This window comes from Coregonus clupeaformis, chromosome 26, assembly GCF_020615455.1.
Source record: "Coregonus clupeaformis isolate EN_2021a chromosome 26, ASM2061545v1, whole genome shotgun sequence".
NCBI classification, from domain to species: Eukaryota; Metazoa; Chordata; class Actinopteri; order Salmoniformes; family Salmonidae; genus Coregonus; species Coregonus clupeaformis.
In genome coordinates this window covers 5,046,083-5,118,171 of record NC_059217.1, presented here as the reverse complement: position 1 = coordinate 5,118,171, position 72,089 = coordinate 5,046,083, and positions in this window count along the sequence as shown.

Below are 72,089 nucleotides of genomic sequence, written 5' to 3'. Positions count from 1 at the left end.
TCAATCAATTTTAGAATAAGGCTGTAACGTAACAAAATGTGGCAAACGTGAAGGGGTTTGAATACTTTCAGAATGCACTGTAGATTAAGACGGAGCTAATGCAATTAACTGCAGGAATATTCACAAAATTATGTGAATAATATTTACTTTCTTCACAGAGATGCTAATGAGAAAAAGTAAACTTAGTACATAAAAACACTTGAATAATAATGATATGCTTGCAAAACAAAAAGGAAACACATCCCCAGGTTCTACTGCTGTCATTTGGCTATGGAAAGATACAAATTAAATGTTACACTCTTATAGGGCCACCCTCTGTGCACGGTGACTAGTCACAGTGACTAGAAATGCCCTGAGTGAGCTCAGAGACTGTGTCAGCAAGTAGGAATGCCCCTTTTACCAGAGTGCATAAAACGCCTTGGTAACTAAATTTACATTAGACCAGAAAGCGTGGAGACGGTTGTCCACATGTTTGAAATGGTTAGAACTTTGAATCTCAACACGAGGTGAAGAAGAAACTCACTAGACCAGAACATTGCCAGCTGTGCGTGTAAAGTGATCTAGAAAATCCCATCTCAGACAATCGTTAGAATGCCTCTGAGTATCTGTTCTATTTGAACTCTCCACTCCAAGCAAGGACAGCTAAGAAGGACATTGTGAACTCTGGTGGACAAGCAGAGCCTTTCACCAAAATGGGACACTAAAACCTACCCCTTCCCATAGAAGGATTGAATGGTTTCAACGGAGAGACGACGAACAAAGACATCTACACGGAAATACATTCCTGACTTCTTATCCAAACGGGCGGTGGTTCGTGAGCAAAGTATTATGATTACTTTGAGGGTAGCTTCCAAATGTATCAACGATAAGTTTGACTCTCTCATTTTGTATCTCCCTCTCCCTAACTACCCCTCCCTCTTTTGATAACCAAGCAGTCATGCTGTTGTTAGTCCGCTAGGGACTTTTTTATCATGTATTAAGTATTTATTCTGTGTTTATTATTTAGTTAGCTAGTAAATAAATAATTAAGCCAATTTGTGTAGCGCTGAATCATAAGTAAAGCTGGGGTTCTTGCGGATCCAAGAATTCTGCGACCATTCAGAATGACGACTGATAATGTCATGGACATTATCCCTATTCTTAATAAAAACCAAAGTATTTACAGAGTTTTTGTAGAATTAAGATAGACTTTATTAGATAAAGCCAAGATGGTCTGCAAAGCATCTGAACTCCCAATACTTGGCCCTCAGTTTATATACCATTCTATTCCTGCACATTTTAAATTTTACTTTTTAGACTAATCCCTCCCTGTTTAGTTCTTCCACCATTGTCCCCAAATCTCCAAATTTTGACCGCTCCGCCCACTTTGTTAATTTATGATAGTGGTGAAATCTGACTTCTCCTCCTCCTATGTAGTCAGATTTGTAAACAATAGTGGCCGGACAAAGCTTTCTCATGCAAAAAATAACAGAGCCATCTCCTATCAGTCAGGAGAAGCCTTGAGGTTAGGAAGTGCACACACTCCTGCAGCCTGTCCCAGTTCACCAGTTCATAGATAGGCCCACTCTGCACACAAAGTCTCCAGCCACAAATATACTGCTCTAGATCTGAATGAATGAAATAATCTTATTAAATACTTTTTTCTTTACATAGTTGAATGTGCTGACAACAAAATCACACAAAAATTATCAATGGAAATCAAATGTATCAACCCATGGAGGTCTAGATTTGGAGTCACCCTCAAAATTAAAAGTGGAAAACCACACTACAGGCTGATCCAACTTTGATGTAATGTCCTTAAAACAAGTCAAAATTAGGCTCAGTAGTGTGTGTGGCCTCCACATGCCTAATGGCAGTCAGGCTACCTCTGGCGAGCACATGGAGGGCTGTGCGGCCCCGCAAAGAAATGCCACCCCACACCATGACTGACCCACCGCCAAACCGGTCATGCTGGAGGATGTTGCAGGCAGCAGAACGTTCTCCACGGCGTCTCCAGACCCTGTCACGTCTGTCACGTGCTCAGTGTGAACCTGCTTTCATCTGTGAAGAGCACAGGGCGCCAGTGGCAAATTTGCCAATCTTGGTGTTCTCTGGCAAATGCCAAACGTCCTGCACGGTGTTGGGCTGTAAGCACAACCCCCACCTGTGGACGTCGGGCCCTCATACCACCCTCATGGAGTCTGTTTCTGACCATTTGAGCAGACACATGCACATTTGTGGCCTGCTGGAGGTCATTTTGCAGGGCTCTGGCAGTGCTCCTCCTGCTCCTCCTTGCACAAAGGCGGAGGTAGCGGTCCTGCTGCTGGGTTGTTGCCCTCTTACGGCCTCCTCCACATATCCTGATGTACTGGCCTGTCTCCTGGTAGCACCTCCATGCTCTGGACACTATACTGACAGACACAGCAAACCTTCTTGCCACAGCTCGCATTGATGTGCCATCCTGGATGAGCTGCACTACCTGAGCTACTTCTGTGGGTTGTAGACTCCGTCTCATGCTACCACTAGAGTGAAAGCACCGCCAGCAATCAAAAGTGACCAAAATATCAGCCAGGAAACATAGGAACTGAGAAGTGGTCTGTGGTCACCACCTGCAAAACCAGTCCTTTATTGGGGGTGTCTTGCTAATTGCCTATAATGTCCACCTGTTGTCTATTCCATTTGCACAACAGCATGTGAAATGTATTGTCAATCAGTGTTGCTTCCTAAGTGGACAGTTTGATTTCACAGAAGTGTGATTGACTTGGAGTTACATTGTTTTGTTTAAGTGTTCCCTTAATTTTTTTGAGCAGTGTACATTTGCACATAAAACATCCCATCTAACCCATACCACATTATAAAACATATCAATCAAAACATAAATATGGTTTAAACATGTCAGGTCCATAACCCATTCTCAACCATATACATTTAAGACATTCCTAACAGTCAATCTCCCTGGATCTTCAGCCACTATGGTTTCTTCTTGTGACTATGTGTACAGTTGAAGTCGGAAGTTTACATACACCTTAGCCAAATACATTTAAACTCAGTTTATCACAATTCCTGATATTTAATCCTGGTAAAAATTCCCTGTCTTAGGTCAGTTAAGATCACCACTTTAAAAATGCTGCCACCCCCGTGCTTCACGGTTGGGATGGTGTTCTTCGGCTTGCAAGCTCCCCCTTTTTCCTCCAAACATAACGATGGTAATTATGGCCAAACAGTTCTATTTCTGTTTCATCAAACCAGAGGACCTCCCGAGTGGCGCAGTGGTCTAAGGCCACTAGAGATCCTGGTTCGAATCCAGGCTCTGCTGTAGCCGGCCGCAACCGGGAGACCAATGGGGCGGCGCACAATTGGCCCAGCGTCGTCCAGGGTAGGGGAGGGAATGGCAGGCAGGGAGGTAGCTCAGTTGATAGAGCATGGTGTTTGCAACGCCAGGGTTGTGGGTTCGTTTCCCACGGGGGGCCAGTATGAAAATAATAATGTAAGTCGCTCTGGATAAGAGCGTCAGCTAAATGGCGTAAATGTAAATGACATTTCTCCAAAAAGCACAATCTTTGTCCCCATGTGCAGTTGCAAACCATAGTCTGTTTTTTTTATGGCAGTTTTGGAGCAGTGGCTTCTTCCTTGCTGAGTGGCCTTTCAGGTTATGTCGATATAGGACTCGTTTTACTGTGGATATAGATAATTTTGTACCTGTTTCCTCCAGCATCTTCACAAGGTCCTTTGCTGTTGTTCTGGGATTGATTTGCACTTTTCGCACCAAAGTACGTTCATCTCTAGGAGACAGAACGCGTCTCCTTCCTGAGCGGTATGACGGCTGCGTGGTCCCATGGTGTTTATACTTGCATACTATTGTTTGTACAGATGAACGTGGTACCTTCAGGCATTTGGAAATTGCTCCCAAGGATGAACCAGACTTGTGGAGGTCTACAATTTTCTTTCTGAGGTCTTGGCTGATTTATTTAGATTTTCCCATGATGTCAAGCAAAGAGGCACTGAGTTTGAAGGTAGGCCTTGAAATACATCCACAGGTACACCTCCAATTGACTCAAATTATGTCAATTAGCCTATTCAAAGTTTCTAAAGCCATGACATCATTTTCTGGAATATTCCAAGCTGTTTAAAGGTACAGTCAACTTAGTGTATGTAAACTTCTGACCCACTGGAATTGTGATACAGTGAATTATAAGTGAAATAATCTGTCTGTAAATAATTGTTGGAAAAATTACTTGCGACATGCACAAAGTAGATGTCCTAACCGACTTGCCAAAACGATAGTTTGTTAACAAGACATTTGTGGAGTGGTTGAAACACGAGTTTTAATGACTCCAACCTAAGTCTATGTAAACTTCCAACTTCAACTGTATGTGGCTATGTGTATCGGGTCAGGCTATGTGTATCAGGTCATAGCGCACAAACAAGTGATAATGTTAGTTCCGTTGCTACTCCTATCTACAAACAGCTATTCCCTTGGAAGATAGTAAAAGACAGGATGAACTGAAAAACTGTGATCCCTCTGAGGCTCTTTGTCTAGGATGAACTGGAAAAAAACTGTGGTCATTCTGAGTCTCTTTGTCCTAACCGTGTGACAAGGTTACTCAGAAGCAACGAAAAACAATACAGGTATGTCCTTGACATACCCAGACCAGCTGCAGGGAGCTAGTGGGAACCATCCTTTCTCAGAAGCACAGCATTTGCACTAAAGAAATGTCTCTACTATTGTTAAATTGGTTCTTAATCCATAGGCATATAGGGCATACAGGCGTTTCATTCTACAACATGCATAGTTCATATAATTGGTTTGTTATGTTGTCTGCCCTTAAGTGAGACAGAGTAGTTAACCAAAAATATCCAACAATATGAGGTAAGGATTGATACGTTGACTGTTTCACACATATTGATAGGTAAAGACCTTTTAGAGTTTAATTCGGGAGATGGTATCTTTATAAACAACTTCTTCCGTGGTGCCCCAAATTCTAATTAGGTAATTGTTACATTATTAATTTAATCGAGTAACAATTAAACATAGTTTGTTGATTCAATAAATAACAGTCATCATATTAATGAAAGTCACGACAACTGTTGCACTCAGAAATCTAGTGTATGTCTTAACCCTCCCGTTGTCCTAGGGTCAAAATGACCCGCCACTGTGTTGAACCAACTTGATTTAATTTTTATATTTTTGGGATCATTTGTGAGAAGGAGGCAGTGATACTTTCTTTAAAGTCTCACTGCCTCCTTCTCACAAATGATCCAAAAAAATATAAAAATTAAATAAAGTTGGTTCAACACAGTGGCGGGTCATTTTGACCCTAGGACAACGGGAGGGTTAAGAACAAGATTCATGTCCAGCACTAGCCCTTTTTGTATGTACAGTATCTGCCTTATGACTGCAGATGTCTTTATTATTTTTGTTGTCTTAGAAGAGGCATCTATTCTCAGATCTCTCTTCAGACAGCACCAGCAGCTCAATATGCATAATTGAGGGAAAACACATATCTATATGTGAAGTGTTCCAGAAACACATTTTCAAATGTGAAATATCACATGTGAAGTGTTCCAAAAACATATTTTCACATGATTTCACATGTGAAATGTCACATTGTTGTATTTGTGCCAATCGTCAGTGCAAATGTTGTATGAGTTTAAGTGGTTTATAGTTATGATGATGAACGTTGAGCACCTCTTTTGACACTGTCAGTTCTGTAATCTTTGTAAGCACTTGTGACAATCAAGAGCTCCACTGTTAATAGGTTACTGTGCAGTTCCCTGTATCTTAATGAAATGTAATGTTTAATTTTCATTAACTTACTGTCAACTAGCAGCAAGTAGGTCAATGCACATTTCACAGTAATTTACTGTAGCTATTGTCACACTCACTGACATGATGGTATGGCAGATAAGAGTGTAGTACAATGACACGGTGGCTAGAAATTATTTATTGTATGGCTCTTTAGTATCACACACACTAACATCAACATGAAACAAGGTTGGCGAACTGACAGTGTACTGGGATGACATTCCCTCTCATGGGAGACGAAAAAGAGCTAGTTTAAAGTCACACCTCCAATAAGCCACACCTGCAATATTCTGATAGGCTGTTGCTGCTACAGAATGCTGCCAATTAGCAAGTAATGTTTCTCAACAGAAGAGTCAGTGAAGGCACAGTAGGTTACTGGCATGTATTGCTAGAGTCAGCCAGCTGCCTATAAGTTACTGTGAATTTTAAGAAAATACAAATTCACAGCAACTTTATGCAAGAACTTGCCATTCAATTACTGGAAAATACACAACCTTTTTACAGTGCAGCTCATTAGTGCCCAACGCTTTTACAACAATTGCATAAGAGACCATTTCGCAGTGCTCAATTTGCATCAGCATAGCCAACAAATACTTAAACTGCCACATGTCCACTGACATTTTGGCACAATACACATATATTTGACCACGTCCCCAAATATGTTAATGAGCCCCACCAGTACATTACCCCACATATCAATGATGATCGAACCTTATATTCAAAACATTTGTTTGAAAAACGTCCCATTATACCTACAATGTACCAAACTGTACCATGTGATTTCAAATGTTTACCTGTAAAGTGTAACTTTCACTTTTTGTACCCTAGGGAACAACACTGTACACTAACCATACCCTTCTTTTTTTGAGAGTGTGTTAATACATGTTCCAAGCAATAAGTATGAACCTGGTGGCACTACAGAAACATTGATGCACTCAACCAAGAGGTTGCAAGTTCAAGTCCCTGAAGCATTCATGTGTACTCTATGTCAAGTGTCCTTGAGCATGACCAGTTTTACGTTGGTGATAATATTTGGACAATTATTTACTTGATTCTGGGCAGCTTTTAGCAAAGTGCAGGAATGTGTTCTTTCCAATAAATTTTATTTTATTTGGAACGGCAAGCCAGACAAAATTAAAAGAGCATATTTATATAATGAATATGAATTCGGAGGACAGAAATTATTAAATATTAAAGCATTAGACCTATCACTAAAATCTTCAGTCATCCAAAAGTTATACTTAAATCCGAACTGGTTCTCAAGCAAATTAGTAAGATTGTCTCACCCACTGTTCAAGAAAGGCCTTTTTCCCTTTATTCAGATTACAACCTCTCACTTTCAGTTATTTGAAAAGGAAATAATCTCCCAAATGTCACTATTTCTAAAACAAGCCATAGAAAGTTGGTTGCAATTTCAATTTAATCCTCCAGAAACGACAGAACAAATAATGCAACAAATATTGTGGTTAAATTCAAATATACTAATTGACAAAAAACCTTTATTTTTTGACAGAATGTTTAAAAAAGGTATAATCTTCGTAAATGATATCATCGGTAGGACTGGTGGAGTTATGTCGCACATGCAGCTAACAAAAACATATGGAAATGTCTGCTCTACCCAAAATTACAACCAAATAATTGCAGCCTTACCGCAAAAGTGGAAGAGGAAAGTTGAAGGGGGAGAAAGTAAGGAACTTGTCTGTCGGCCTTGCATTAAAGAACATAATTGGTTAAGGAAAACTGTGATAAATAAAAAAAGTATATCAGTTTCACTTAAGGACCAAAGGATTGACAGCCGTCCCATATAGATTGCAAAATAGTTGGGAAGAGATCTTTGACGTACCCGATCCCATGGCATAGTGTTTATGAACTGAAACGCAAAAACGACACCGGATTCAAAAATTAGAATCTTTCAATTTAAATTATTATATAAAATTCTTGCTACCAATAGAATGTTATTTATATGGGGGATACAATCTTCCCAGCTCTGCAGATTTTGCTGTGAAGAGATAGAATCATTAGATCATTTGTTTTGGTTCTGTCCATTTGTAGCTTGTTTTTGGACACAGGTCCAGGAATGGCTAAAGGATTGCAATATTTACCTGGAACTAACCTTGCAGATAGCATTACTGGGTGATCTGAAAAGTCATAGTCAATCAATCAATAATATAATAATACTTTTAGCAAAAATGTTTATTTTTAATTCACAATCTGTAGAAGCAATGAGAATAGAAAGGTTCAGAACTTTTGTAAAACATCACAGTACGGTTGAAATATATATGGCAAATAGAAATCCTATATGGATGGTGTTAAGAGATAGATGGGAGGTATTGAATAGAGTTGAAGGATGGGACTAATAACAAATAACAACAAATAATAACAAAGATAGCTAATAATGTAAGCATACTGTGTCCATAATAAGTATATAGGTTGTATGTTGGGAGCTTTTGGGAAAGAGCACAGTTAGAAAGATATGGCATTTAGAAGCAAACCGGATGGACATCATGAAAATGATCGGAGAGGTTGAGAGTAGAAGAAGTTCAGGAGCAAAAAAATAAATACATATATTTAGATATAGAATTATTGTAAAATTAACTCTGTCCATAAGGTGTAGATAGTAAGTATAGACCGGAAGTAGAGGCCTGGGCGTTGTTGTTCACTAATTTACTCCAAGTAGGGAAAGGATGGTGGGGTTGAAAAGTAATAAAGGGGAATATATATATAAAAAATAAAAAAAAACATGGGGGATTAGAAGTGATGCAGACAATTACATTGATAGAAGATGCAATCTATCTGCAATATTAAGCTGATCCATCCCCCCTAAAAAAAAAAAGACAAAAAAAAAAAAAAGACAACAAAAATAAATAAAAAATAATTATAATAATAATAATAATCTAGTTTATGCTCACAGATCTGGTGGTTTAGCAGGACATGTAGGAGGACGTTTCAGGTTGATAGCAATCAAGAGGTTTTAAGTTGAAATCCCAGTTAAATTCCCTAGTGTGGTCAATTTTTTTAACATTAATTGAAATAAGAATACAGCAGCATACTGTCATTTTATAGAAATAACACCTACAAGTTGTATATACTTTAGGCAAATAGGAAAAATATATTATTGGCAATATACTGTATGCATAGCCAATCTCTGTTACGTCCACAGACCTGTTGGCGCAGCAGAAACTTCAAGTACCTAACAAATCATATGTATATACTGTATTCTATACTATTCTACTGTATCTTAGTCTATGCCACTCTGACATTGCTCCTCCATATATTTACACTGCCGTTCAAAAGTTTTGGGTCACTTAGAAATGTCCTTGTTTTCGAAAGAAAAGCAATTTTTTTGTCCATTAAAATAACATCAAATTGATCCGAAATACGGTGTAGACATTATTAATGTTGTAAATGGCTATTGTAGCTTGAAACGGTTGATTTTTAATGGAATATCTACATAGGCATACAGAGGCCCATTATCAGCAACTGTCAGTCCTGTGTTCCAATGGCACGTTGTGTTTGCTAATTCAAGTTTATCATTTTAAAAGGCTAATTGATCATTAGAAAACCCTTTTGCAATTATGTTGGCACAGCTGAAAACTATTGTGCTGATTAAAGAAGCAATAAAACTGGCCTTCTTGAGACTAGTTGAGTATCTGGAGCATCAGCAATTGTGGGTTCGATTACAGGCTCAAAATGGCCAGAAACAAATAACTTTCTTCTAAAACTTGTCAGTATATTCTTGTTCTGAGAAATGAGAAATGAAGGCTATTCCATGCGAGAAGTTGCAAAGAAACTGAAGATCTCGTACAACGCTGTGTACTACACCCTTCACAGAACAGCGCAAACTGGCTCTAACCAGAATAGAAAGAGGAGTGGGAGGCTCCGGTGCACAACTGAGCAAGAGGACAAATACATTAGAGTGTCTAGTTTGAGAAACAGATGCCTCACAGGTCCTCAACTGGCAGCTTCATTAAATAGTACCCGCAAAACACCAGTCTCAACGTCAACAGTGAAGAGGCCACTCCGGGATGCTGACCTTCTAGGCAGTTGCAAAGAAAAAGCCATATCTCAGACTGGCCAATAAAAAGAAAAGATTAAGATGGGCAAAAGAACACAGACACTGGACAGAGGAAGATTGGAAAAAATGTGTTACGGACAGATTAATCGAAGTTTGAGGTGTTCGGATCACAAAAAAGAACATTTCTGAGACGCAGAAAAAATGAAAAGATGCTGTCAAGCATGGTGGAGGCACTGTGATGGTCTGGGGGTGCTTTGGTGGTGGTAAAGTGGGAGATTTGTACAGAGTAAAAGGGATATTGAAGAAGGAAGAAGGAAGGCTATCATTCCATTTTGCAACGCCATGCCATACCCTGTGGACGGCACTTGATTGGAGCCAATTTCCTCCTACAACAGGACAATGACCCAAAGCACAGCTCCAAACTATGCAATAACTATTTAGGGAAGAAGCAGTCAGCTGGTATTCTGTCTATAATGGAGTGGCCAGCACAGTCACCGGATCTCAACCCTTTTGAGCTGTTGTGGGAGCAGCTTGACCGTATGGTACGTAAGAAGTGCCCATCAAGCCAATCCAACTTGTGGGAGGTGCTTCAGGAAGCATGGGGTGAAATCTCTTCAGATTACCTCAACAAATTGACAACTGGAATGCCAAAGGTCTGCAAGGCTGTAATTGCTGCAAATGGAGGATTCTTTGACGAAAGCAAAGTATGAAGGACACAATTATTATTTCATTATTTCTAACCTTGTCAATGACTACATTTCCTATTCTTGTTGCTATATTTTCTATTCAAACTCATTTCATGTATGTTTTCATGGAAAACAAGGAAGTGACTTTCTAAGTGACCCCAAACTTTTGAACAGTAGTGTATATATTCTTAATTCCATTGCTTTACTTAGATTTGTGTGTATTGGGTATATGTTGCGGAATTGTTAGATATTAGAGCTAGAAACACAAGCATTTCGCTACACCCGCAATAACATCTGCTAAACACGTGTATGTGACCAATAACATTTGATCTAATTTGAACCAAGAGGTTGTGAGTTCAAATCCCAACTGAGGTTGAGTCCCAAATAATCCAGGGGACCATGACACAACGTTCTAAAACCGTTCTTGGGGACCATGACTGTTTAACCAATAAGAGTCTAAGCTGGGGAGGTTATACTAAGATATATGGAATTATTTTAAGGTCATACGAAGGATCATTTTGCTATTTGATTTTGAATTTTAAGACCCCTTGAAGTATAAAAAAAGATATAACAAAATTAATTGCAGAAAAATAATGTATGGCCTTACTGCTATTAACCCATATAAACGCATTGAATAACAGATTCATTACATGGAACAACAGATAGTTCCCCCAAAAAAATATTAAGGAAGTTTGCTCTGAAGTGTCTGTCCTATATCTGAGAGATGTATGAGAAAGATCAGGAAACATGTATTTAACCCCTTATTTTTGGAACTAAACAGTCTCCATATATACTTCCATTCATTTTTTAAACTGGTACCAGGGGACCTTCAGACAAGTCTTGTGAGGCCTGTGGGCAAAACAACTGACATGTACTGTACGTGTTTGTGAGAGTCTCGCCTTTACACAGAGGGGTCATATTGGCTCAGTTGGTAGAGCATGGTGCTTGCAACGTCAGGGTTGTTCGTTCGATTTCCAGGGGGGGCTAGTACGAAAATGTATGCATGTACTACTGTAAGTCACTCTGGATAAGAGCGTCTACTAAAATGTTAAATTTAATTTTAGTGTGTAACCTAAATCGTTTGGATGTTTACATCGGCAGGATAGAACGGCTGATTCCGGTAAGACAAGGGGTGGCAGCCTGTGTATATTTGTAAACAACAGCTGGTGCACGAAAACTAATACTAAGGAAGTATTGAGTTTTTGCTCGCCTGAGGTAGAGTATCTCATGATAAGCTGTAGACCACACTATTTACCAAGAGAGTTTTCTTCTATATTTTTCGTAGCTGTCTATTTACCACTACAAACCGATGCTGGCACTAAGATTGCACTCAATGAGCTGTATAAGGCCATAAGCAAACAGGAAAACGCTCATCCACAGGCGGCGCTCGTGGCCGGGGACTTTAATGCAGGGAAACTTAAATCCGTTTTACCTAATTTAAAATCTGCAACCAGAGGAAAAAAAACTTTAGACCACCTTTACTCCACACACAGAGACACGTACAAAGCTCTCCCTCGCCCTCCATTTGACAAATCTGAAAAGTTCCTCCTGATTCCTGCTTACAAGCAAAAACTAAAGCAGGAAGCACCAGTGACTTGGTCAATAAAGAAGTGGTCAGATGACGCAGATGCTAAGCTAGACTGGAATATGTTCCGGGATTCTTCCGATGGCATTGAGGAGTACACCACATCAGTCACTGGCTTCATCAATAAGTGCATCGATGATGTTGTCCACACAATGACCGTACGTACATACCCCAACCAGAAGCCATGGATTTCAGGCAACATCCGCACTGAGCTAAAGGGTAGAGCTGCCGCTTTCAAGGAGCGGGACTCTAACCCGGACGCTTATAAGAAATCCCGCTATGCCCTCCGACGAACCATCAAACAGGCAAAGATTCAATACAGGACTAAGATTGAATCGTACTACACCGGCTCTGACGCTCGTCGGATGTGGCAGGGCTTGCAAACTATTACAGACAACAAAGGGAAGCACAGCCGCGAGCTGCCCAGTGACACGAGCCTACCAGATGAGCTAAATCACTTCTATGCTCGCTTCGAGGCAAGTAACACTGAAGCATGCATGAGAGCATCAGCTGTTCCGGATGACTGTGTGATCACGCTCTCCGTAGCCGATGTGAGTAAGACTTTTAAGCAGGTCAACATTCACAAGGCCACAGGGCCAGACGGATTACCAGGACGTGTACTCCGAGCATGCGCTGACCAACTGGCATTTTCAACATGTCCATGACTGAGTCTGTAATACCAACACATTTCAAGCAGACCACCATAGTCCCTAAATGACTACCGACCCGTAGCACTCACGTCTGTAGCCATGAAGTGCTTTGAAAGGCTGGTCATGGCTCACATCAACAGCATACCGCCCCAACAGATCCACAGATGATGCAAACTCTATTGCACTCCACACTGCCCTTTCCCACCTGGACAAGAGGAACACCTACGTAAAAATGCTATTCATTGACTACAGCTCAGCGTTCAACACCATAGTGCCCTCAAAGCTCATCACTAAGCTAAGGACCCTGGGACTAAACACCTCCCTCTGGAACTGGATCCTGGACTTCCTGACGGGCCGCCCCCAGGTGGTAAGGGTAGGTAACAACACATCTGCCACGCTGATCCTCAACATGGGGGCCCCTCAGGGGTGCGTGCTCAGTCCCATCCTGTACTCCCTGTTCACCCATGACTGAATGGCCAGGCACGACTCCAGCACCATCATTAAGTTTGCCGAACAACACAACAGTGGTAGGCCTGATCACCGACAACGATGAGACAGCCTATGGGGAGAAGGTCTGAGACCTGGCCATGTGGTGCCAGGATAACAAGCTCTTCCTCAACGTGATCAAGACAAAGGAGATGATTGTGGACTACAGGGGAAAAAAGAGGGCTGAGCACGCCCCATTCTCTAATCGACGGGACTGTAGTGGAACAGGTTGGAACATTAGCCAATAGCTTGATTAGCAGAGAAAGGTTCAGAGAGACGATCACCGCTGTGAACTGCTCCAGTTCACTATTCATTAACTACTTTGATCCCAGGAACTGGACCCAAGCTCATTAAAACGACCACATCTAATTTAAATGTAAAATGTATGACCATATTTCTACTAAAGGTCTGCTTTTTAGAGGTCTTAAAATTGACACATCCTGTCCTTGGGATGCAGGACTTATTTTAATGAAGTTTGGAAAAAGGAGATTGTGAGGTATTTGCATAACAGCAACATCAAAAGGTAAAATAATATGATGATATGTTGTGAGCTTGATGATCAGTTTATTATAGTGCACTAAGCTTTATTTCAGGTGACAGGTTCAGCACACATCACTGCATTCTTTATCAGAAAGTAGCTGGCCCTTTTTGAAGACACTTAAGTCGATTCATCTTTTTATTTATGAACCTCTCTTACAAAAACGTACGCAGTACCAAACATCATTAATAACCTTTAGACATACGAGTTACCATACCGGTCTCAGGGATGGCTAACTCTGGAGACACCTTCAGTCTCCACAGAGTTAGGTAAATCTGCTGTGTTTTTGTAATTATGTATATTTGTATTATGTTGTATTTTTTTGTGTATATGCAGGACTCCCTTGTAAAAGATACCTTGTTCTTAATGGGACTCCCTACTAAAATAAAGGTGAAATAAAATAAAAATGTCTGCTTGTTAAAACTTGACTTTAAAGATAAACCAGAAATGTATTTCACTTTATTCCTCTTCATATCCTCACATTCCAAATGGATTCCTGGCAGCAGAAGATAGCCCGTGAACTAGTTAGCAGGCTTTGGGTCAGCAAAATACATTCTCACCTCTCATCACCAAGTCTTGGTCCATTTGGGGGGGTGTATTATATTATATTGCTGAGAGGACTCAAGTCTTTGCCACTAAATGAAAATAGCGCAGCTCTTTGCATGCAAACTTTCAAACACATTACTCTGTCCCAATACTGGAAAATACATAATTCTCAATTACATCCTCCGATGTGTTTCTATCAGTGTACCTTGTGTGCAACACAGCACATCGGGCTTCACAGCATGGGTCCATTATAGTGAGCAGAGAGCAGCATCTCCCTGATGTATGATCAGGAGACATGCCTTGCGGGACGCTTCCGCTTCTACCTCCTCCCCCTAAATGCAATGTGACGGCCGCAGGTTCAGAGGCATCCAGACAGAAGATTGAAGAAAGAGATTATCAGCTGAAAAACAACAGGCAAAAGACTACATTCTGTTGCCAAGGCTTTGGAAGAACCCTGGTGTGACCTATTTTCATTGGAATAAAGCACTATTCTTAGTCAAGATTATATACCTTGAATCATATAATATTCTTCCGGCACCTTCACAGTTCCAGTTATGAATGTGATTCATTGGTAGGCACTTGGCAGGTGGATCTATTCCTAAGGTTTAATGTTCTAACATGATGGCCCATTAGAGCCTGTTTTACATTCCAGACACTCTCCCACCACAGCCACCACAGCCAGTTTCTTTTGAATATTTATCATCTCACATAATAAACACAACCCAGCTAGCACATAACGTTTGAGAACCATATGTTTCTTAGAGCTTGGTTGTCCTATGGTTATGTTGCATACAACCTCCCCACAACTTTCTGGAAATGGTGCAGGATAGTTGCTTGGCTTTGGAACATTCTCAGCAGCACATTTAATGAACTTCACAAAATAACAATTTTCTTTGTATTTCATTACTTTAACAGAACGTTTCCTAAAGGTTCAAACATGGCTACATTTCATTTCAATTTTGGCAATGTTCTAGGAACATTCTCCAACTGTTTTGACATTGGGAATGTTCTCGAATAGTTCACAGAACGTTAAGAAACATAGTTCTTCTGTGGGAATTTCAGTACTTCCACAGAACATTCCACACAAGTTCCCATGTGGTTCTATTTAATGTCATATTTGTACTACATTCTGGCAAAGTTCTCAAAAATGGTTTCACTTAATCAATGTTCTCAGAACATTTAAAGAATGTATGGTTTTATTTTAAATGTTAATGTCACATGAACAAGTACAGTGAAATGCCTTTCTTGCAAGCTCTAAATCCAACAATGCAATAATCAATAACATGTAATACAAAAAATTACATATGGTAGACCAAAAACACACGAGCAAAAAGAAATAAAAACAACATAATAAAGTAAGTAAGCATATTATATATATTCCATATCAGTCAGTACCAGCACCATATTTACAATGTGCAGGGATACTGACGTGATAGAGGAGATACAGTGCATTCGGAAAGTATTCAGACCCCTTGACTTTTTCCACATTTTGTTACGTTACAGCCTTATTCTCAACTCGATTAAATAAAACATTTTCCTCTTCAATCTACACACAATACCCCATAATATAAAGCAAAAACGTTTTCTTTTTTTACGGAAATACCTTATTTACATAAGTATTCAGACCCTTTGCTATGAGACTCGAAATTGATCTCAGGTGCATCCTGTTTCCAACTTGATTGGAGTCCACCTGTGGTAAATCCAATTGATTGGATATGATTTGGAAAGGCACACATCTGTCTATATGACATCCCACAGTTGACAGTGTATGTAAGAGCAAAAACCAAGCCATGAGGTTGAAGGAATTGTCCGTAGAGCTCCAAGACAGGATTGTGTTGAGGCACAGATCTGGGGAAGGGTACCCAAAAAAAAATTCAGCATTGAAGGTCCCCAAGAACACAGTGGACTCCATCATTCTAAAATGGAAGAAGTTTTGAACCACCAAGACACTTCTTAGAGCTGGCCGCCCTGCCAAACTGAGCAATTAGGGGACAAGGGCCTTGGTCAGGGAGGTGACCAAGAACCCGATGGTCACTCTGACAGAGCTACAGAGTTCCTCTGTGGAGATGGGAGAACCTACCAGAAGGACAACCATCTCTGCAGCACTCCACCAATCAGGCCTTTATGGTAGAGTGGCCAGACAGAAGCCACTCCCCAGTAAAAGGCACATGACAGCCTGCTTGGAGTTTACCAAAAGGCACCTACAGGACTCTCAGACCATGAGAAACAAGATTCTCTGGTCTGATGAAACCAAGATTGAACTCTTTGGCCTGAATGCCAAGCGTCACGTTTGGAGGAAACCTGGCACCATCCCTACGGTGAAGCATGGTGGTGGCAGCATCATGCTGTGGGGATGTTTTTCAGCAGCAGGGACTGGGAGACTAGTCAGGATCGAGGGAAACATGAATGGAACAAAGTACAGAGAGATCCTTGTTGAAAACCTGCTCGAGAGTGCTCAGGACCTCAGTCTGGGGCAAAGGTTCACCTTCCAACAGACAACGACCCTAAGCACACAGCCAAGACAACGCAGAAGTGGCTTCGGGACAAGTCTCTGAATATCCTTGAGTGGCCCAGCCAGAGCCCTGACTTGAATCCGATCGAACATCTCTGGAGAGACCTGAAAATAGCTGTGCAGCGACACTCCCTATCCAACCTGACAGAGCTTGAGAGGATCTGCAGAGAAAAATGGGAGAAACTCCTCAAATACAGGTGTGCCAAGCTTGTAGTGTCATACCCAAGAAGACTCAATGCTGTAATCGCTGCCAAAGGTGCTTCAACAAAGGACTGAGTAAAGGGTCTGAATAGTTATGTAAATGTGATATTTCAGTTTTGTATTTTTAATAAATTTGCAACAATGTCAAAAAACCTGTTTTTGCTTTGTCGTTGTGGGGCATTGTGTGTAGATTGATGAGGGAAAAAAAACACAATCAATTTTAGAATAATGCTGTAATGTAACAAAATGTGGAAAAAATCAATGGGTCTGAATACTTTCCAAATACACTGCATGTATAGGGGTAAGGTGACTAGGCATCAGGATACACGATAAACAGAGCAGCACCAGCAAATATGATGATTGTATGGGTGTGCGTGTGTGTGTGTAGAGTCAGTATAAATGTATGTGCATATTATGATGGAGTGAATGTTTGTGTGTGTGTTGGAGTGTCAGTGTGCGTGAATGTTTAGGGCCCTGTGAGTGTACATAGAGACAGGGAAAAAAGAAATACAAGGGTAAACTCAGATAGTCCGTGGAGACACATTATTATAATTTTTTGTCAGTTCTTAAATTGAATTGTACACATTAACATCAATAAGCTCAATTTTTCGTTCTCAGAACAACCACAAGAACACTGAAGTAATGTTCATAGAACATTTTAAAGAATGTTATTTAGAAACATATACATTCTGTTCTCAGTATCAACAAAACTCTATCTATCGTCTATCTTGTTAGTGTGTTCAGGTGTGTTGGTGCGCCCACTAATTGGCCACATCTGATCTTAATGAGTGCTTGTTTCCTTTGCAATAGGTTCTGTTTGAATAGACTAAAATGAACAGCTTTGTATACGTAAAAAAAAAAACATGGCATGCTAGCTTCATCCTGGTGGCGCAGTGGACTAATTCCATGGATAGAAAACACAAGATCTTAGGTTTGAACCTCACTGATGCCTTTTCTCAATAAAAAAGGAATGTATTCGCAGTGGTCTAAGGCACTACATCGCAGTGCTAACTGTGCCACTAGAGATCCTGGTTCGAATCCAGGCTCTGTCGCAGCTGGCCGCGACCGGGAGACTCATGGGCGGCGCACAATTGGCCCAGCGTCGTCCAGGGTAGGGGAGGGAATGGCCGGCAGGGATGTAGCTCAGTTGATAGAGCATGGCTTTTGCAACGCCAGGGTTGTGGGTTCGTTTCCGACGGGGGGCCAGTATAAAAAAATATATATATATATATGTATTCACCAACTGTAAGTCGCTCTGGATAAGAGCGTCTGCTAAATGACTAAAAAATTAAATAAAATAAAAAATAAAAATAAAAATATAATAAAACAAATACCTAAATAATACCTAACTAAATGAATTTACATGTGTCCTACAGTATCTGTGAAAGTTTTAACCCTCCTGTTGTCCTGGGGTCATTCTGACCCCAAATTAAATCTTTTGCCGACAAAATATGTTTTTTATTCATCAATTGGTCTGAAAATAACGGTAGTTGTTTAATACTATGCTCTTTATGATTCAAACAAATTTGAAGTAATTTGATTGAATTATGGGTGTTTTACTAAATGTAATAACTTCTGTTGTCCTCTGGGGTCAAAAAGACCCGCAGCACAAAGTTTACATACTGCTTGGCAAAACATCTTTGATCATGTTTCTTTGATGTGTGGGGTCAAGCAATGGTTATGACAACAACAACAACAAAAAAAGTATTTTCTCACAGGTGTTTGGGCATTTCACATTTTAGTCTGAGAGAGACAGGCAGCACAATGAGGAGGCAGAAGTTTTATAATGCACAGGAGGCTTGCAAGATAATTTTGAAATAAAAGAAAATAATGACCAGGAGGACAATGCTGCACATAATGAGGATGAATCAACTGATGAAGAGGGTTCAGGGTCAGAAGCGGAGGAACATAATGATGAGGTGATAGATCCAACATACAGACAGCATGCTACTTCTTCCTCCGAAGATTCCCCCACATCTCCTGCTGCAGAAATGGAAGATGATTATGAATATAGGAAATGGATGAACGTGATGATGACGTAGAATCTGAAGCTGGTATGGAAGAAGTGTCAGAAGTGGAGCACTGCACCTATTATGATGAAGAATCAACAGATGAGGTAGAATCTGAAGTTGAAATGGAAGAAGTGTCAGAAGTGGAGGACATCATCTATTATGATGAAGACGAAGAATCAACAGATGAGGTAGAATCTGTGGAATCAACAGATGAGGTAGAATCTGTGGAAGAGGACCCATCTCAGCTGGGTCCTCTTCCTCAGATTCTACCTCATCTGTTGATTCTTCGTCTTCATCATAATAGATGATGTCCTCCACTTCTGACACTTCTTCCATTTCAACTTCAGATTCTACCTCATCTGTTGATTCTTCATCATAATAGGTGCAGTGCTCCACTTCTGACACTTCTTCCATACCAGCTTCAGATTCTACGTCATCATCACGTTCATCCATTTCCTTATATTCATAATCATCTTCCATTTCTGCAGCAGGAGATGTGGGGGAATCTTCGGAGGAAGAAGCAGCATGCTGTCTGTATGTTGGATCTATCACCTCATCATTATGTTCCTCCTCTTCTGACCCTGAACCCTCTTCATCAGTTGATTCATCCTCATTATGTGCAGCATTGTCCTCCTGGTCATTATTTTCTTTATTTCAAAAATTATCTTGCAAGCCTCCGTGCATTATAAAACTTCTGCCTCTCATTGTGCTGCCTGTCTCTCTCAGACTAAAATGTGAAATGCCCAAACACCTGTGAGAAAATACTTTTTTTTTTTTTTTGTCATAACCATTGCTTGACCCCACACATCAAAGAAACATGATCAAAGATGTTTTGACCCCACACATCAAAGAAACATGATCAAAGATGTTTTGCCAAGCAGTATGTAAACTTTGTGCTGCGGGGGTCTTTTTGATCCCAGAGGACAACAGAAGTTATTACATTTAGTAAAAACCCATAATTCAATCAAATTACTTCAAATTTGTTTGAATCATAAAGAGCATAGTATTAAACAACTAACGTTATTTTCAGACTAAAGATGTAACACAGAATTGATTGAAAATGTATACTGTATGCTTTATAAACAGTCAAACCAGGCGGGGTCATTTTTTGACGCCAGAGGACAAAAGGTGTGATTATGGGCTGTCATTAATAAAAATAAAATGATTCAAAAACAGCATCCTCACTAAACTTTTACAAATACCACTCAGTGATAAGTCAAATAGTCAAAATAATAATAGGTCAAAATATTTCATAGTTTCATTGTATTTTTACTTAAAAACAGGGTATACTTTTATGTAAACAAGGTCTATTGGCTCTAAATTCCAAAACAAATGAAAAAAATTCTAGTAATGGGTTGAACAGAAGTAAGACTAAAGATGTAACACATAATTGATTGAAAATGTATACTGTATGCTTTATAAACAGTCAAACCAGGCGGGGTCATTTTTTGACCCCAGAGGACAAAAGGTGTGATTATGGGCTGTCATTAATAAAAATAAAATGATTCAAAAACAGCATCCTCACTAAACTTTTACAAATACCACTCAGTGATAAGTCAAATAGTCAAAATAATAATAGGTCAAAATAATTCATAGTTTCATTGTATTTTTACTTAAAAACAGGGTATACTTTATGTAAACAAGGTCTATTGGCTCTAAATTCCAAAACAAATGAAAAAAATTCTAGTAATGGGTTGAACAGAAGTAAGATTAAAGATGTAACACAGAATTGATTGAAAATGTATACTGTATGCTTTATAAACAGTCAAACCAGGCGGGGTCATTTTTGACCCCAGAGGACAAAAGGCGTAAGGCATTTGGGAGGACAACACGAGGGTTAAGGAAGTTATTCAAAAACCTCAAAATAACCATTAATTTCCATTCTCAAAGCATTAATAAAACCTCCCAGGAAAACTTTAAAGGAACCAGAGTAAAATGTTCTCAGAACCTCCCGGCAACCTAAAAATAAACGTTCCCAGAACAGCCAAAAAGTTCACATCTGTTCTCAGAACGTTTAAAACACTTTAGGAAACTTATGGCATCATTCCCACAACCAATGTCAAACCAAAAACATACATTACCACAACTTCCATAGAACCAAATGTGCTAGCTGGGTATCCTTTCATAATGAGCTGTTTTTCGTCCTCCCTCGCTTTCAAATGTGATGAGCTACAGCAATGAATTTCCCCTACATGGTGTTTATGGGGTAGATAAGACTACAGTAGCCAGCATTTGTCATCAGTGGTCCCGTCAGTGCCCCAGATATAGGTTCCTGGTAGATTTATAGACTTTCCATATCTATAGTTTCGCTGTCCCCCAGGTCTTAATGTTTTTGTATTGAGATGATTTATGTGTGGGTCACCCAGTTTTTGCTCAGGGACTTATGGCATTAGAGACAGATGAGACGCTAGCTGCAGCTGCGGTGGCGATAGGAACTGGTCCTTAATTTCAGCAGCGCACCGTCATGTTGCTAATCAGATCCACACCAACAGGGCAGAGGCTGCCTCGTGAAGGGTAATTAGAATATATACTGTACACTTAAAGACTGTGGAAAAGTGCTGCCTCTACCCCAGTCCAAGTAAATTACTGTCCTTTGCATTGATATGGAATACAGTGAGGGGATTTTACTCTACCATATCAACCACTTAAATTCAATTGAATAATCATTGTCACATTTTAAAACGCGTCTCCAGATCCGTTATTTCAACATAATTTGTCAACCTATTGTGCTGTGGAATCTACGTGGAAAATACATTGGACGCACACAAACATCAACAACATCACTCCTGCCCAGACCCATGTGCTCACACCCCCATCTCCAGCACCCGCGTCACTCTCTGCCACATGACCTCAAACTGCACCATTTTGTTTCTCTCCATCGCCCATGCACTTTCAACATTTAGATAATAAAGCATTTTACCTTTCCATTGTGTTAACGAGGGAGGATTGATTGATTTCCAGTTTTTAAGTATACATTTATTCAATATGATTGATGAGAAAAGTATTATCTAATCAATTGGGTATCTCACTGCACCTTCACATGCTATGTCTTAAAATATGCAGACAGACGGATTAAAAGTAAATTCAAATTGTAATACTTCTGACAGCCAAATTTCTAACTTCGCCCATAATTTCTGGACTTTATAGCATTCCCAGAAGGCATTGATTATTGAGTTATTGTTAGTTTTACATTTAAGACATAACTCTGCCGTTGTGCTGTAGAATTTGTGAATTGTGTCACTTAATAAATTCTATACATTCATTTATACTGAATTAAGTGTACATTTTCATTAACTGTAATTTCTTTAGTTATGTTCCAACATTCCCTCCATCTTGTGCCAATATCAGTTATTTTTAAGTCTTGGTTCCAATAGTTTTTTGTTTTTTTCTGAGAGATTGTCAGTTGGATAGGCTCTCTGCAAGGTTTTGTATATCTTACCTATCAACTAGAATTCCCTCAAGATTTCTGATGCCCAAAAGATTTCAAATAAAATGTTGTAATAGGAAACGTTTAAGTTCAATGTATTTAAAAATATCAACATTGGTCAGTCCAAAATTGCTTTTCAATTCTATCATGAAATAAATGTAGTTCCTATTACAAATTGTCGTGGAAATTCTACACAGGGACACTCGAAGTCAATCTTAAATTAATAATTGTTTATTATCAGCGCCTCTTTTAGACTAGCGTTCTATTCATACAGGGGTTTTGATATTTATACTAAATGTTCTATTTAATAGTACTTCCTCCTTTCATATCTCCATACAGAATCCCTTTATAACGTTATAGATCATAAATGCCTACAGTCATCCACACCAGTCATGTGCATCAACGACTAAATGCCTACAATAACACCTCGTGCTATTATCAGTGGTTCTCAGACCACGTAGAATATCGTTACACATGTGCTATTATTAGTGGCTGCAGACACACGTAGACACTTCTTAGGTATTCACCATATGTACAGTGGGGACAACAAGTATTTGATACACTGCCGATTTTGCAGGTTTTCCTACTTACAAAAAATGTAGAGGTCTGTAATTTTTATCATAGGTACACTTCAACTGTGAGAGACGGAATCTAAAACAAAAATCCAGAAGATCACATTGTATGATTTTTAAGTAATTAATTTGCATTTTATTGCATGACATAAGTATTTGATCACCTACCAACCAGTAAGAATTCCGGCTATCACAGACCTGTTAGTTTTTCTTTAAGAAGCCCTCCTGTTCTTCACTCATTACCTGTATTAACTGCACCTGTTTGAACTCGTTACCTGTATAAAAGACACCTGTCCACACACTCAATCAAACAGACTCCAACCTCTCCACAATGGCCAAGACCAGAGAGCTGTGTAAGGACATCAGGGATAAAATTGTAGACCTGCACAAGGCTGGGATGGGCAAAGGACAATATGCAAGCAGCTTGGTGAGAAATCCAGAAAATCAAATTATGATTTTTAAGTAATTCATTTTCATTATATTGCATGACATAAGTATTTGATACATCAGAAAAGCAGAACTTAATATTTGGTACAGAAATCTTTGTTTGCAATTACAGAGATCATACGTTTCCTGTAGGTCTTGACCAGGTTTGCAAACACTGCAGCAGGGATTTTGGCCCACTCCTCCATACAGACCTTCTCCAGATCCTTCAGGTTCCGGGGATGTCGCTGGGAAATACAGACTTTCAGCTCCCTCCAAAGATTTTCTATTGGGTTCAGGTCTGGAGACTGGCTAGGCCACTCCAGGACCTTGAGATGCTTCTTACGGAGCCACCCCGGACCCATCTTCAATGCTCTTAATGAGGGAAGGAGGTTGTTGGCCAAGATCTCGCGATACATGGCCCCATCCATCCTCCCCTCAATACGGTGCAGTCGTCCTGTCCCCTTTGCAGAAAAGAATCCCCAAAGAATGATGTTTCTACCTCCATGCTTCACGGTTGGGATGGTGTTCTTGGGGTTGTACTCATCCTTCTTCTTCCTCCAAACACAGCGAGTAGAGTTTAGACCAAAAAGCTCTATTTTTGTCTCATCAGACCACATGACCTTCTCCCATTCCTCCTCTGGATCATCCAGATGGTCATTGGCAAACTTCAGACGGGCCTGGACATGCGCTGGCTTGAGCAGGGGGACCTTGCGTGTGCTGCAGGATTTTAATCCATGACGGCGTAGTGTGTTACTAATGGTTTTCGTTGAGACTGTGGTCCCAGCTCTCTTCATGTCTTTGACCAGGTCCTGCCGTGTAGTTCTGGGCTGATCCCTCACCTTCCTCATGATCATTGATGCCCCATGAGGTGAGATCTTGCATGGAGCCCCAGACTGAGGGTGATTGACCATCATCTTGAACTTCTTCCATTTTCTAATAATTGCGCCAACAGTTGTTGCCTTCTTACCAAGCTGCTTGCCTATTGTCCTGTATCCCATCCCAGCCTTGTGCAGGTCTACAATTTTATCCCTGATGTCCTTACACAGCTCTCTGGTCTTGGCCATTGTGGAGAGGTTGGAGTCTGTTTGATTGAGTGTGTGGACAGGTGTCTTTTATACAGGTAACGAGTTCAAACAGGTGCAGGTAATACAGGTAATGAGTGGAGAACAGGAGGGCTTCTTAAAGAAAAACTAACAGGTCTGTGAGAGCCGGAATTCTTACTGGTTGGTAGGTGATCAAATACTTATGTCATGCAATAAAATGAAAATGAATTACTTAAAAATCATACAATGTGATTTTTGGGATTTTTGTTTTATATTCCGTCTCTCACAGTTGAAGTGTACCTATGATAAAAATTACAGACCTCTACATGCTTTGTAAGTAGGAAAACCTGCAAAATCTGCAGTGTATCAAATACTTGTTCTCCCCACTGTATCTTCAATGGTTCCAGTGGTTCTCCGACAACGTAGACACTTCTCTTATAAATGCCTACAGACAGCTGTCAGTGGTGCTTTCCATGGTATTGTTACACCCTCGCTCTATTCTTCTCTTCTTACTAGTGAATAGGCTTTTCTCTATTAGACTATGGGAACCTTTTTATGCGTTACTCGCCCTAATTTGATTTGTAATCATTTATTTTTATTTATTTAAATTGACTTACTGAAATTCAGAAGTCATGTCCCTCTTTTGTTCACTGATGATGTGTCTCCTCCTGGGCAGTTCACAGTAAGGGTCTGGGCGGGTCTCGTCGTCTTTTGGTCAACACTGGTGTAGAGGAGTTATTTGTGATGTAACACAAATGTATAATGGGTTACTAGAGATAAAGTAACATAATATTGAGTATAATGGGTTAGTAGAGATCTGATGAAGTAACAATATAAAAAATTATAATAATATACAACTTGCACACCCACACGTAGACGTACGTAAGTGGTGTAAAAAGTATTCTGAGAAATGTTCAGCGTGGTCCCTTTATGGATCATTTGATCAAGTTAAGGTTAAAGCATTGTATGGGACTTGACTTACCCCTAACCAATAAAACTATAAACGCTAATGAGATTTCCTCCACCCTGGTAATACATTTTGAAGTAAACCCCATACCCTGTTAAATAGAACCAATGATTTTCTGTATTCACCTACTCAACCGTTTACCATGCTAGGTAGAGACTTATTATGGACAGAGCATGCCATCTACACGGGACTGATAGACAGTGCCAGCCCAGTTAATACATATTGATCCCTCCAAAGCATTACATATGAATCTTAAAAGAATAGACATTTAATAAGTGCGAAGCAACAAAGTGAATAGTAATTGGCTTTCAGATAGCACTCTAATAATGCAATTTCTTAGTAATTTGAAGAAGTAAATGTTTCAAGACAAGGTCACATTACGAACAGAGAGATTGAGCATTGGGACTGGTATAAAAGGCCACCATCTGGTGTTCGGGTTAGAGATAAGCTTCCTGTGGAACAATATATAGCCGCCAGTACACACTGAACTCAAACATGCTGTGGGGATATTTGGGACAGAGGTATGAATAATTTAATAAGACACGCATTTGATGATTTATTACTATATTCTATAGTTTGGGTAGCACCAGTGATGTAAGTAAGAAGGTCATTTCATCTAAAACAATAATCAGTTTCCATTACGTGGAACTGTGTCCAGTGATTTAAGTAAGTAATGTCATCTAAAACAATAATCTGTTTCCATTACGTGGGACTGTGTACAGAATGAGGTAGATCCAAGTAAATGTTTTTAGTACCGAATATTGAGCTGATAAGCCAGCATCAACTTTTTGAAGGTCCTAGCAGATTTGTTAAACAACAGGTTTCATATCCCAGGGAAAGTTTGTAGAGAACTGTATGTCAATGCAACAGGTCAAAATGCTCTGGGATTGTTTACTTTAGAAGGTGCCTATTCAGCTTGAAGGGTAAGGCCTGGACATTTTGTTTGTTTTTACCCTACGATTTTTACTTCACACACGCCAGCACCCACACAACCCCACCTCTTAATTAATATCTATTAGTGGTTAATAATCTGTTTGATTTATTGTGTGGGGTCTTTTTATTTTAGTTGATTTTTCACGGGTTAGAAAGGATGCGACTTAAAGGGTACACAAAATAAATATTCTGAAGTTTCTATTGTCCGAGTTTTGGTTGCACACATGTAAATTCTCTTGATAAGAAATGTACTGAAAAACCCAATGTAAACCTGATACACAAAATGTTTGAAATGTTTGAAATATCTTTAAATAATGTCTGAGGTAAAGGAAACAAACACTCTCTTAATAGGGCTGTCTGACCTCTGTTCTGACTTTCTGGTGAGGCCTGATCACTCTCACTAGAAAGACTAGAGACATTGGGTGAGATTTAAATGGGCTATGTAAACACATATAATTAGAAGACATTTATAATTTATCAATAGTCCTATGTGTGATTTCGACCACGAGAAGGACAGAGAGAGAGCGCTGCCCCTGATGGAGGGACACCTGTCTCTAGTCTATTTTACCATTACCTTATGGGATACAATTATTTCCTTAGGGAGTTATCAATAGTTGTAATTCTAATTTGATTTGATATTCTAATTCATTTATTTGTATTTAACAGGCAGTGTTGTTTTTTTTTGGGACGCATGAATCATGATGTGAGTCATGTGTGCAAAGGGGGAATTAACAGTCCCGTGGGACCCTTTACTACATCTGCAAATTGATTTTCAACACATGCCTGCCTGTAAAAGGAAAACATATATGTTGGTAATGGTTGACAGTTACTCCAAATGGATTTAAGTTTCCCCACCTCTAGTTTTATATGAAGAAGTGTATTGCAGTTGTTGTGTTGTTTGTTTGTTTTTGTCTTGCTTCAATACAAATCTCACCAGATTGTGTCTGCTGGATGGTTGGGATTTCTCCCTAAGGATTAGCCCTCTGACTCCCTGACCCTGTAACTCTGCGGTGAGATTGCCTAGATGATAGGGGAGTATAAGCCAATGTTATTCTCTTTGACATTTGTCTTAGACATTTGTATTAAGAATATTGGTAGTAGTAATAATTTGTCATACAGATTTCCTGAATCATAAAATGCCCTAAACTAAACTGTTGTTCTGGTCTGTCCTCTCTCAAGGTTAAGGCGAAGGTGACCACATATGGTATCTAGATGCATTGAAGGGATAATTAGGCCGAGAACAGTGTGAACCTCACCCCCTCTAACCGGCTGAAGTAATGGCGAAAATGGCGTTCAATATGGTCCTGTCCTTCACCACTTCTACCGTGAGACCTGAGTCCGAGCCAGCAACCTATACACAGCATCCAGTCGAAGCTATCAACTGCCTTTTCTCTCATGCCTTTTCTCTCAAGAGTGCGACATGAGTCCACGTGGATTGAGCATGGAGATAAATCCCGTCCAAACTTCTCTCATGCTGCTGGTGTACTGGCAGGAAAATGGACAAGACATCATCGACTGTAAAGGACAGTGGAGGCTCAGGTGAGTGACATTATCAAGGGCCATCCACTTTGAACATGTGCCATTGGGAGGACGAACTGAAACACCAGAAGAATGAATGCCGGGAGGGAGGGGGATGGTCAACCGTGCCCGTAATTAATTTAGGCTTATCCAAAATGGTTTATTTGGAGTATCAGGTTGATTGTGGAGGTCTGCACACTGCGAAATGTATAATGTGTCATTAACATGCCACTCGCAACAAAAGCTCCAGCTAAAATGTAAATGCCAGAATCCATAAATGAAATTGTGTAATGAAGCATATGTGTAACTGTATGAAGCGAAGGTCTTAAGCCATGGTTTTACAAGAAGGGTGGTGGGCATTCCATGGAATGGGAAAGTCATAGTATGAATACATAGTTATTGTATACATTACATATATACACTGAGTGTACAAAACATTAAGAACACCATCCTAATAATGAGTTGCACCCCATTTTGCCATCAGAACAGCCTCAATTTGTCAGGGCATGGAATCCCATCAGCATTGCAGTTCTTGACACAAACCGGTGCGCCTGGCACCTACTACCATACCACGTTCAAAGTCACTTAAATATTTTGTCTTGCCCATTCAGTATCTGAATGGCACACATACACAAGCCGTCTCAATTGTCTCAAGGTTTAAAAAACCTTATTTAACCTGTCTCCTCCCTTCATCTACACTGATTGCAGTGGATTTAATAAGTAACATCAATAAGGGATCATAACTTTCACCTGGATTCACCTGGTCATTCTGTCATGGACAGGGCAGGTATTCATAATGTTTTGGACACTCAGTGTAAAGCATGTGAGCATGTTGGCTGAGCAGACATTTAACAGAGAACACACAAAAAACATAAAGCAATGTACTTTGAGGCGCTATGCCTTTTTAGGGCTTTTAAGCTCCAACTCCTCTCCTAATGTACCAAAAGTCTGTGGATTATGTCATTGCATATACATTGGAGAAAGTCTTAAGTATTGTGGTCAGTTTGTATTACCTTGTAAATTAAATGAAAGTATAGTGTCTATTTATTGAGGCTACCAGACAGCCTTTTTCATTATTTTGTCTACAACATATTTTGATTGGCTAGCCTATGTAATTGTAAAATAGGGACCTTGTAGCAGTCATAAGGACATGAAATCTGCAGAAGGCAAGGCAGGTTGACGTGCTCAGAGTGTAGATTTATTTACAGGTCTTGGTGATCCAATGGTGAAAGCACTATGTCATACAAAATATACACGGCAATAGCCCAAAATAAATAGCCTCTGTAACAGGCTTAAAGACATTGTGATGAGGTGATTTTGAAGGAGTCAGGCGCAGGAGGGTAAATCACAGAATAACAGGATTCATTCTGAACAACAGAGTTACGCAGTAATGCGTAAACACACTCCAGTGCGCAAAACAGGCGCACTGGAAAATACAAGGCACACAGGGAATATAATTGGCGATATAAAATACACGGAGCTCCACCGAGCTTCTCTCTCTTCCACAATAAACAATCACACTCACACTCACACTCGAAGACAAGGGGGCAGAGGGAACACTTATACAGGTGCTGATGAGGGGATATGAACCAGGTGTGTGTAATAAGCAAGACAAAACAAATGGAATGATGAGATGAGTCGCGGCAGTGGCTAGAAGGTCGGTGACGAGGAACGCCGAAGCCTGCCCGAACAATGAGAGGAGGCAACCTCCGAGGAAGTCATGACAGACATGCTCCGGTACTTTGTCGACTAGTAAGTATTTTTTAAACCTCCCGCTTTAGGCTGAATGTGTCAATGTGTAGTCTTACCTCAATTAGCCACGAAATCCCTAGTTTGAAAGCGACTGTTTTCTGGAAGATGTGCATTGCCATTTTCTCTACATTTCCCCCCACGTGGGCCAGCCCCCTAGCAATTTGAGTTTTAGCCAATGTACTTTAGCCCCTTGCCATTTGAGTGACAGCAAGCAAGATGCACACACAGTAGAGCGAGAGAGAGCATGGACATGGTGCACATATCAGCACATACAGTGCCTTGCAAAAGTATTCATCCCCCTTGGCATTTTTTCCTATTTTGTTGCATTACAACCTGTAATTTAAATTGATTTTTATTTGGATTTCATGTAGTGGACATACACAAAATAGTCAAAATAATGGAAAAGTGGTGCGTGCATATGTATTCACCCCCTTTGCTATGAAGCCCTTAAATAAGATCTGGTGCAACCAATTACCTTCAGAAGTCACATAATTAGTTAGATTGCACACAGGTGGACTTTATTTAAGTGTCACATGATCTGTCACATGATCTCAGTGTATATATATATATATATATATATATATATCTGTTCTGAAAGGCCCAGAGTCTGCAACACCACTAAACAAGGGGCACCACCAAGGAAGCAGCACCATGAAGACCAAGGAGCTCTCCAAAGTTGTGGCGAAGTACAGATCAGGGTTGGGTTATAAAAAAATATCAGAAACTTTGAACAATCCACGGAGTACCATTGAATCCATTATTAAAAAATTGAAAGAATATGGCACCACAACAAACCTGCCAAGAGAGGGCCGCCCACCAAAACTCACGGACCGGCAAGGAGGGCAATAATCAGAGAGGCAACAAAGAGACCAAAGATATCTCTGCTATGGAGCTTTGCATCTCCTTCAGGGTTTGGAGTATCTGTCCATAGGACCACTTTAAGCCATACACTCCACAGAACTGGGCTTTACGGAAGAGTGGCCTGAAAAAAGCCATTGCTTGAAGAAAAAAATAAGCAAACACGTTTGGTGTTCGCCAAAAGGCATGTGGGAGACTCCCCAAACATATGGAAGAAGGTACTCTGGTCAGATGAGACTAAAATTGAGCTTTTTGGCCATCAAGGAAAACGCTATGTCTGGCACAAACCCAACACCTCTCATCACCCAGAGAACACCATCCCCACAGTGAAGCATGGTGGTGGCAGCATCATGCTGTGGGGATGTTTTTCATCGGCAGGGACTGGGAAACTGGTCAGAATTGAAGGAATGATGGATGGTGCTAAATACAGGGAAATTCTTGCGGGAAACCTTTTTCAGTCTTCCAGAGATTTGAGACTGGGATGGAGGTTCACCTTCCAGCAGGACATTGATCCTAAGCATACTGCTAAAGCAGCACTCGAGTGGTTTAAGGGGAAACATTTAAATGTCTTGGAATGGCCTCAATCCAATTGAGAATCTGTGGTATGACTTAAAGATTGCTGTACACCAGCAGAACCCATCCAACTTGAAGGAGCTGTAGCAGTTCTGCCTTGAAGAATGGGCAAAAATCCCAGTGGCTAGATGTGCCAAGCTTATAGAGACATACCCAAAGAGACTTGCAGCTGTAATTGCTACAAAAGGTGGTTCTACAAAGTATTGACTTTGGGGGGGGGGTGAATAGTTATGCACGCTCAAGTTGTCTGTTTTTGTCTTATTCTTGTTTGTTTCACCCCAAAAAATAATTTGCATCTTCAAAGTGGTAGGCATGTTGTGTAAATCAAATGATACAAACCCACAATAAATCCATTTTAATTCCAGGTTGTAAAGCAACAAAATAAGAAAAATGCCAAGGGGGTGAATACTTTTGCAAACCACTGTATGTGATGTAATACACAGCTTTTGGGGACCACTTTTGGCTCGTGGGCGCTACTTTCAGAACAAATGCCTATAATGTATACAAAAATACAGGAGAATCCCTTTAACTTGTCCTATCTGACTGGACACAGGTAGAGGGCAAGACTGCACATTCTCCCCTTGATAAACCAAATCGAATCACTCCTATTACGCACAACCAGAATGACAGAGACATAGGACTAATGCTGCGTTCAAGTGCAAGTCCGAACTAGAAAACTTAAATATTTCTGACTTGCTAACTGGTTGTAGTTATACACGTGCTGCTTTCAACTAATCAGGAAGTCGGAAATCTCACAGTTCTGACTAGCATGTGAACGCGAATACAGTGCAGGGCTTATGCAACGTGCCATACCTTCACTATTAGTCTTAGAAGAATTATATACATATGAGGAGAAAGCTGAAGTGTCTACCTATCCATTGATGTAAATGTATCCTTTGTCTGATTCCCAATTTGTCCACTAGATAGCAGTAGGAGATAACATGACGTCTCTTGGCCACTTGGGTGGGTAGCACCTAAACTCACCCGGCCCAAAACAACCGCTCAGAGTTAACAACGTCAGATCGTCAACGTCATATCCACTATCAGGAGATTTTTTTTGTTGACTGGGCAGAATTGATCTATCAACAGCTACCCTTTGGTCTCCCATCCCAATAGTGTGTGATTGCGGCCCGCAATTTGGGGTGTTCCTGCATGAGGGTGTTCCTGAAGGCAACTCCTTGCTACCCTTGTCGTCCCCGCCTCTTCTTCTTCTGTGGGGTTTATCGGTGGTTGGCATCCAACGTTATAGTGCATTACCAACACCTACTGTACTGGAGCGCCCCTGCCTCATGCCTGTATATCGGAGTACTAGCTTAAAAATTGACCAACAGAAGTATAAAGAGGGGTTCTTGCAGATTCAGGAATGCCCACATGCAGGAACGCCCCGAATTGCGGGCCACAATTATAACCTTCTCTCCCATCCAGGGTTTTAACCAAGCCCAGCCCTGCTTAGCTATGATATTTGTCACTGGCTTTTACTAATGCGCTATCGTGAGCTTTTGCAAAGTCATTAAGAGCTATTGTTTCAATTCAAACCAGGATTCAATTAAAAATAGACAATAGATACAGTCCATTCGGAAAGTATTCAGACCCCTTTACTTTTTCCACATTTTGTTACGTTACAGCCCTATTCTAAAATGGATTAAAACAAATGTTTTATCTCATCAATCTACACACAATACCCCATAATGACAAAGAAAAAACAGAAATGTTTGCACATTTACTAACAATACAGAACTGAAATATCACATTTCCATAAGTATTCAGACCCTTTACTCAGTATTTTGTTGAAGCACCTTCGGCAGCGATTACAGCTTGAGTCTTCTTGGGTATGACGCTACAAGCTTGTCACACCTGTATTTGGGGAGTTTCTCCCATTCATCTCTGCAGATCCTCTCAAGCTCTGTCAGGATGGATGGGGAGTGTTGCTGCACAGCTATTTTCAGGTCTCTCCAGAGATGTTCAATCGGGTTCAAGTCTGGGCTCTGGCTGGGCCACTCAAGGACATTCAGAGACTAGTCCTGAAGCCACTCCTGCGTTGTCTTGGCTGTGTGCTTAGGGTTGTTGTCCTGTTGGAAGGTGAACCTTCGCCCCAGTCTGAGGTCCTGAGCGCTTTGGAGCAGGTTTTCATCAAGGATCTCTCTGTACTTTGCTCCGTTCATCTTTCCCTCGATCCTGACTATCATTCAAATGTATTTATAAAGCCCTTTTTACATCAGCAGATGTCACAAAGTGCTATACAGAAACCCAGCCAAAAACCGCAAACAGCAAGCAATTTAGATGTAGAAGCACGGTGGCTAGGAAAAACTCCCTAGAAAGGCCGGAACTTAGGAAGAAACCTAGAGAGGAACCAGGCTCTGAGGGTCGTCTTCTGGCTGTGCCGAGTGGAGATTATAAGAGTATATGGCCATTTAAGGCCAGATTGTTCTTCAAGATGTTCAAACGTTCATTGATGACCAGCAGGGTCAAATAATAATCACAGTGGTTGTAAAGGGTGCAACAGGTCAGTACCTCAGGAGTAAATGTCAGTTGTCTTTTCATAGCCAAGCATTCAGAGGTTGAGACAGCAGGTACGGTAGAGAGCGAGTCGGAAACAGCTGGTCCGGGACAAGGTAGCACGTCCAGTGAACAGGTCAGGGTTCCCTAGCCGAAGGCAGAACAGTTTAAACTGGAGCAGCAACACGACCATGTGGACTGGGGACAGCCAAGAGTCATCAGGCCAGGTAGTCCTGAGGCATGATTCTAGGGCTCAGGTCCTCCAGGAGGTGAGGGAGAGAGAGATAATTAGATGGAGCATACTTAAATTCACACAGGGCACAAGATAAGTCAGGAGAATTACACCAGATATAACAGACTGACACTAGCCCCCCGGCACATAGACTATTGCAGCATAGATACTGGAGACTGAGACGGGTGGGTCAGGGGACACTGTGGCCCTGTCCGACGATACCCCCGGACAGGGCCAACCAGGCAGGATATAACCCTACCCACTTTGCCGAAAAACAGCCCCCACACCACTAGAGGGATATCAACAGACCACTAACTTACTACCCTGAGACAAGGCTGAGTATAGCCCACGAAGATACCCTCCACCGCACGAGCCCGAGGGGGTGCAAACCCAGACAGGAAGATCACGTCTGTGACTCAACCCACTCAAGTGACACACCCCTCCTAGGGACGGCATGGAAGAGCACTAGTAAGCCAGTGACTCAGCCCCCATAATAGGGTCAGAGGCAGAGAATCCCAGTGGAGAGAGGGGAGCCGGCCAGGTAGAGACAGCAAGGGCAGTTCGTCGCTCCAATGCCTTGCTGTTCACCATCGCACCCCTGGGACAGACTCCACTCAATCATAGGACCTACTGAAGAGATGAGTATTCAGTAAAGACTTAAAGGTAGAGACCGAGTCTGCGTCTCTCACATACAGTGGGGAGAACAAGTATTTGATACACTGCCGATTTTGTAGGTTTTCCTACTTACAAAGCATGTAGAGGTCTGTAATTTTTATCATAGGTACACTTCAACTGTGAGAGACGGAATCTAAAACAAAAATCCAGAAAATCACATTGTACGATTTTTAAGTAATTAATTTTCATTTTATTGCATGACATAAGTATTTGGTCACCTACCAACCAGTAAGAATTCCGGCTCTCACAGACCTGTTCGTTTTTCTTTAAGAAGCCCTCCTGTTCTCCACTCATTACCTGTATTAACTGCACCTGTTTGAACTCGTTACCTATATAAAAGACACCTGTCCACACACTCAATCAAACAGACTGCAACCTCTCCACAATGGCCAAGACCAGAGAGCTGTGTAAGGACATCAGGGATAAAATTGTAGACCTGCACAAGGTTGGGATGGGCTACAGGACAATAGGCAAGCAGCTTGGTGAGAAGGCAACAACTGTTGGCGCAATTATTAGAAAATGGAAGAAGTTCAAGATGACGGTCAATCACCCTCGGTCTGGGGCTCCATGCAAGATCTCACCTCGTGGGGCATCAATGATCATGAGGAAGGTGAGGGATCAGCCCAGAACTACACGGCAGGACCTGGTCAATGACCTGAATGGACCCGGGACCACAGTCTCAACGAAAACCATTAGTAACACACTACGCTGTCATGGATTAAAATCCTGCAGCGCACGCAAGGTCCCCCTGCTCAAGCCAGCGCATGTCCAGGCCCGTCTGAAGTTTGCCAATGACCATCTGGATGATCCAGAGGAGGAATGGGAGAAGGTCATGTGGTCTAATGAGACAAAAATATATATATTTTGGTCTAAACTCCACTCGCCGTGTTTGGAGGAATAAGAAGGATGAGTACAACCCCAAGAACACCATCCCAACCGTGAAGCATGGAGGTGGAAACATCATTGTTTGGGGATGCTTTTCTGCAAAGGGGACAGGACGACTGCACCGTATTGAGGGGAGGATGGATGGGGCCATGTATCGCGAGATCTTGGCCAACAACCTCCTTCCCTCAGTAAGAGCATTGAAGATGGGTCGTGGCTGGGTCTTCCAACATGACAACGACCTGAAACACACAGCCAGGGCAACTAAGGAGTGGCTCCATAAGAAGCATCTCAAGGTCCTGGAGTGGCCTAGCCAGTCTCCAGACCTGAACCCAATAGAACATCTTTGGAGGGAGCTGAAAGTTCGTATTGTCCAGCGACAGCCCCGAAACCTGAAGGATCTGGAGAAGGTCTGTATGGAGGAGTGGGCCAAAATCCCTGCTGCAGTGTGTGTAAACCTGGTCAAGACCTACAGGAAACGTATGATCTCTGTAATTGCAAACAAAGGTTTCTGTACCAAACATTAAGTTCTGCTTTTCTGATGTATCAAATACTTATGTCATGCAATAAAATGCAAATGAATTACTTAAAAATCATACAATGTGATTTTCTGGATTTTTGTTTTAGATTCCGTCTCTCACAGTTGAAGTGTACCTATGATAAAAATGACAGACCTCTACATGCTTTGTAAGTAGGAAAGCCTGCAAAATCGGCAGTGTATCAAATAATTGTTCTCCCCACTGTAGATAGGCAGATCATTCCTTAAAAATTGAGCTCTATAGGAGAAAGCCCTGCCTCCAGCTGTTTGCTTAGAAATTCTAGGGTCAATTAGGAGGCCTGCGTCTTGTGACCGTAGCGTATGTGTAGGTATGTACGGCAGGGCCAAATCGGAGAGATGGGTAGGAGCAAGCCCATTTAATGCTTTGTAGGTTAGCAGTAAAACTTTGAAATCAGCCCTAGCCTTAACAGGAAGCCAAGGTAGAGAGGCTAGCACTAGAGTAATATGATAAAATATTTAGTTTCTTGTCAGGATTCTAGCAGCCGTGTTTAGCACTAACTGAAGTTTCTTTAGTGCTTTGTCCGGGTAGCCGGAGAGTAGAGCATTGCAGTAGTCTAATCTAGAAGTGACAAAAGCATGGATTAGCTTTTCTGCGTCATTTTTGGTCAAAAGGTTTCAGATTTTTGCAATGTTACGAAGATGGAAAAAAGCGGTCCTTCAAATATTCTTGATATGTTCGTCAAAAGAGAGCTCAGGGTCCAGAGTAACCCAGAGGTCCTTCACAGTTTTATTTGAGATGACTGTACCATCATCAAGATTAATTGTCAGATCCAACAGCAGATCTCTTTGTTTCTTGGGACCTAGAACTAGTATCTCTGTTTTGTACGAGTTTAAAATTAAAACATTTGCCGCCATCCACTTTCTTATGTCTGAAACACAAGCTTCCAGGGTTGGCAAGTTTGGGGCTTCACCATGTTTCATCGAAATGTACAGCTGTGTGTACAGCTGTGTGTACAGCTCTTCCACCTTCAGTGAAAGTTGACATTGTTTTTTCTGAATGACATCACCAAGAGGTAGAATATATAGTGAAAACAAAAGTGGTCCTAAAACGGAACCTTGAGGAACACCGAAACGTACAATTGATTTGTCAGAGGACAAACTATCCACAGACACAAACTGATATCATTCCGACAGATAAGATTTAAACCAGGCAATAATTTGTCCGTGTAGACCAATTAAGGTTTATAATCTCTCCAAAATAATTTGGTGATTGATGGTGTCAAAAGCAGCACTAAAGTGTAAGAGCACAAGGACAGATGCAGAGCCTTGGTCTGACGCCATTAAAAGGTAATTTACCACCTTCACGAGTGCAGTCTCAGTGCTATGATGGGGTCTAAAACCAGACTGAAGCATTTCGTATATATTATTTGTCTTCAGGAAGGCAGTTAGTTGCTGCGCAACAGCTTTTAAAAAATGTTGGGAGATTCGATATAGGCCGATAGATTTTTACACTTTTAATGAGTTTGGTACAAATCCGGTGGCTAGGAAGCCATTTATTATGTTCAACATAGGAGGGCCAAGCACAGGAAGTAGCTATGTTGGCAGTTGAGTTGGAATAGGGTCCAGTATGCAGCTTGACGGTTTAGAGGCCATTACTATTTTCATGAATGTGTCAAGAGATACAGGATTAAAAAGCTTATAGGTCCTGGCAGTTCTGTGCAGACTCAGGACAACTGAGCTTTGGAGAAATACGCAGATTCAAAGTGGAGTCCGTTATTTGCTTTCTAATGATCATGATCTTTTCATCAAAGAAGTTCATGAATTTATCACTGCTGAAGTGAAAGCTATGCTCTCTTGTTGAATCCTGCTTTTTAGTTAGCTTTGCGACAGTATCAAAAATACATTTAGGATTGTTCTTATTCTCCTCAATTAGGTTGGAAAAATAGGATGATCGAGCAGCAGTGAGGGCTTTTCGATATTGCACGGTACTGTCGTTCCAAGCTAGTCGGAAGACTTCCAGTTTGGTGGAGTGCCATTTCCGTTCCAATTTTCTGGAACTTGCTTCAGGGCTTGGGTATTTTCTGTTTACCAGGGAGCAAATTTCTTGTGACACCTGTATGTTTTGTTTTTAGGGGTGTGACTGCATCTAGGGTATTACGCAAGGTTAAATTAAGATCCTCGGTTAGGTGGTTAACCAATTTTTGTACTCCGACGTCGTTGGGTAGGTGGAGGGAGTCTGGCATCTAGGAATCTTTGTGTTTATAGCACGGTTTTTGATTATCCTTGGATTTGGGTCTGAGCAGATTATTTGTTTGCGAATACAAACGTAATAAAATGGTGGTCCGATAGTCCAGGATTATGAGGAAAAACATTTAGATCCACAATATTTATTCCATGGGACAAACTAGATCCAGGGTATGATGGTGGCAATGAGTAGGTCCAGAGACATGTTGGACAAAACCCACTGAGTCGATGATGGCTCCGAAAGCCTTTTGGAGAGGGTCTGTGGACTTTTCCATGTGAATATTAAAGTCACCAAAAATTTTTATATTTTTTGCCATGACTACAAGGTCTGATAGGAACTCAGTGAGGAACGCTGTATACGGCCCAGGAGGCCTGTAAACAGTAGCTATAAAAAGTGATTTGAGTAGGCTGCATAGATTTAATGACTAGAAGCTCAAAAAATGAAAAGTCTTTTTTAATTTTTTTGTATTGAAATTTGCTGTCATAAATGTTAGCAACACCTCCACCTTTGCAGGATGCGTAGGGGATATGGTCACTCGTGTAACCAGGAAGAGAGGCCTCATTTAACACAGTAAATTCATCAGCAGTCAGGCCAATCACATCAAGATTATGATCAGTGATTAGTTAATTGACTATGACTGCCTTGGAAGTGAGGGATCTAACATTAAGTAAACCTATTTTGAGAGGTGAGATGTCACAATCTCTTTCAATAATGACAGGAATGGAGGAGCTGACTACACTGACTGTGCTAGTGGCAGATTCCACTAAACTGGCAGGCTGGCTAACAGCCTGCTGCCTGGCCTGCACCCTATCTCATTGTGGAGCTAGAGGAGTTAGAGCCCTGTCTACGTTCATAGATAGGATAAGAGCACCCCTCCAGCTAGGATAGAGTCCGTCACACCTCAGCAGGCCAAGCTCCTGTTTGTGGGTGAGTCCCAGAAAGAGGTCCAATTATCTACAAATTCTATCTTTTGGGAGGGGCAGAAAACTGTTTTCAACCAGCGATTGAGTTGTGAGACTCTGCTGTATAGCTCATCACTCCCCCTAACTGGGAGGGGGCCAGAGACAATTACTCGATGCCGACACATCTTTCTAGCTGATTTACACGCTGAAGCTATGTTGCTGAAAACATCCCCACAGCATGATGCTGCCACCACCATGTTTCACTGTAGGGATGGTGCCAGGTTTCCTCCAGACATGACGCTTGGCATTCAGGGCAAAGAGTGCAATCTTGGTTTCATCAGACCAGAGAATCTTGTTTCTCATGGTCTGAGAGTCCTTTAGGTGCCTTTTGGCAAACTACAAGCGGACTGTCGTGCCTTTTACTGTGGAGTGGCTTCCACCTGGCCAAACAAGAAATAAGACAAAAAAAGACAACTTGAGCGTGCATAACTATTCAGCTGGATGGATTCCGCTGGTGTACAGCAATCTTTAAGTCATACCACAGATTCTCAATTGGATTGAGGTCTGGGCTTTGACTAGGCTATTCAAATGGTTCCCCTTAAACCACTCGAGTGTTGCTTTAGCAGTATGCTTAGGGTCATTGTCCTGCTGGAAGGTGACCTCCATCCCAGTCTCAAATCTCTGCAAGACAAACAGGTTTCCCTCAAGAATTTCCCTGTATTTAGCGCCATCCATCATTCCTTCAATTCTGACCAGTTTCCCAGTCCCTGCCAATGGAAAAACATCCCCACAGCATGATGCTGCCACCACCATGCTTCACTGTGGGGATGGTGTTCTCAGGGTGATGAGAGGTGTTGGGTTTGCGCCAGACACAACGTTTTCCTTGATGACCAAAAAGCTCAATTTTAGTCTCATCTGACCAGAGAACCTTCTTCCATATGTTTGGGGAGTCTCCCCACATGCCTTTTGGCGAACACCAAATGTGTTTGCTTATTTTTTTCTTAAAGCAATGGCTTTTTTCTGGCCACTCTTCAGTAAAGCCCAGCTCTGTGGAGTGTACGGCTTAAAGATTCTCCAATCTCCGCTGTGGAGCTTTGCAGCTCCTTCAGGGTTATCTTTGGTCTGTTGTGGTGCCATATTCTTTTCATTTTTTAATAATGGATTTAATGGTGCTCCATGGGATGTTCAAAGTTTCTGATATTTTTTTATAACCCAACCCTGATCTGTACTTCTCCACAACTTTGTCTCTGACCTGTTTGGAGAGCTCCTTGGTCTTCGTGGTGCCCCTTGCTTAGTGGTGTTGCAGACTCTGGGGCCTTTCAGAACAGGTGTGTGTATATATATACTGAGATCATGTGACAGATCAGATGACAATTAGATTGCACACATGTGGACTTTATTTAACTAATTATGTGAGTTTTGAAGGTAATTGGTTGCACCAGATCTTATTTAGGGGCTTCATAGCAAAGGGGTGAATAAATATGCACGCACCACTTTTCCGTGATTTATTTTTTAGAATTTTTTGAAACAAGTTATTTTTTTCATTTCACTTCACAAATTAGGACTATTTTGTGTATGTCCATCACATGAAATCCAAATTAAAATCCATTTAAATTACAGATTGTAATGCAACAAAATAGGACAAAATGCCAAGGGGGATGAATACTTTTGCAAGGCACTGTATATAGACAGGTTTGTGCCTTTCCAAATCATGTCCAATCAATTGAATTTTCCACAGGTGAACTCCAATCAAGTTGTAGAAACATCTCAAGGATGATCAATGGAATCAGGATGCACCTGAGCTCAATTTCGAGTCTCATAGCAAAGGGTCTGAATGCTTATGCAAATAAGCTATTTCTGTATTGACATTGTAATAGATTTGCCAAAATAATTAAAAACCTGTTTTCGCTTCGTCATTATGGGGTATTGTGTGTAGATTGATGAGGAAATGTTTTTATTTAATCCATTTTAGAATAAGGCTGTAACGTAACAAAATGTGGGAAAAGGAAAGGGGTCTAAATACTTTCCGAATGCACTGTAGGCCTAGGGTTTCAAGCTCTAGTTGATTTAAAATGTAATTATATTTAGTGATATTGAATTGTGTTTGGTGATCAATGCAACCAAATATCAACATTTGAAGGAGATGTACAGTATCTTTTGCTTGGACAGTTCCATCTGTGTCACTGACAGTCTGGCTTTAATTCCAGTTTATTTTCAAATTAATAATTTATATGTTGGATTCACGTCTCCACCTCAACCAAAATCAAAGTTAAAGAATAGGATTAAATCAAATGAAACTTGATTTCAAGCGCATTTAAAGTTAGATTAGATTTAGTCCTATTGTTACCTTTTTATTTTTGGTTGAGATGGAGACGTGAATCCAACATATATAAATTATTAATTTGTAGACAAACTGGAATTAAAGCCAGACAGCGACACGGATAGAATTATCCAAGCAGAAGATAAATCTCCAAACACAATTTGACAACCAAACACAATTCAATATCACTTTTGAAATACAATAAATAGCCTATTAACTTGTCGATAAATTAACAAATTATATGATGGATTCATGTATCCAACTCAACCAAAAATAATTGTTAAAGAATGGGATTAAGCCAGTTGCTCAGATGGAACTGTCCAAGCAGTAGATACATCTTTTTAAATTTTAATATTTGTTTGCATTGTCAACCAAACACTTTTCATTATTACTTTTGTAATACAGTAAATAGCCTAAACTTAAGGCTATCTTGCAAACTAATGTAACATTCAACCTTAACATGAGTAAAACATCCATGGCCACATTTTGAGGTTACTGTAACTATAAATATGTTATTATGTAATCATATCAAGTTTGCATGTTTAAGATAGCATGCATAGGTTATCGCAGGTCTGTGGAGAGCTCGAACGGCATTGATCACTTGCAGCATGTGGTTTGAATGTAATCTCAGCTGCAATCCAGGTAATTTGATTCTGCTATTAGATTAAGCACAGTGATAAGTAACACATGAATCTGTTGTATAAATAAAAAAAAATATCTGACATTGTATTCACATTTGAATTGTCCTGTGCTTTTAAATGGTTGAAAGCACCATGATATACATTTGGGTGACAACTAAACTCAAAATGTGATATTGTTTTCTCATTGGAATATGGTTGTGCTTTTAGATAGTTGAAAGCATAGTGATAACTAAATTCAACTAACTTTTGGCTGTCTTGTAATCTCATTGATCAACATCTCAACCAAATATTACCCAATTATCCATGTTGAAATTAGCTTCCTGAACCTCCATTTCTAAATGTTATTGAATTCTTTCTTACCGATGCATGAAATCACCAGCCACTAGAGACTGTCCACAGGGTGGTTATTCAGCAATTAGTTTTCTGCCTCAGCAGGACATGCTTTATTGAGCTTGAGACCATTTTCTTATAGGCTACCCTGTTCTCGCTGTCCACCTTGTCCTGATTGTTTCTCAGCTCTGGAACAGGCAGATGATTCTCAGCAAATTAAACTGTTCCTCATCTGCAGAATAATGTGTAATTATACATTGGGGGAAAAAAAGTATTTAGTCAGCCACCAATTGTGCAAGTTCTCCCACTTAAAAAGATGAGAGAGGCCTGTAATTTTCATCATAGGTACACACGTCAACTATGACAGACAAATTGAGAATTTTTTTTCCAGAAAATCACATTGTAGGATTTTTAATGAATTTATTTGCAAATTATGGTGGAAAATAAGTATTTGGTCACCTACAAACAAGCAAGATTTCTGGCTCTCGCAGACCTGTAACATCTTCTTTAAGAGGCTCCTCTCTCCTCCACTCGTTACCTGTATTAATGGCACCTGTTTGAACTTGTTATCAGTATAAAATACACCTGTCCACAACCTCAAACAGTCGCACTTCAAACTCCACTATGGCAAAGACCAAAGAGCTGTCAAAGGACACCAGAAACAAAATTGTAGACCTGCACCAGGCTGGGAAGGCTGAATCTGCAATAGGTAAGCAGCTTGGTTTGAAGAAATCAACTGTGGGAGCAATTATTAGGAAATGGAAGACATACAAGACCACTGATAATCTCCCTCGATCTGGGTCTCCACGCAAGATCTCACACCGTGAGGTCAAAATGATCACAAGAACGGTGAACAAAAATCCCAGAACCACACGGGGGGACCTAGTGAATGACCTGCAGAGAGCTGGGACCAAAGTAACAAAGCCTACCATCAGTAACACACTACGCCGCCAGGGACTCAAATCCTGCAGTGGCAGACATGTCCCCCTGCTTAAGCCAGTACATGTCCAGGCCCATCTGAAGTTTGCTAGAGTGCATTTGGATGATCCAGAAGAGGATTGGGAGAATGTCATATGGTCAGATGAAACCAAAATAGAACTTTTTGGTAAAAACTCAACTCTTCGTGTTAGGAGGACAAATAATGCTGAGTTGCATCCAAAGAACACCATACCTACTGTGAAGCATGGGGGTGGAAACATCATGCTTTGGGGCTGTTTTTCTGCAAAGGGACCAGGACGACTGATCCGTGTAAAGGAAAGAATGAATGCGACCATGTATTGTGAGATTTTGAGTGAAAACCTCCTTCCATCAGCAAGGGCATTGAAGATGAAACATGGCTGGGTCTTTCAGCATGACAATGATCCCAAACACACCGCACGGGCAACGGAGTGGCTTCGTAAGAAGCATTTCAAGGTCCTGGAGTGGCCTAGCCAGTCTCCAGATCTCAACCCCATAGAAAATCTTTGGAGGGAGTTGAAAGTCTGTGTTGCCCAGTGACAGCCCCAAAACATCACTGCTCTAGAGGAGATCTGCATGGAGGAATGGGCCAAAATACCAGCAACAGTGTGTGAAAACCTTGTGAAGACTTACAGAAAACATTTGACCTGTGTCATTGCCAACAAAGGGTATATAACAAAGTATTGAGAAACTTTTGTTATTGACCAAATACTTATTTTTCCACCATAATTTGCAAATAAATACATAAAAAATCCTACAATGTGATTTTCTGGATTTTTTTTCTAATTTTGTCTGTCATAGTTGACGTGTACCTATGATGAAAATTACAGGCCTCTCTCATCTTTTTAAGTGGGAGAACCTGCACAATTGGTGGCTGACTAAATACTTTTTTCCCCCACTGTATTAATCATGGACAACACTGAAAATGTCTGATCAACAAACTAAAAAAAGAAAGAAAAAAAGTGTTGTCATTTGGTGCCTGACCACCAATCTAAAGCATCCTTCATGGTGATGCATGGCAGCAACTTCTCATTTCAAGTTAATGCCAGAGCTCCAGATACCCCTTCGCTTCTATAAGCACAGATCCGAGATCAGCCTATGCTACACAGGTAAAACAGAAAACTCAACATAAAAACCAAATCTTTACCAACACTTCTATAAACCGAAAATATAATTTTAAAAATACAACTATCCTCCAGCTGTGACTCCAAGTCTTATCTATCAGCCGCAGAAAACATATCACGCAATTACAGCCTTTCTAGTCAAAGAATTCAAGAGGCTTTTTCTGCTGTGTGCTCATTCATTTTCACCTTCCCACTGAGCACGATGGAGAGAACACACAGTGTTGATACACTCCAGATGATTACAACTTTAAGTTGAATTAGGGAAACCCAGTGATTGGGGAAAAATTGTCCCCCCATGCTGTTTATTGTGAAGTACTTGTTTGATAGGAAAAGCTTAGGCCTACAGTACAAATATTTACTTTGGAGGGCAATCAGAGGGATATCACACCTCAGATTAATTGGTGTTTTCTGCTCAGTAGTTCTGTGTCTTCAGAGTAATGTAAACAAAAACAAGCTTTATTCAAATTAAGGACCAACTGTGGAGACTAAAGGATGTTTGAGTGGTGTTTGTTTGTGTGTGTGTTTTCTGTGTATAAAGGAGGGAACAAGCTTGGATCGAACAAGCTGTGTGTGCCTGATTGCAATTTCACAGTGGTACTAGGGGTTTACGCTACTGTTCCACTTCTAAACTAGTGTGAAGTTGATGTGAGGCCATGGTGATGGGGGGGCTTATTGGAGTCCAGGCCTGGGCCCAGGCTGTTCCCCACTAATCATTAGATCCCCAAAGAGGAAATGGTCAGGTCCAAAATTATTGGCACCCTTGATGAAGCGAAAAAGACTATATATAATACAAAATATTGAGCAATATTGTATTCTTTAAAACATATATTTATCTATAATTTTTTGATAATTCAATTGCTCAGAGAAAGAGATTTAGTTTAACAAGTAATATTTATTTTTCTCAAAAAGATAGTGGTCAAAATTATAGGCACCCCTGTTTTCAATACCTTTCAAATCAAATTTAATTTGTCACATGCACCGAATACAAAAGGTGTAGACCTTGAATTGCTTACTTACAAGCCCTTAACCAACAATGGAGTTTCAAGAAAATAGAGTTAAGAAAATATTTACTAAATAAACTAAAGTAAAAAATAACACAATAAAAATGACAATGAGGCTATATACAGGGGGTACCGGTACAGAGTCAATGTGCGGGGTACATGTTATTCGAGGTAATTTGTACATGTAGGTAGGGGTAAAGTGATTATGCATACATAATAAACAGCGAGTAGCAGTAGTGTAAAAACAAATATGGGGGGGTCAATGCACATAGTCCGGGTGGCCATTTGATTAATTGTTCAGTAGTCTTATGGCTTGGGGGTAGAAGCTGTTAAGGAGCATTTTGGACCTAGACTTGGTGCTCCGGTACCACTGGTCGTGCGGTAGCAAAGAGAACAGTCCATGACTTGGGTAACTATGACTTGTATCCTCACTCTGCGAGGATAACAACACTGAACCTTTTTCTAAAAGGTTTTATGAAATTGGAGAATACATTGGGAGGGATCTTAGATCATTCATCCATTCAGAATCTTTCCAGATCCTTGATGTCCTTCGTCTGCGCTTATGGACTGCCCTCTTCAATTCAAACCACAGGTTTTCAATGGGGTTCAAGTCCGGAAAATTTAGATTTTGTGGTCAATTAACAATTTCTTTGTGGTTTTTGAGGTGTGCTTGGGGTTATTGTCTTGCTGGATGATCCACTTGCAGCCAAGTTTCAGCAAAGGCAACCAGGTTTTTGGCTAACGTCCTGGTACTGGGTAAAGTTCATGATGCTATTGGCCTTAACAAGGGCCCCAGGACCAGTGGAAGCAAAATAGCCCGATAACATCAAAGATCCACCACCATATTTTACAGTAGGTACAGTGGGGGAAAAAAGTATTTAGTCAGCCACCAATTGCGCAAGTTCTCCCACTTAAAAAGATGAGAGAGGCCTATAATTTTCATCATAGGTACACGTCAACTATGACAGACAAAATGAGAAGAAAAAAAATCCAGAAAATCACATTGTAGGATTTTTTATGAATTTATTTGCAAATGATGGTGGAAAATAAGTATTTGGTCAATAACAAAAGTTTCTCAATACTTTGTTATATACCCTTTGTTGGCAATAACACAGGTCAAACGTTTTCTGTAAGTCTTCACAAGGTTTTCACACACTGTTGCTGGTATTTTGGCCCATTCCTCCATGCAGATCTCCTCTAGAGCAGTGATGTTTTGGGGCTGTCGCTGGGCAACACGGACTTTCAACTCCCTCCAAAGATTTTCTATGGGGTTGAGATCTGGAGACTGGCTAGGCCACTCCAGGACCTTGAAATGCTTCTTACGAAGCCACTCCTTCGTTGCCCGGGCGGTGTGTGGGATCATTGTCATGCTGAAAGACCCAGCCACGTTTCATCTTCAATGCCCTTGCTGATGGAAGGAGGTTTTCACTCAAAATCTCACAATACATGGCCCCATTCATTCTTTCCTTTACACGGATCAGTCGTCCTGGTCCCTTTGCAGAAAAACAGCCCCAAAGCATGATGTTTCCACCCCCATGCTTCACAGTAGGTATGGTGTTATTTGGATGCAACTCAGCATTCTTTGTCCTCCAAACACGACGAGTTGAGTTTTTACCAAAAAGTTCTATTTTGGTTTCATCTGACCAGATGACATTCTCCCAATCCTCTTCTGGATCATCCAAATGCACTCTAGCAAACTTCAGACGGGCCTGGACATGTACTGGCTTAAGCAGGGGGACACGTCTGGCACTGCAGGATTTGAGTCCCTGGCGGCGTAGTGTGTTACTGATGGTAGGCTTTGTTACTTTGGTCCCAGCTCTCTGCAGGACATTCCCTAGGTCCCCCCTTGTGGTTCTGGGATTTTTGCTCAATGTTCTTGTGATCATTTTGACCCCACGGTGTGAGATCTTGCGTGGAGCCCCAGATCGAGGGAGATTATCAGTGGTCTTGTATGTCTTCCATTTCCTAATAATTGCTCCCACAGTTGATTTCTTAAAACCAAGCTGCTTACCTATTGCAGATTCAGTCTTCCCAACCTGGTGCAGGTCTACAATTTTGTTTCTGGTGTCCTTTGACAGCTCTTTGGTCTTGGCCATAATGGAGTTTGGAGTGTGACTGTTTTGAGTTTGTGGACAGGTGTCATTTATACTGATAAGTTAAAACGGGTGCCTTTTAATACAGGTAACGAGTGGAGGACAGAGGAGCCTCTTAAAGAAGAAGTTACAGGTCTGTGAGCCAGAAATCTTGCTTGTTTGTAGGTGACCAAATACTTATTTTCCACCATAATTTGCAAATAAATTCATAAAAAATCCTACAATGTGATTTTCTGGAAAGTTTTTTCCTCAATTTGTCTGATATAGTTGACGTGTACCTATGATGAAAATTATAGGCCTCTCTCATCTTTAAGTGGGAGAACTTGCACAATTGGTGGCTGACTAAATACTTTTTTTCCCCACTGTATATTTTCTGCTTATCATCCTTATTTCAATGCCAAAACCACCACTGATATGTGTGGCCAAAGAGCTCTATTGTCAAAATAAGAATGCATAAGCAGACAATAACCCCATACCTACTGTAAAAAATATATGGTAGTGGATCTTTGATGTTATGGGGCTATTTTGCTTCCACTGGTCCTGAAAAAAACATATTACATTATAATGACACTTTGCTACAGTATGCAATGCTGCATGTATCACATACAAAGTCAGTTCTTAACACACAGGATGTTCAGATAATGATTCAATGTCATCTCAAAATTTGCCTTGCCCCACTCCTACTCACCACCGGCCCAACCCAGTCTGTTCATTAAAACAGCGATAATAACTTCTGTTTGAAATGAAAAATTCAAGACATTAAAAAGTTATCTGACATGGATGAGTTTGTGTCGTTTGCAATGACCCAAATTAAATTGAATTGCCGCGGTGGTGGCAGCAGCCTCAGTGGCGTGTGGAGCAGCTCTGATGAGGGAGGTGATTAGAGCTTTTTACTGATGAGCCGCGCTATTATAGATCTCACCACTGAGGATGACTTACAGCTTTGGTCTCCAGCGCTCATTTTGATCTCCAATTTCAGTGTGCCATAACACTGTATCAGTCATGGCGATGGGGAAAATCTGCCACATTGAAAATGGCTGACTGAAAAAAAAATATTGTGGCTGTTCACATTTTTTACTGTGGTTGTTCCTGCGTGATTAATTGAATATGGAGGTGCATACATACATTTTCATGTCAGGTCTTTTGTTAGTGTAATGGATTAACTGTATGAATTACACACACACACACACACACACACACACACACACACACACACACACACACACACACAGTGGCGTCACAAGGCACGTGACCCCCTTAGATTTGTCCTTATTTTTAATTTATGTTTAGGCCCACATTTTATCATAATTATTTATAAAAAGAGGGGGCACACTAACTGGACCAGTCAAAGAACCCCCCCCCTTCTCCCAAGTAAGTGGTTCCTTCCTAGGTGCACAGAGGAAAGAGATGCCTAAGCAGAACACTAGATACTCTAGTGTGTGCAGTACCGTCAGAGGAGGCGCGAGAGTGTAGAGTAACACACACAGCGTTTGATGGTGAAGGTATGTTTTAGATACATATTTTTTTATAGAATTAGGCATAATGATTGTGGCTTCAGGTGTTTCAGGTGTTTTTTTTATAACAAAGCGTGAGATAAAGACAGAACATTGGGGGGAGAAGGACAGAGGAGAATGTGATAAATCTTAATGGCGTTCAGGTGGTCTGTAGGCCTACCCTGCTGGGATTTAATAACTATAGGGAGAATCTGTGAATTAATCTGAAGATTTACAACTAATATTGGTGAGTTATTATGAGTACATTAGCTCACTATTTAACCCAATATGGTTTGTCGATGACCAGTACTGTATTTGTCCTCAGATATAAGCTATTATATATGTATCCAGTGCATTGAGTGTTAATAATAATAATAATAATACATTTAAAGTAATAATCAACTGTAGAGAAGTAAATCAAAAGGTTAAAATGACTCATGTTAACCATTGTTAAGTGGAAATGCATACACATAAATGTAAGGGATAACACCAACGTTCTGTACATTACCTTGAAAATAATGGACGACGCAGCGGGACGAGGCTGACATTCTGTACAAGGTAATGTAAAGAATGTCAGCGTTTATTCCACTTATACTACAGTTGCCAAAGTAAACAATATGAAGGCACACATTTACCGGTATAAATACTTTTTATGTTGATATTTTCATTTTATAAGCCAATTCATACTTTCTTATCTTTCGGTTGCTAGATTAGTTTGATATTTACGTTTTTTCTTTATGTTCCGTTGCCATGCTCAGTGGCAATGTTCTTATCTCTTGCTTGCTAGCTAGCCAACTAGCTAATGTTATGCTACACCGTCTTCTTTTTTATTTTAATTGTTTTTATTTAACCTTTATTTAACCAGGTAAGCCAGTTGAGAACAAGTTCTCATTTACAACTGCGACCTGGCCAAGATAAAGCAAAGCAGTGCAATAAAAACAACAACACAGAGTTACATATTGGGTAAATTTAAACATACAGTCAAAAATACAACAGAAAATATATATATACAGTGTGTGCAAATGTAGCAAGTTATGGAGGTAAGGCAATAAATAGGCCATAGTGCAAAATAATTACAATTAGTATTAACACTGGAATGATACAGTGAGGGGAAAAAAGTATTTGATCGCCAGCTGATTTTGTACGTTTGCCCACTGACAAAGAAATGATCAGTCTATAATTTTAATGGTAGGTTTATTTGAACAGTGAGAGACAGAATAACAACTAAAAAATCCAGAAAAACGCATGTCAAAAATATGATGAATTGATTTGCATTTTAATGAGGGAAATAAGTATTTGACCCCCTCTCAATCCGAAAGATTTCTGTCTCCCAGGTGTCTTTTATACAGACAACGAGCTGAGATTAGCAGCACACTCTTAAAGGGAGTGCTCCTAATCTCAGTTTGTTACCTGTATAAAAGACACCTGTCCACAGAAGCAATCAATCAATCAGATTCCAAACTCTACACCATGGCCAAGACCAAAGAGCTCTCCAAAGATGTCAGGGACACGATTGTAGACCTACACAAGGCTGGAATGGGCTACACGACCATTGCCAAGCAGCTTGGTGAGAAGGTTACAACAGTTGGTGCGATTATTCGCAAATGGAAGAAACACAAAATAACTGTCAATCTCCCTCGGCCTGGGGCTCCATGCAGGATTTCACCTCGTGGATTTCACCTCATGAGAACGGTGAGGAATCAGCCCAGAACTACACGGGAGGATCTTGTCAATGATCTCAAGGCAGCTGGGACCATAGTCACCAAGAAAACAATTAGTAACACACTACGCCGTGAAGGACTGAAATCCTGCAGCGCCCGCAAGGTCCCCCTGCTCAAGAAAGCACATATACAGGCCCGTCTGAAGTTTGCCAATGAACATCTGAATGAATCAGAGGAGAACTGGATGAAAGTGTAGTGGTCAGATGAGACCAAAATCGAGCTCTTTGGCATCAACTCAACTCGCCATGTTTGGAGGAGGAGGAATGCTGCCTATGACCCCGAGAACACCATCACCACCGTCAAACATGGAGGTGGAAACATTATGCTTTGGGGGGGGGGGGGTTCTGCTAAGGGGACAGGACAACTTCACCGCATCAAAGGGACAATGGATGGGGCCATGTACCGTCAAATCTTGGGTGAGAACCTCCTTCCCTCATCCAGGGCATTGAAAATGGGTCGTGGATGGGTATTCCAGCATGACAATGACCCAAAACACACGGCCAAGGCAACAAAGGAGTGGCTCAAGAAGAAGCGCATTAAGGTCCTGGAGTGGCCTAGCCAGTCTCCAGACCTTAATCCCATTGAAAATCTGTGGAGGGACCTGAAGGTTCGAGTTGCCAAACGTCAGCCTCAAAACCTTAATGACTTGGAGAAGATCTGCAAAGAGGAGTGGGACAAAATCCCTCCTGATATGTGTGCAAACCTGGTGGCCAACTACAAGAAACTTCTGACCTCTGTGATTGCCAACAAGGGTTTTGCCACCAAGTACTAAGTCATGTTTTGCAGAGGGGTCAAATACTTATTTCCCTCATTAAATTGCAAATCAATTTATAACATTTTTGACATGTGTTTTTCTGGATTTTGTTGTTGTTATTCTGTCTCTCACTGTTCAAATAAACCTACCATTAAAATTATAGACTGATCATGTCTTTGTCAGTGGGCAAACGTACAAAATCAGCAGGGGATCAAATACTTTTTTCCCTCACTGTAGACGTGCAAGAGATGATGAGCAAATAGAGATATTGGGGTGCAAATGAGCAAAATAAATAACAATATGGGGATGAGGTAGTTGGGTGGGCTAATTTCAGATGGGCTGTGTACAGGTGCAGTGATCGGTAAGGTGCTCTGACAACTGATGCTTAAAGTTAGTGAGGGAGATAAGTGTCTCCAGCTTCAGAGATTTTTGCAGTTCGTTCCAGTCATTGGCAGCAGAGTACTGGAAGGAATGGCAGCCAAAGGAGGTGTTGGCTTTGGGGATGACCAGTGACATATACCTGCTGGAGCCCATACTACGGGTGGGTGTTGCTATGTTGACCAATGAGCTAAGTCATGACCTCTGCAGCCAGAATAACAGCTAAGTTTATTGCATTGCGTTTAAGCTGTTTATCCTGCTTATACCACAGTTACTAAAGAAAACCATACTAGCACACATTTATCAATTTATTTTTATATGTATTTTCATTTATAAGCAAATTCATACTTTCTCATATTCTGGTTGTTAGAGACGTGACACAGTCGTTCATTTGATTAGTTCGATATATATGGACGTGACCCAGTTGTTCGTTGTTTATGTTCCGTTGCCATGCTCGCTGGCAACGTTCTTATTCGTTTCTTGCTAGCTAGCCAGCTTTCTACGGCTAACACAGTCACGACCTCTGCAGCCAGAATAACAGCAAAGTAGCTGTTTTCTATTGACATTAATTTGGATACATCCATAACAATGAGCTGATAATGCCCGATTTGCCTTGCATAGCTAGAAAAGTTTGCATTCTCGTCAGTACACTCAACACTATTCATTACGAGGAGATCGCATTGCATATCAAAAACAGAAGCTAGCTAAATAGTTTGTTGCTAGCAAACCTTCCAATATGACAACCGAATTCAAAAATACAAGTTGCTGAAAACAGCTGGTCAAACTAGAAACATGTGGGAGAATATGACAGCATAGCGCCACTTGCGTCTTGACTGCACTTGAGTGAGTGCCTTGATACAGCCCTTAGCTGTGGTATATTGGCAATATACCACAAATCCCCGAGGTGCCTTATTGCTATTATAAACTGGTTACCAATGTAATTAGACCAGTAAAATGAAATGTTTTGTCATACCCATGATATACGGTCTGATATACAACGGCTTCCAGCCAATCAGCATTCAGGGCTCAAACCACCCAGTTTATACAGTGTGTGTGTGTGTGTGTGTGTGTGTGTGTGTGTGTGTGTGTGTGTGTGTGTATATATATTAGTTGTTTGCTATTAATGTTTCTTATTATTTACCATCTTTATCCCTATCTTGACTCCTATCCTCAGCTACTCTATTAACGCATAAAGAGACTACATTTCTCTGAAGTACAGGGAGCTTTCATAGACCTTCTACGGCTACATTTTATCAAGACAGAATGTATGTTTGCAGTAATGTCTGAGGAGTCTAATTGTAGTTTAGTCCATTAGAGTGGGTGGTGGGATTGAGTGAGTCAGGGAGAGAGAGTGGGTAGTGATAGTTACAGAGGGTGAGGAAAGATAGGCAGAGCGAGAGAGAGTGGGGAGTGATAGACATAGCAAGGCAGACAGCGATACACAGCAATAGGAAAGATAGAGAATGAGAGAGCGAAAGTGCATTTTGAATAAAGATGATTGCAGTCCACTCATGTACTCTTGGTAGGATTTCTACAATCTCAAGATACTTATTTCAATAGTTCTGCAGCATTGCTTGCTTATGGGGCATTTTTGGGGGGCTAATGATGCACTAAAATGCTTGAGGCTAAGGAGGCATGGTCATAATGTGCAAGATAGCAGGTCAGTTGCAATCCAGTCTGGACATTTCCCTTTATTGTTTGTTCAATAACATTGTAATAGTTGAGTAGAATATTGCAAACACAATTACTGAATATCTTAATTACTTTGGAGAGCAGCGGGTCCAATGAGAACCCTAAACAGATATGCTGTGGTTTGTATCTATCTCCCTAACTCTCAAATTACCTTGGAATTCAATGTAATCTTTAATTTCCATCACCAACCCCTGCTCATCAATGAGATTCAAATTAGAGAATGCAAAACCAAAAAGGCACACAGTAAATATGACCAGTTGAAGCAGAGCAATTGAAGACCCCCAGAGGAGAAGGGGAAAAAAAGAAAAAATACTTAAATGTTAAGACACATACTCTTACACCCACTCCCTTTCACTTATTAATCACAACTAAACTAATCCATTAATCAATAACATCCTCTGATGTGATAAAAGTTATCTTTTTACTCATATACGTGATACATCGAGAGTTAGACCTACAGGAACTCGCCTTAGAAGTTACGGCACGTCAGTAATGATATATGTGTGCTATAAAGAGTGAAGGGAGTCCACGGCAGTGTCCCTCAGCAGCGCTTTGCTGATGCCAGAGAGGATTAATCCTGGTGACCGTGTGTTTGCCAGGTGAGGTAATGAGATGGTTATGCCTTGAGGCGGAGAATATACCTGTGTGTCACTGCTGGTTAGGGAGGCAATACATTCAGCTGGGAATGGGAGAGGCTCATTAATTGACTCCAATATATGTTCATCAGGACCAATTAGAGGCTGGTGTACACGAGGAAAGAAGTTCATGCATGTATTCATCAGAGAGAGCATACTGTATGTGTCTCATGCTTAGAGAGCACCTAGAAAAACCTATTTCAAGTTAAAACAAGTTTCACAGTTGATTGATTGATGTTGTATATTGACAGAAGAGACCTAACTTGATGAACTGCCTCAGATTATTTGCTATTATATGATCTTTGAAGGGATGAACACCTTTCAAACTACCGCACTGAAAGCGGTTGGCTCACTATCAGAGACATTCACAAAACTCTGTTCTGTGAATAGGAACAAAGCTCCTGCAATTACACAATCACATTTTTAAGGACAAAGATCTCAAGGTGCAAACAATTTCTTACCTAAAGCACAACCAAAGCCAAACACATTGCATTGTAAAGGACAATACTGAGTATATTCCGACAGCTCAAAAATGATACATCCAGCCATAGCTATCTCCTGAAGACAATGTGAAGGGCTGGGTATTACAAAGTGTAGACAAATCAACTCTCACTAGAACGTTAACAACACTTGAGTTTCAATTGTGTTATAACCTAAAGCATTTTTGTAACTCTGTAAAGAATATCCTTTTAAAGTCTGTCTACTGAGCAGACTTTGATGGGTCTGGTACGTGGCTAGTGGTCTGCTGGGACCCTGTCTATAGAGACAGGCACCATACAGTATAGACTTATAGAGTAGAATAGATCCAGGCTGTTCTCGGTCACTCCCATGACAAAGATTAAGAAGGGCAGGAAACGAACCTCATCTCTCAGTGTGATTAATGTCCATGAAGTGTAATTAAATACTTTTAGTTAATTCCCCTGTCTTTGGTCGTTGGGACCTGTTTTTAATCATCTCTGGTGGATGGCCATGCATGTTGGAGGATATGGAATCATCATAACTGAGATTTATATATAGACCTGTTTCAATTAACTATTTATGTTTAGCAAGGCCTACGGGCCATGGCCCAATGGTGGGACCCTCTACTATTGTCACAGGGCTCCCATGGGCTGAATTATATTCCACAATTCAGTGGGTATGCACACTGGTGCTGAGCGCACTGCATGTAAATTACCCGGAGTATTTGGCGCTCAGGCGCTTGCCCCTGCTTTTGTCGGGCCAGCTTGTGTTGGTCAGAATGGTATCAGTGGTGGCATGCATCAACAGGTAGGGAGAGACTGTTTTTTTCCCTCCTGAACTTGGCTCGCTCCCTATTTCTGGGGAGCAGTGCCCGCACATGCTTTCGCTTTGGGCGACGCATGTCCCGGTTGCCTCAACTCTGGTGAAGATATTTTATCCAGGTGGGACTCTCTCTCAGGAGTGTAGGCTCTCCCAGGTATGGAACATTTTTGACAACGTAGGGCTGTGGCGGTCATGAAATGTTGTCAGCCGGTTATTGTCATGCAAAAGTCTGCTGGTCTCACAGTAATTTACCGTTAATTAACATAAACAGGTTTAGCATCTCCAGGCACCTTTGGAACATTTACATTTTAAATAGTTGAATAAATCAATTTAATATACACTATCACAATAAATCCATTATTTATTTTAGTCAGGTTTAAAGAAACATTATTATATGAAGAAAATGTATTTCCGAAGAACAGAATATGAGTTGGCCTACTGTATGTTATCAGGCTATGCTCCATGCCATAGAATGCAGGCTTGTTCATTTAGCAGACAAGATATGCTTAGATTTGCCATTATTTTTATATAATATGATTTTATAGTAAGAAGAATATAATTGAACTTAGCCAATATCCTTTGTATTTTATTCAGCTATGTTGAGCGTAAAAGTGATTATTTGAAACAGGTCCTATACACTAGATGTAATGTTATTTGTCTACTTTAGTTGATGGGTCTATAGGCTATTGATGATTTGAGAATGTCGCAAAAAAAGCTTGCCTGTTCCTTGCCTCATCAAGTGATAATATTTTCACCCATCAGACTATTTTCCATTTAATCTTGTCTTTACTAATATGTAAAATTAGTTTAGATTTAGAATGGCCAATTATCAAATGGGGGGGTATACATGTCATCTTTATGCTCTCGAAGAGCAAATGGAGGCCGCGCGCTTTCCCGCTGGTCCGTTTTTCAATGGTGCCTGGCAAGCTACTTCGGTTTTTATAGCAGAGCTGTGCTAAATATAAGAACACTTATTTCACTCCATGGGTCAACCACTGTTTGAGGAGCATGCTTTCGCTGCGCTACAGGTGATATTCTGGTCAAACTATGTATGCCATAGGCGCTCTAACCCTGTTCCTGCAGCTACCCAGTGCTTAATTTGGGAAACCAAGCGAAATCTATTCGGGAACATCAATAGTAACATGTTTTCGCAACTAAACATATTTCACTATACTGTTGACAGACCCTCTGCACGCTCGAGAAAGGAATACATCAGAGAGAGGAGGAGAAGGAAACGCATGTTGGTGAAATATTCTGTATAGCTAAAAGTAATACATTCCCTATTACTAGGCTATTCAAAATCAAAAACACATTCACTATAATTGTAGGCTAACTGTAAGCCGCCCTGCATAATTATGAACCAACAGCATCGCCTAGGGCTATACATTCTCTCCCAGACTCATGGATATACATTTACATTTTAGTCATTTAGCAGACGCTCTTATCCAGAGCGACATACAGTTAGTGAATACATTATATATATTTTTTATACTGGCCCCCCATGGGAATCGAACCCACAACCCTGGCGTTGCAAACGCCATGCTCTATCAACTGAGCTACATCCCTGCCGGCCATTCCCTCCCCTAACCTGGACGACACTGGGCCAATTGTGCGCCGCCCATGAGTCTCCCGGTCGCGGCCGGCTGCGACAGAGCCTGGATTCGAACCAGGATCTCTAGTGGCACAGTTAGCACTGCGATGCAGTGCCTTAGACCACTGCGCCACTCAGGAGTAGTATACATTTTGGTGCGTATAAGGTAACCAGTCCATCCATTTACATTTACATTACATTTTAGTCATTTAGCAGACGCTCTTATCCAGAGCGACTTACAGTTAGTGAGTGCATACATTATTTTAATTTTTTCATACTGGCCCCCGTTGTAATCGAACCCACAACCCTGGCGTTGCAAACACCATGTTCTACCAACTGAGCTACATCCAGTATGCATAATAATACATTCCACACCTAAATGCAATTTAATCACATTTGTTTAATTTTGGAGTATAGAATAGACAAATGATGTACCAAAGACAACTTAAATGGTTTTGTTTTATGTTTTTCTGCCATGCATAATATGCGGTAGCCTTTGTACTGTATGAGGCACAATCATAATTTTAATTCAGGTTTTTCTCCGGGCTTCCACAACATCCATAACGACCATGTTTTACACTCAGAAGTTTAACAGCACGTTGAAACTTTCTTCAAATAGATATTCACAGTGAGGTGAGTTTTAAAAGCAGGATTCTGGTTTGATGATTAGTGTTTAATGTGATTTTTGATTGCATTTGCATTGATGTCAGAGTGGTTATGGGGACAATAGAGCCTTGAGTACCAGGCCATTAGGATCTGATGGTCGTTAGCAAGTTGGGTACTACCAAAGCATGTCCAGAGTTCAAACGAGATCTTGATGCATCGTGCAAAAACGCGCAGTGTCTTCTATTTTTCTCGATGAGGGACTCGAGTGCCCCGTTGAGAACAGACAGTCTGGCACACCAGTAGCCTCGGACCCTCCTTTAAGCATTTTTCACCAGTGGTTCTGATTAAGCCCACATTGGGGAGGGTGCGCCAGGAGGGCTTACCATTGATTCTTGTGGCTCCCTGTTGGCCCAGGCAGCCTTGGTTCGCAGAGATCATTCGCCTTTTATGCGGGGACTCTTGGCAAATTCCGTTGTGCAGGGACTGTTGTCCCAGGCTCAGGAGCAGGTATGGAATTGTTTTAAGGTCTTACTATGTAGGACAACTTTAAGTATCAAAAATATATATATAACAATTGTGGGGGGATAAAATATAGGATTTACTTACTTACTTACTTTATTGTCCCCATGGGGAAATTTTGTTGCAGTGTCATGTACACATTTAAAGTGGCGTTAAATACAAAACAAGATTGACAATACAACTTTCAATAACAGTCACGCACCAATAAAAGTAAGAAATAAGAAATAAAACATTTAAAACAAAGACTAGCCTGCTGGCCTTACGGGGTCAATGGGAACATTTGCCCGAGCTATTTAAGAGGGATATCACACCTGGCACAAATGATTGTCTCGTTCTATTTTTCCTGCTGAGGGGTGCCCTATACCTACGCCCAGAGGGGAGTAATTCAAAGTCCAGGTACAGGGGGTGACTTGGGTCTAAAATGATTTTGTGAGCCTTACGGAGGGCCCTGACCTTAAAGATCTCATCCAGGCCTGTCTGTTTGACTCCAAGTACCTTACTTGCTGTGGTAATAATCCTTCTCAGCATGTTTCTCTGACTGACAGTGGCATTGCCAAACCAACAAACAATACAAAAAGTTAAAATACTCTCAATAAAGGATTTGTAAAACAGAGTCAATATAGTACAGTCTATATTAAAAGAACCCAACTTTTTTAGAAAGTACAGTCTCTGTTGGCTCTTTTTGTAGATCTGGTCTGTACATTTACTCCACTGAAGCTTACTGTCCAAAAAGACACCCAGATATTTATATTCCTCTACAATTTCTATATTCTGGCCTCTGATAGATGTTGCAGAGGTAGGTGTTGTACGCTTCCTGAAGTCTATGCACATCTCTTTGGTCTTGTTAGTATTGAGGACCAAGTGTGATTCCTCACACCACTCTACAAAGTCATCTAGGACCGGGCCATGATGTTCCTCGTCATCATGCAACAGGCTGATCAAGGTAGTGTCATCAGCGAACTTAACGAGGTGTCTGTCAGTATGGGAACTAGTACAACTATTAGTGTACAAGATGTACAGAAGTGGGGATAAAACACATCCCTGAGGAGAGCCTGTGTTGGTATTGCGTATATCCGACACATGGGGACCTATTTTGACTCGCTGTGAGCGTTGGCTCAGGAAGTCCAACAGCCACAAAACCAGCCCCCATCTAAGGAAAAGTCCCGAATGAGTCTCTGTGCCAGAATGTAAGGCTGGATTGTGTTGAAGGCAGAAGAAAAGTCAACAAACAGAACCCTGACATGAGATTTGGCACCTTCTAGATGTCTATAGACCATGTTAAGGAGGGTAAGAATGGCATCATCAACTCCTCTGCTGGTCTGATAGGCAAACTGAAATGGGTCGAGGAGCTTCTGGGTGACACTGAGAATATGACTTTTCACAATTTTCTCAAGGCATTTCATAACTAAGGATGTCAAAGCGACAGGGCGATAGTCATTCAGCACAGAGGGATTTGATACTTTAGGAATTGGTATAATTATTGATTTTTTCCACAATACTGGAACGTGTTGCTGGTTGAGTGAAGATTGGAAAATGTCTGTAAAAACACCAGCCAGTTGTTCAGCACAGTGCTTTAACACATGCCCACTTATTTTGTCTGGGCCTGGGCTTTTGTATGTGTTACATCCCCTGAACAACTTTAGAACATCAGACTGTTGAACAACAACTCTCTCAAACATTTGTAATGATGCTTTCATTTGTTTTACCTCCGACACGAAGTTGTCTGATTCAAATCTTGAGAAGAAAACATTCAGTTCATTAGCCATGTTCTGGCCCTCATATCCCCCAAGGTCAGCACTGGTTTTTCCCCTGCCTATATGGGGGGCACTAGCCATGGATTTAATCCCTTGCCAGGCCACCCTTGCGTTTCCTGAGGAGAGGGTCCTCTCCACCCTTTGCTTGTATCCCTCCTTGTCCACCAGTATCTGTCTTTTTATCTCACGTTGTACATCTCTTAAAGCCTGTCTATCACCCCCAGCATAAACTGCCTTCTTCCTATCAAGTAGTGATTTTAGATGTTTTGATACCCAAGGCTTGTTGTTAGGGAAGATTTTACAGGTCTTAGTAGGCACAACTGACTCAACACAGAAGTTTACATAGGATATAGGATTTGGCCTTTATTACTATAGCCCATTGAATAACACATTCATAAATGGCTAAAAATTAAGTCAAAAGATAAATCATAAAAAAAAAAGGTTTTTTAGGTGTATGTCCTATATCAAAGATATATATATAATAAAGCTCAGTAATATATATACACTACCGGTCAAAAGTTTTAGAACACCTACTCATTCAAGTTTTTTTCTTTCTTTTTACTATTTTCTACATTGTAGAATAATAGTGAAGACATCAACACGATGAAATAACACATGGAATCATGTAGTAACCAAAAAAGTGTTAAACAAATAAAAATATAATTTAATATTTGAGATTCTTCAAATAACCACCCTTTGCCTTGATGACAGTTTTGCACACTCTTGGCATCCTCTCAACCAGCTTCATGAGGTAGTCACCTGGAATGCATTTCAATTAACAGGTGTGCCTTCTTAAAAGGTAATTTGTGGAATTTATTTCCTTCTTAATGCGTTTGAGCCAATCAGTTGTGTTGTGACAAGGTAGGGGGGGGTATACAGAAGATAGCTCTATTTGGTAAAAGACCAAGTCCATATTATGGCAAGAACAGCTCAAATAAGCAAAGCGAAATGACAGTCAATCATTACTTTAAGACATGAAAGTCAGTCAAGTACGGACAATTTCAAGAACTTTGAAAGTTTCTTCAAGTGCAGTCCAAAAAAACATCTAGCACTATGATGAAACTGGCTCTCATGAGGACTGCCACAGGAATGGAAGACCCAGAGTTACCAGCCTCAAAAATTGCAGCCCAAATAAATGCTTCACAAAGTTCAAGTAACAGACACATCTCAACATCAACTGTTCAGAGGAGAATGTGTGAATCAGGCCTTCATGGTTGAATTGCTGCAAAGAAACTACTACTAAAGGACACCAATAAGAAGAAGAGACTTGCTTGGGCCAAGAAACACGAGCAATGGACATTAGACCAGTGGAAATGTGTCCTTTGGTCTGGAGTCCAAATGTGAGATTTTTGGTTCCTACCGCTGTGTCTTTGTGAGACGGGGTGTGGGTGAACGGATGATCTCCGCATGTGTATTTCCCACCGTAAAGCATGGAGGAGAAGGTGTTATGGTGTGGGGGTGCTTTGCTGGTGTCACTGTCTGTGATTTATTTAGAATTCACACTTATGGCTACCACATCATTCTGCAGCTAGACGCCATCCCATCTGGTTTGGGCTTAGTGGGACTATCATTTGTTTTTCAGCAGGACAAATTACCAAACACATCTCCAGCTGTGTAAGGGCTATTTTACCAAGGAGAGTGATGGAGTGCTGCATCAGATGACCTGGCCTCCACAATCCCCCGACCTCAACCAAATTGAGATGGTTTGGGATGAGTCGGACTGCAGAGTGAAGGAAAAGCAGCAAACATGTGCCCAGCATATGTGGGAACTCCTTCAAGACTGTTGGAAAAGCATTCCAGGTGAAGCTGGTTGAGAGAATGTCAAGTGTGTGCAAAGCTGCAATCAAGACAAAGGCTGGCTATTTGAAGAATCTCAAATATGAAATATATTTTGATTTGTTTAACACGTTTTTGGTTACTACATGATTCCATATGTGTTATTTCATAGTTTTGTTGTCTTCACTATTATTCTACAATGTAGAAAATAGTAAAAATAAAGAAGAACCCTTGAATGAGTAGGTGTTCTAAAACCTTTGACCTGCAGTGTGTGTGTGTGTGTGTGTGTGTGTGTGTGTGTGTGTGTGTGTGTGTGTGTGTGTGTGTGTGTGTGTGTGTGTGTGTGTGTGTGTGTGTGTGTGTGTGTATATGTATATCAGTGCCTTGCAAATGTATTCATCCCCCATTGGCGTTTTTCCTATTTTGTTGCATTACAACCTGTATTTAAATGGATTTTTATTTGGATTTCATGTAATGGACATACACAAAATAGTCCAAATTGGTAAAGTGAAAAGAAAAAATAACTTGTTTAAAATATTTTTTTTTTTTATTAATAACGGAAAAGTGGTGCGTGCATATGTATTCACCCCCTTTGCTATGAAGCCCCTAAATAAGATCTGGTGCAACCAATTACCTTCAGAAGTCACATAATTAGTTAGATTGCACCCAGGTGGACTATATTTAAGTGTCACATGATCTCAGTGTATATATACACCTGTTCTGAAAGGCCCCAGAGTCTGCAACACCACTAAGCAAGGGGCATCACAAGGCAAGCGGCACCATGAAGACCAAGGAGCTCTCCAAACAGGTCAGGGACAAAGTTGTGGAGAAGTACAGATCAGGGTTGGGTTATTACATTTACATTTTACATTTTAGTCATTTAGCAGACGCTCTTATCCAGAGCGACTTACAGTCAGTGAGTGCATACATTTTCATACTGGCCCCCCGTGGGAAACGAACCCACAATATCTGAAACTTTGAACATCCCACGGAGCCATTAAATCCATTATTACACAATTTAAAGAATATGGCACCACAACAAACCTGCCAAGAGAGGGCCGACCACCAAAACTCACGGACTAGGCAAGGAGGGCATTAATCAGAGAGGCAACAAAGAGACCAAAGATAACCCTGAAGGAGCTGCAAATCTTCACAGCGTAGATTGGAGTATCTGTCCATAGGACCACTTTAAGCCGTACAGTCCACAGAGCTGGGCTTTACAGAAGAGTGGCCAGAAAAAAGCCATTGCTTAAAGAAAAAAATAGGGAACATTTGGTGTTCGCCAAAAGCAATATGGGAAACTCCCCAAACATTTGGAAGAAGGTACTCTGATCAGATGAGACTAAAATTGAGCTTTTTGGCCATCAGGGAAAAGGCTATGTCTGGCACAAAACCAACACCTCTCATCACCCCAAGAACACCATCCCCACAGTGAAGCATGGTGGTGGCAGCATCATGCTGTGGGGATGTTTTTCATCGGCAGGGACTGGGAAACTGGTCAGAATTGAAGGAATGATGGATGGCGCTAAAAACTGGAAAATTCTTGAAGGAAACCTGTTTCAGTCTTGCAGAGATTTGAGACTGGGACAGAGGTTCACCTTCCAGCAGGACATTGACCCTAAGCATACTGCTAAAGCAACACTTGAGCGGTTTATGGGGAAACATTTAAATATCTAGGAATGACCTAGTCAAAGCCCAGACCTCAATCCAATTGAAAATCTGTGGCATGCTGTACACCAGCAGAACCCATCCAACTTGAAGGAGCTGGAGCAGTTTTGCCTTGAAGAGTGGCCAAAAATCCCAGTGGCTAGATGCTTAAAGAGACATACCCCTAAGAGACTTGCAGCTGTAATTGCTGCAAAAGGTTGCTCTACAAAGTATTGACTTTGGGGGGATGAATAGTTATGCACGCTCAAGTTCTGTTTTTTTGGTCTTATTTATTGTTTGTTTCACAATACTTTCACAAGCCACTGTGTGTGTGTATGTATGCATGCATGTGTATATATATATATATATATATATATATATACAGTGGGGAAAAAAAGTATTCAGTCAGCCACCAATTGTGCAAGTTCTCCCACTTAAAAAGATGAGAGAGGCCTGTAATTTTCATCATAGGTACACGTCAACTATGACAGACAAAATGAGAAAAAATATTCCAGAAAATCACATTGTAGGATTTTTTATGAATTTATTTGCAAATTATGGTGGAAAATAAGTATTTGGTCACCTACAAACAAGCAAGATTTCTGGCTCTCACAGACCTGTAACTTCTTCTTTAAGAGGCTCCTCTGTCCTCCACTCGTTACCTGTATTAATGGCACCTGTTTGAACTTGTTATCAGTATAAAAGACACCTGTCCACAACCTCAAACAGTCACACTCCAAGCTCCACTATGGCCAAGACCAAAGAGCTGTCAAAAGACACCAGAAACAAAATTGTAGACCTGCACCAGGCTGGGAAGACTTAATCTGCAATAGGTAAGCAGCTTGGTTTGAAGAAATCAACTGTGGGAGCGATTATTAGGAAATGGAAGACATACAAGACCACTGATAATCTCCCTCGATCTGGGGCTCCACGCAAGATCTCACCCCGTGGGGTCAAAATGATCACAAGAACGGTGAGCAAACATCACAGAACCACACGGGGGGACCTAGTGAATGACCTGCAGAGAGCTGGGACCAAAGTAACAAAGCCTACCATTAGTAACACACTACGCCGCCAGGGACTCAAATCCTGCAGTGCCAGATGTGTCCCCCTGCTTAAGCCAGTACATGTCCAGGCCCGTCTGAAGTTTGCTAGAGTGCATTTGGATGATCCAGAAGAGGATTGGGAGAATGTCAGATGAAACCAAAATATAACTTTTTGGTAAAACTCAACTCGTCGTGTTTGGAGGACAAAGAATGCTGAGTTGCATCCAAAGAACACCATACCTACTGTGAAGCATGGGGGTGGAAACATCATGCTTTGGGGCTGTTTTTCTGCAAAGGGACCAGGACGACTGATCCGTGTAAAGGAAAGAATGAATGGGGCCATGTATCGTGAGATTTTGAGTGAAAACCTCCTTCCATCAGCAAGGGCATTGAAGATGAAACGTGGCTGGGTCTTTCAGCATGACAATGATCCCAAACACACCGCCCGGGCAACGAAGGAGTGGCTTCGTAAGAAGCATTTCAAGGTCCTGGAGTAGCCTAGCCAGTCTCCAGATCTCAACCCCATAGAAAATCTTTGGAGGCAGTTGAAAGTCCGTGTTGCCCAGGGACGGCCCCAAAACATCACTGCTCTAGAGGAGATCTGCATGGAGGAATGGGCCAAAATAACAGCAACAGTGTGTGAAAACCTTGTGAAGACTTACAGAAAACGTTTGACCTGTGTCATTACCAACAAAGGGTATATAACAAAGTATTGAGAAACTTTTGTTATTGACCAAATACTTATTTTCCACCATAATTTGCAAATAAATTCATAAAAAATCCTACAATGTGATTTTCTGGATTTTTTTTTCTAATTTTGTCTGTCATAGTTGACGTGTACCTATGATGAAAATTACAGGCCTCTCATCTTTTTAAGTGGGAGAACTTGCACATTTGGTGGCTGACTAAATACTTTTTTCCCCACTGTGTGTATATATATATATATATATATATATATATACACACACAGTTGAAGTCGTAAGTTTATATACACCTTAGCCAAATACATTTTAAACTCAGTTTTTCACAATTCCTGACATTTAATCCTAGTAAAAATTAGGTCAATTTGGATCACCACTTTATTTTAAGAAAGTGAAATATCAGAACAAAAGTAGAGAATTATTTTTTTCTGCTTTTATTTCTTTCAGCACATTCCCAGTGGGTCAGAAGTTTACATACACTCAATTAGTATTTGGTACCATTGCATTTAAATTGGTTAACTTGGGTCAAACGTTTCAGGTAGCCTTCCACAAGCTTCCCACAATAAATTGGGTGAATTTTGGCCCATTCCTCCTGACAGAGCTGGTGTAACTGAGTCAGGTTTGTAGGCCTCCTTGCTCGCACACGCTTTTTCAGTTCTGCCCACAAATGTTCTATAGGATTGACGTCAGGGCTTTGTGATGGCCACTCCAATACCTTGACTTTGTTGTCCTTAAGCCATTTTGCCACATCTTTGGAAGTAAGCTTGGGGTCATTGTCCATTTGGAAGACCGGGGATGTTGCTTCAATATATCCACATAATTTTCCTTCCTCAAAATGCCATCTATTTTGTGAAGTGCACCTGTCCCTCCTTCAGCAAAGCACCCCCACAGCATGATGCTGCCACCCCGTGCTTCACGGTTGGGATGGTGTTCTTCGGCTTGCAAGCAACCACCTTTTTCCTCCAAACATAACGATGGTCATTATGGCCAAACAGTTCTATTTCTGTTTCATCAGACCAGAGGACATTTCCCCAAAAAGTATGGTCTTTGTCCCCATGTGAAGTTGCAAACCGTAGTCTGGCTTTTTTATGGCGGTTTTGGAGCAGTGGCTTCTTCCTTGCTGAGCGGCCTTTCAGATTATGTCAATATAGGACTCGTTTTACTGTGGATATAGATACTTTTGTACCCGTTTCCTCCAGCATCTTCACAAGGTCCTTTGCTGTTGTTCTGGGATTGATTTGCACTTTTTGCACTAAAGTACATTAATCTCTAGGAGACAGAACGCGTCTCCTTCCTGAGCGGTATGACGACTGCGTTTGGAAATTGCTTCCAAGGATGAACCAGACTTGTGGAGGTCTACAATTTCTTTTTCTGAGGTCTTGGCTGATTTCTTTTGATTTTCCCATGATGTCAAGCAAAGAGGCACTGAGTTTGAAGGTAGGCCTTGAAATACATTCACAGAGACACCTCCAATTGACTCAAATGATGTCAATTAGCCTATCAGAAGCTTCTAAAGCCATGACAATTTTCTGGGATTTTCCAAGCTGTTTAAAGGCACAGTCAACTTAGTTTATGTAAACTTCTGACCCACTGGAATTGTGATACAGTGAATTATAAGTGAAAAAATCTGTCTGTAAACAATTGTTGGAAAAATTACTTGTGTCATGCACAAAGTAGATGTCCTAACCGACTTGCCAAAACTATAGTATGTTAACAAGACATTTGTGGAGTGGTTGGAAAACGAGTTTTAATGACTCCAACCTAAGTGTATGTCAACTTCCGACTTCAACTGTATATACACACTACCGTTCAAAAGTTTGGGGTCACTTAGAAATGTCCTTGTTTTCGAAAGAAAAGCATTTTTTTTTTGTCCATTTAAAAAAAACATCAAATTAATCAGAAATACAGTTTAGACATTGTTAATGTTGTACATGGCTATTGTAGCTGTAAATGGCTGACTAGTCTCCCAGTCCCTGCCGCTGAAAACATCCCCACAGCATGATGCTGCCACCACCATGCTTCACCGTAGGGATGGTGCCAGGTTTCCTACAGATGTGACGCTTGGCATTCAGGCCAAAGAGTTCAATCTTGGTTTCATCAGACCAGAGAATCTTTTTTTTACACCTTTAGGTGTCTTTTGGCAAACTACAAGCATGCTGTCATATGCATTTTACTGAGGAGTGGCTTCTGTCTTGCCACTATGCCATCAAGGCTTGATTTGTGGAGTGCTGCAGAGATGGTTGTCCTTCTGGAAGGTTCCCCCATTTCCACAGAGGAAATCTGGAGTTCTTTCAAAGTGACCCACAGTTTCTTGGTCACCTCCCTGACCAAGGCCCTTCTCCTCGATTGTTCAGTTTGGCTGGGCGGCCAGCTCTAAAAGTTCCAAACTCTGAAGGTTCCAAACTTCTTCCATTTAAGAAGAATGATGGAGGCCACTGTGTTCTTGGGGACCTTCAATACTGCAGAAATGTTTGGTACCCTTCCCCAGATCTGTGCCTCGACACAATCCTGTCTTGGAGCTCTACGGACAATTCCTTCGACCTCATGGCTTGGTTTTTGCTCTGAAATGCATTGTCAACAGTGGGACCTTATATAGACAGGTGTGTGCCTTTCCAAATCCTATCCAAATCAATTGAATTCACCACAGGTGGACTCCAATCAAGTTGTAGAACAATCTCAAGGATGATCAATGGAAACAGGATGCACCTGAGCTCAATGTCGAGTCTCATAGCAAAAGGTCTGAATACCTATGTAAATAAGGTTTTCTTTTTTTATAAATTTGCAAAAAATTCTAAAAACCTGTTTTCACTTTGTCATTATATGTATTGTGTGTAGATTGCTGAGGATTTCTTTTTATTTAATCAATTTTAGAATAAGCTGTAATGTAACAATGTGGAAAAGTCAAGGGGTCTGAATACTTTCCGAACACTCTGTAATTCCAATCTTTATGGGGGTTTGCGGGCTCTGTCTGAGCATCGGACAAGGGCTGCTTCTGCGTCCTAGATGGGAGGACGATCTGAGGATGCCTGGGTCCTATCCCCGCTCACCAGCAGGTGATCAATGTGGCGCCACTCCAGGTATCCATTTGTCATTCCCTGAGAAGTGCCTGACCCATACGGGCGATCCGGCCTCAAGCGACCTGGTGGGTTTGGTGGATCTTCCTCTAGGTCGCCATTCATTCCTGACTGCGGAGAACTCTTGTGCCGACATCTGGTTTGAGTAGGTCCCACCTGGTTTGAATAGGGCGGCCAAGCATCATATCAGCTGGAGACATCCCGATTGTGGTGTGCAGTGGCGTGTACTCATGGATACATTACATTACATTACATTTTAGTCATTTAGCAGACGCTCTTATCCAGAGCGACTTACAGTTAGTGCATACATTATATTTTTTTTCCCCCTGTGGGAATCGAACCCACAACCCTGGCATTGCAAACGCCATGCTCTACCAACTGAGCTACATGCCAAGGGAAGCCTACCCGGAAAATTTACCAATAAGCATCAGAGCAAGTGAAATAGCGCCCCTCTTTCTCAGTATGTGTATCCCATCTATCTGATGCTCTCTGGTCAAAAAGAGTATGCCATTGTTGCTGTCGTTGCATTGAATGCAAGGGAAGCCAGCGAGCATTTGGCCTCCCTTGATACAAATAAATAAAAACAATAGCCAATCAGTGTGTACCTCAACTGAGTGAGCTGAACTGTGAATGGTCCTGGCACACCAAAAAAAAGTGTCAAGGGAAGCCAGTTTGGATTTGGCTTCACACCAATCACATCACAATAAAAGCAGAATGTTATTTACAGAAAAAACTTGAATTGTTGTTTCTTGTTGTGTCGTTGTCCTCCAGTGGCTAGCTAACTAGCTAAAATCGTCCCTTTCCTAAATTAGCCATGGATAGAGATAGGAATTTGGACTTGTGGTTTTACTTAATTCTCTGTACTGACCAATGATTATAATGGCGATTCTGATCCAACCATTCATACATTGTGCCCCTGTCCTGAAAGGATGGAAGTTCAATATGTAGCTAGATGTAGTAGGCTAATGTTAACTAGCTGGCCTGGCGCATCGTTGCCCATGAAACGAAGTTAGGCTAGCAAGCAAGCATTTTAGCTAGGTAGCCTAAGACAACAAAAACTAAAAGTGTGTACTGTATGACAGTCATAGACCGTTTTGGCAACAAGAAAGAGAGGTGGATGTCATTGGCGTTTCTCTACAAGTAGGGTGAGTCAACATGTGTTGTCTACTTGCAAGCACGCACACACACACAAATCAGTACTATGGAGATTCACATCATATTTAGCTTACGTTGATTGAAAAAAAAAAAAAATGTATATTTTAGTTGTCACTGTACTAAACTAAGCAGAGTTGATTTGATGATGTTGAAATGTTGAAGTTGAAATGGTGCTGGAATAGTCGAGGCAGCTCCTGTTTTCTTTTCGACTTGCGGTAAGAAGTCTAAAGTCTAAATCAGTGGTTCTAAATCAATGGTCCTTTAGTGGTCTGAAAATGTCGGAAACATTAACTTGCTTGACCATGCTGTAGGTCGTGTAACTGTTTGTTACATGCAAAATGCTTTGTGGACTTCACCGGACAGATGTTGCTCTCCGGTTTTGTGATGAAACAAAGGTGTGGTTGAATTTGGCAAGGCATGTGAACTAACAGGTTATAAAGCAAACAACACAGTTATTACAACACAGGTTGTAATATGGCTTTTTTTCCCTGGCTTGGTTTCCCCAGTGATTTTACCCATGCACCGCTACTGGTGGTGTGTGGTGTAAAGCGGTAGGCTGCCAGGAATCGGGAAACATTGGTTTTCAATGTGCCTTGTTGCCTTTTTCAAGACTTTGTCTGGACTGCCCTCTCCACTAAGCCATCCGTGGAGGGGTGGTAGTGGGGAGGTGATGTGGTGAATACCATTGTTTGCCAGAAAGGCCATGAACTCAGCACATAAAGATGGCTGCATTGTCTGATACACCAGTATGGGAAAGACCATGAGACCTGAGATTCTTGATTGTTGTTGCTGATTTTGCAGTGCGGAGTAGGAAAACTTCAAGCCATTTGGAATGAGTATCCATAGCCAACAAGAACATCACCCCAAGGAAAGGTCCTGCATATTCAATGTGAATACAAGTCCAGGGTTTTCCAGACCACTCCCAAGGGCTGATGGGAGCTTGTGCTGGAGCATTTCGTACCTGCTGGCAAGTAGCACGACTGCACCTGCTCTTCCACCTCTATGTCCAATCCCGGCCACCATATGTGCACTTTTGCTGTGGCTTTCATTCTGGATACTCCTGGGTGCGACTCGTGGAGTACCTCCAATAAAGTCTGCCTTCCTTGTGGTGGCACCACTACTCGAAGGCCCCAAAGCAGGATGCCGTCCTCCAGAGAGAATTTGTTTCTCCTTTCAAAATATGGCTGCAACTCCTCCGTAGGACAGTGGGCCTGCCACCCTTACTGGACAAAGTGGCTGACTTTGGAGAGAAGATTTTTACAGTCCATTTCTTCAGTTAGCGATGGTTTATTGGAGCTGTTTGGAGCTGTTTCAGCAAGCACACCAGTTCAGGGGGACTTTTGGGGTCTTTGGAGGTGGCAGCCTGCTAAGACGATCAGTGTTGGCGATGGATGGGACCGGTCTGTACACCAACTCATATTGGCTTGCGCTAACATGAAGGCCCATCTTTGCAGTTGTCCGGAGGCAGATGGGTGTATTTTATTCAGCTCATCCAGCAGCCCTAAGAGGTTTATAGTCCATTTGGATGGTGAAGTGGCGTTCGTACGCATACTAGTGAAATTTCTTCAGCACAAAAATCACTGCCAAGGCCTCTCTCCAGTTGAGAATATTTATTCTCTGGGAGTACCAGCGAGCGAGACGTGAAGCTGACAGGCCTCTTTGTGTTTTTCCACATCTTCTGAGATAACACCGCCCCAATCCCTTATGGGCACTTTGGGTCTTAATGCAAAAGCAGTGCTGAAGACGACAGCAAGTCCTTGGATTTCTAGAAAGCTGTGTTCTGTGGTGCATGCTACTTCCATTTTGCTCCAGCTTTCAGGAGGAGATGCAGTTGGGCCAGGACAGAGGCCAGGTCAGTAAGAAAGCAGCCATATTAGTTTAGCATCCCAAGGTAGGCCTGTAGCTCACTCACATTCTTGGGTTCTGGGGCCTCTTTGATTGCTCTCACTTTCTTGTCCAGGGGTTGAAGCCTGTTGGCTGTGACTTTGTGCCCCAAGTACTCCACTTCGGGAGCTAGGAAAACTGAACTTTCTTCAGGTGAAGCCCTGTGCTCTCCAGTCTTGACAGCACAGTTGCAAGGTTTTTTGGTGGTTTTCCTCAGTGACACCGGTGATAAGGATATTATGCGTGAGACATGTCCAGCTTGGAAAAGCATGTCCAACCAGATAGCTTTGTGAATAGTTCCTCTATCCTTGGCAGTGGGTACTGCTCCAGCCTGGAAGCTACATTGGCGGTTAGCTTGTAATCGTCACAAATCCTGATATTTCCATCAGGCTTCATTACCGGGACAATGGGGGCAGCCCACTCAGAGTAAGTGATTAGTTTGAGTATTCCAGTGGTCTGGAGCCTGTCCAGCACTGTCTTGACCTTATGGTGTAGTGCGAATAGCATTTGGAGGGCTTTGCAGAAGCGTAGTTGAACGGATGGGTCCATCTGAATATACACTTTGAAGACATCTGCGTGCCTGTTTATTGTGTTTGACAACTCATTGTCTGAGACCTTCATGATTGTTTTGAACATCACTCACCAGTCCAGTTGTAACACTGCCATCCATCTCTTCCTAGCAGATTGGGACCCTGACCATGGACCACCAACATCTTCAGTCATGTAGTTTGACCTTTGTACTAGATGTTGACACGCACCCTGCACCGGAATGCGCTCTCCCGTGTATGACTTCAGCACTAGCCGATGGCTCTTGTTTCAACTGAGGTGCTTTGGCTTTTAGGTCAACAAAAAAAAGCATGTTCTCATAAAACAGTTAGGGAAGCCCCTGTGTCCACCTCG